Source organism: Cryptomeria japonica, chromosome 5 (assembly GCF_030272615.1).
Source record: "Cryptomeria japonica chromosome 5, Sugi_1.0, whole genome shotgun sequence".
NCBI classification, from domain to species: domain Eukaryota; kingdom Viridiplantae; phylum Streptophyta; class Pinopsida; order Cupressales; family Cupressaceae; genus Cryptomeria; species Cryptomeria japonica.
Genome location: NC_081409.1, coordinates 712560043 through 712632131, shown reverse-complemented (window position 1 = coordinate 712632131; position 72089 = coordinate 712560043). Strand labels below are relative to the sequence as shown.

Sequence of the window (72089 nt, the reverse complement as noted above, 5' to 3'; positions counted from 1 at the left end):
ATGTGAGCTAGTGAAAAATGATATATGTGTAGCTGAATTTATGAAAATTTTTCAAAAGAAACTAGCTTATGAGTACATAATGCATACACATAGAGCTCGATGGTTAGATGAGCAATTCAAGTTATGTAAGGACACATTTCCTCTTGGCACCATTGTCTCTATCATTGATTTTGATGAAAATTATACACTACAACCTCAAAATGAAGTGCAATCTATGTATTATCATTCTACACAAGTTTCTATTTTTGTACACATAGCATTCATGCATGCAGATGATAACACAGAGGAGGATAGAAAGGTTGTAAGAGAGTATTACTTCTACATAAGTGATGATCGTACTCATTCATTGGAGTTTGTACAAGGATGCTTTAAATTTTTCTATGATAGTTTAAGGGAAAGGAACATACGATACAACCAACACTTAATATGGCCAGATAATTGCATCGCACAATTCAAGAATGCAAGGATGTTTTATTGGTTGACAAGGATGCAAATGACAAGAGGTGTACAAATTTTTTGGAATTTCCCTGAAGCTGGACATGGTAAGGGAGAGAACGATGGTACAGGAGCATGTGTAAAAAGAGCCATAGCTAGAGAAGAATTGAAGTATGAAGGTGGTGTTGAGTTGATAGATGCAAAAACAATTGTGCGATGGTGTAAGTCTACAATGGATCTAGGTAATCCAGGTACGTCAATGGTTCATAGATATTTTTGGTTGATCATTGAATCTAACATTGAAAACTATCTAGATTGTTGTATAGTTGTAGGATTGAGTGAGATGCACTCATTTATGAGTTCAAATGCAAGTTCACTAGTAATTTATATGAGACAGATGGTATATTTTTTCTCTTCATGCATGTATTATTTGTGGGAAGAATGTGAATCACAAGTATGGGTTGACAAATGGTCTTGTAGACCATTGGTTCCCATTGATACATATTAAATTCCCAAAGCACTACAATTGAGCCAGATGGAGACATTAGTGGATTTTGACCATGTATCCAACCTAGTGGATTCAGGTGATTTTTTGAGTTAATTTTTTTGCAAGTATTCTTTTTGGTTCATTTTGTTGTACATCATACTTTATTTTTGGTATTACTTATCACTTTATAAAATGCAGGTCATGTGTATGCAGTTGTTGCAGAAGAGAACAATGAAGAAGGAATGAATTACTATTTATATCATTGTGTTGAGCCTAAAAGAAAATTGACAACCACAATCATTGACAGAGAGGGTATTGAGTACCCAATAGGGTCTGTTGTCGTGACAGGAACATGGCTTAGGAGATACCCTATCAAGAATTCTGATGTTTGGTTGTTCGAGGACTTTGAAACACACAAACATATTCTTCATTTCTTTAACCTTGTTGTTGCAATAAATATTCATTTGATGAAGTATTGTGGTAGACCTCATAACAAGATTTTATGGAAAGTTCATGAATCTGACCACGAGGCAATACTTGACACAATACGGATTAGAGCTGATCCTGAAGGCTCACTTGATTGATTCTACATTTCAAAGTAGAATGATTTTGAGAATTTTGTATATATCATCGACAAATTGTTCTATATTCATTTTTTGTATATATAAATGCCCATGAGCTGATTTTTACATGTTTAGGGGCATAATTTTGTATATTTAAATGGCAATGAGCTGATTTGTACATATGTAGATGCCAAATTTTGTATATTAAAATGGCGATGAGCCAAATCGCACATATTGTAACGCTAAATTTTGTATAAAATCCCATGAGATGATTTGTAAGACATTTTTTTGTATATTCAAATAGCTAAGAGTTGATTTGACCATATTTAGAGGAAATTTTTTTAATAATATGTGACAATGTTTTGGGACTATTTTTTGTGTCTATGTTTTGTGACTATGTTTTGAGTTTACCTGTGACTATGTTTTGAGTTTACCTGATGTGATAAGGTCAATCCTGAGCATTCTTGATTCTTGTATAATAATGGAGAATTATTTGAGTCATTATCAGATCATAGGGGTCATAGATTGAGTCTAGATACAATTTGAGCAAAAATTATCATTATTGTCAAAAAAATTGTCAAAGAAGTTGTCAAGCAACTTGTACATTGCGCTGGTAGGGTATGACTCTCGATGTTCTGACACTTTGGGATGCATGAGAGGAGCATGCCTAGCATAAACCTGCCCACCCGGATGCGCTCGTGACATCGGTTTGTGCAAACGACGAACCAAATCAATTCTAGCCTATCTTGCAACTTTGCATATCGTGTAATTGACGATTTTTGCAACAGGCGAAAAAACACTACCAATTGAAAATGGCTCCGATTCATCAAAAACCGAGATAGGCCATTGTAGAAGAGCCTCACATGACCCTACAGGTTCAAATGGATTGATCATATATGTCTTTGATTGGAAGAAACCATCTGTCAAATTTTGACAATTTTTTGGACTCAGAGCACTTGAGAGATCGCGTCGGTAGGGTATGACTCTTGACGTTCTGATGCTTTAGGATGTACGAGAGGAGAATTCCTAGCGTAAATCTGCACATCTGAACATTCTCATGACGTCGGTTTGTGCACACGATGAACCAAATCAATTCTAGCCTATCCTGCAACTTTGCATTGCATGCAACTGATAGTTTTTGCAACAGGCGAAAAAATGCTACCAATTGAAAATGGCTATGAGTCATCAAAAACCGAGATAGCCCATTGTAGAGGAGCCTCACGCGACCCCACAGGTTCAAATGGATTGATCATATGTGTCGTGGATTGGAAGAAACTGTCCATCAAAGTTTACCAATTTTTTGGACTTAGGGCACTTAAGAGATAACACCGATAGGCTATGACTCTCGACATTCTAGCACTTTGGGATGCATGAGAGGAGAATGCCTAGTGTAAACCTTCCCACTTGGACATGCTCATGACGTTGTTTTATGAACATGATAAGAAAAATTTGACCATTGCAAGCGTGAGGGTGCTCTCGCACCACACATATATTGGTGTTTATATTCATATTGTCAATTTTTGTTGTTTATATTCATATTGTTGATTACATAGGCAAATATTCATTTAAATTTATAAAAGGCTAGCTCCATCAAATACAATGAATACACAATAATGAATTGAATACAAGGAGTTTTGTAGGGTTAATTCAACATTTTAGAAATTTTATCAAATCATATTCCACAATTGCAATGTTTTATATCATACATTTTTGTTGTTTATATTCATATTGTTGATTACACAGGCAAATGATCAATTAACTTTATAAAAGGACAACCATGAAATACAACAAATACACAATAATGAACTCAATACACATTTATTGGATCGAATATCAAATTTATATTTATATAAAAAAGGCATGTCTGCCAAGTCAATACAAGTATTACAAAAATGTGGCATATGCCATGTCCAAATCGATATACAATAAAAATGCAAAATATATCTACATGTATTGGTCATTCTATGACCAAAAATAACACTATATGATCCTAAACTTGTGGTGGATCATCAAAATCAAGCCTCTTTGATGCAGTATACGGCTCTGTAGATGGCTGCAAAACCACAATTCAAAAGCCAAGTTAGAATTCTTTTGTGGAAAATAGTTCACAATTAACAACATAACTATGCATTTAACTATAATTCCTTTGAAATTGAAATGTAGATTACCTCATCGGCTGATCTCGGAGCTAATGTCTTCGCTCTCCTCTCCCTGTCACTCTTAAAAGTTTTCTTGAAGACATAGTTAAAAGGATCCACGTTATGGTCGTACCGCGAAGGGGTCTATTGTAGATTAAATGTACAATTAATACAATGTACTAACATAAATACATCAAAAACACTTAAAAGCTATAATATAGAGAACAATGACGTACCAGTGCCTGAGATGCTTCTCCAATGGACTGAGGATGGCTCACCATCGATGGAGAAACTATCACTATTACCTATACAAAAAATGATCAAAGATTAAATACAATTACTATAATGATAAGTATTGTAGGTTAAAAACAATTAATGTAATATATCAAACAAAAGTGTACCGGATTCTGAGATGCTTCTCCAGTGCACGGAGGAGGGCTCACCATTGATGAAGCAGCTGTGGATATTTCTTGTATGAAAAAATTATAAGATTATAATAGATCACAAGTACATATGTATGCGTGCATATAATCATGAAATCAAGAAAATAAAGTAGAGATACATACCTCCACCCTCTCTTGATCCACAGGCAAATCAGGTGCATTCAACAAATCCACATAGCTCAATGGTCGTTATACATGTAAAATAGACAAAAAACACTAATCAATCTACAAACCCCAACTAATACTTGATTTCAACATTTTCAAACAATTGTACAACTAAAACTATGTTCAATTACCTTCTTCCCACATTTTGGCATCTTCGAGGAATTCTTTTTCTTAGGATGAGGCCTATATGCGGAGGGGGTACCCTACAAAAACAAAATTAACATGAGATATTAGTACAGATAATATATTAAACATAATTTAAAAATTCTAAAATGAAATGACTTGCATATTCCATCAAAATAATACATAAAAGGGTTGTACAAAATATGATATCGTATAGCCTTGTAGGCCAAAATTGATCACTGAGAGCGTGATGTCATCAATCTGGGATATTTGGTCCCTTGTCAACACCTACAAACCAAAAAATGGACCAAACATTAAAGATAGTTAGTATCTTGTAATATTTGTGAATTCAAAGTGTACTATTCTATTTTAACATGGTACAAAATTTATACCTCAAGCATCGAAGTTGCAGCTGTAGTAACTGCGGGAAGAGTATGGGATACCATTGCTGCATCCTGAAATGCATATTATTTGTCTCAATTTAAATCAATGTATAAATTAAAATTCATTTATGTAATTGCAAATTTAAAGTGACTGATAAATAAAATGCTATGAATTCAAATCAACACACCTGTGTCTGTTGCTGATGGGCAAACACCATGTCCATCAACTCATCTATCAATGCCAAATCCTCAGTCGTGCGGGCCTGACATCTACTCCCGCAAATCGTGAACGAATGAGATGTGGATCCATCTGCACCAACCGCATCATCTATCCTTGAGCATATCCTCGAGCAACTGACACATATATGTTGAATGGGCTCTTTGTCACCACCAGGAGCAACTAATGGCTCATCATCCAGTACAATAGGGTGTGCTAACGATGTCCCATGCTGGATGATGGCACCAATCAATGTTGTGGCCACCTGAAGAGTCTGTAGCTCCATCGACTCTTTCAACTCTACTGGGACAGCCTGATGAACCTTGGGTTTGGGTGCTAGGGGGTGACGACTCTCCAAGGCTACTCACCTATGGGCTCCAGGTCTATCTTGGGCAGAGCAGCCACCTCTACCATGGACCTCTGCCAAAAAAGATTCTTCATCTGCACATTGGTACACCAATGTATGGGAAACCTCTTTGCATTAAGAGGTAACGATTGATCAGATTTAGGATCAACAAAAAGGGCACATATTTGTTGTTTACTATTTTTTTTTTCACTCCCTCATATGATAACCCATCAACATAGTATTGGCGACACCTATCCCTAAAGTTTTCCCATTTTGTAATTTGTGCAGAAATAGCTATGGCACCAGTAGCTAATGTTTCTAGGCTAGTGGCGAGGGATTTATGATGCTCAAGTTCAGATGTTTTCAATTTATCAATCAGTCTAGTTATTTTAGACGTATTTTTCCCTAACTGATTAATTAATTGCTCCTATGTTTCAGGTGTGCGGTCAAAAGGAGGAATTGGGGGTGTATCTTGTGGGTTTTCAGGACGTGCATTTTCTTGTTCTTATTGTGGATTATCATAATTTGGTTTTTGAAACAAAAAATGAAAAAACCTAATCAAAATTAACAAAATTAAATTCAAAATGTAAAACAAATTGAACAAACGAGAAAGAAAGACAAAAATTAAGAAAAACTAACCTTGATCCATAGTGTTTGGAGGAGAAATGAGGCACCTCGTTCACGGTTTCACGAAGGAAATGGGGAAAAAATGTGGCTGTCATTAGAAAATAAGACCTACTTTTCTTTTTTAACTTTTTTTGACAGGTATCGCGTATGCGGTCCTTTAGGGCTTACTAGCGAGTATGTGCTCACTTTCCCAAAATCAATGCATACGCGCTACCTTTTTTAGGCTCGAGAACAATGGACCTAAGCGCGTATGTGGTGATTTCAAATTTTATAACTACGTACATGCTGCTTGTTTTCTCATTTTTTTTTGGGTGGTGTCCACTTTTCTGACCACTATCTTTATGCACATACCCACAAGGAAAGAACATTTGAACATCTTGGGCAATATCTTTGATAGGCTTGAACAATATCAGTTAATATTGAATCCAAAGAAATGTGCATTTGGAGTAACCTCTGAAAAAATTCTTGGGTACATTATATCAGCTCATGGAATTGAAATAGATCCAGAAAAGGTCAAAGCTATCATGGAAACAGAGTCACCTAGAAACATAAGTCAATTGCGTTCTTTACAAGGAAGATTGCAATCAATCAGAAGGTTATCTCTCAATTAGCAGATAGGTGTCATCCATTAACTCATAGTCTACATAAGAATGTTCCATTCAAATGGGATCAAAAGTGTGAAGAAGCTATTATGAAAATCAAAGAATATCTCATGAATCCTCCAATACTTGTATCACCAATCAAAGGGAAACCATTGTTGCTTTATATCTTAGCAACAAATGTATCATTAGGAGCTCTTTTAGCACAACATGATGAAGAAGGTAAAGAAAAAGTAGTCTATTACATTAGTAGAACACTTGTAGGCTATGGATTGAACTATACATTAGTAGAGAAGACATGCCTAGCAGTTGTATTGCAACTCAAAAACTATGACATTATATGCTGACTCATTTTGTGAAACTAATAGCAAAGATAGATCCACTAAAGTATTTGTTGAACAAGTCAACTTTGATAGGAAGACTGACAAAATGGTTTATGGTACTAAGTAAATTTGATATAGAATATGTTGATTGAAAAGCTATCAAAGGACAGGTCATTGTTGATCAATTAGCTGAAGCACCCTTACAAGATGACATATTGTTGCACATTAAATATCCTGATGTAGACATTTTGACAATAAGTACAAAATTTTGGGAGTTATACTTTGATGGTTTCCATACACAATATGGATCAGGCGTGGGGATTTTTTTCAGCACACTTGACACACAATTCCAAAATCATATAGACTGCGGTTTCCATGCACAAAGAATACTGTAGAATATGAAGCATTGACTATTGGGCTCAAAATGGCTATTGAATGGAATATCAAGGAATTACATGTTTATGGTGATTCACAACTTATAATCAACCAAATAAATGATGATTATCAAACTAAGTATGACAAGTTCATGCCCTACAAATAGTTGGTAGAAGAATTTAAAGAACACTTTGAACAAGTATCATTCACTCAGATCCTAAGAAATGAGAATAAAGCAACAGTTGCAATGGCTACAATAGCATCTCTATTGTAGAATCAGGAGAATCAACAACGTTATGAATTCCTGGTGGAACATATCTTAACCCCTACCATTGAATCTCAGCATAACCACATGATTTACCATATATTTGGAACTAATCAGTCCTTATACGACCAAACTTATCAATACTTAAAAAGAATATCCTTACTCCTGACCTATCCTGCAATCAGAGAAGAAATTTTATCTGTCAGTCATCCTGCTATAGTATTATTGTTGATACCTTATATAGGTGAGGTCTAGATAGCACTTTATTGAGATGCCTCAAACAAGAAGAATTTGAGAAAGTTTTTAACGAAGTTCACGTAGGTATTTGTGGCACACACTCAAGTGGATTAACACTGGCTAAGAAAATTCTTCGTATGGGTTACTATTGGCCTACTATGGAGAGAGATTCATTCACATATGTCAAGAAAAGCAAACAATGCTAGATCCATGGGAATCTCATCCATGCACTAGTACAAGAATTGCATCCTATGGCAAGATCATGGTCATTTTCTCATTGGGGCCTTGATTTGGTAGGTAAGATAAATCATTCATCCTCTAATGGACATAAGTTCATTTTGACTACTACTGAATATTTCACTAAATGGATTGAATCAATACCTTTGATGAAAGTGATAGAATAAAAAATATCATCATTCATCTTGAATTATATAATCTATCGCTATGGAGTCCCTATGACCATTATCACTGATAATGGACGACCATTTAAGAATCAAGATGTGAAGGAACTATGTGAGTGATTCCATATCCAACATAGGTTTTCTACACCATATTATCCACAGGGAAATGGTCAAGCTGAGGCATCAAACAAGACTATCTTGAAAATCCTGAAGAAAACAATCAATGAAGCTGGAAAAGACTTGCATATTCAGTTAAATGTTGCTCTTTAGGCATATCGAACCAACATCCACAAACCAACATGGGCAACTCCATATTGCTTAGTCTATGGATCAGAAGCCATATTACTAGTAGAAGTAGAGATACCTTTCTCTACGAGTTTCCTTGAAAGGTCTTATACCTAAACAAGAAGAATGAGTCTCTACACTTCAAGAACTTGAGCTGATTTAGGAACATCGTCAAAATGCAACAGATCGTTCAAAAGCATATCAACAGAGAATGACAAGACGTTATAATCACAGAGTCAAGCCACTCATTTTTTAGATTGGAGATATAGTTCTAAGGGAGAATCCGAGAAATCAACAAGACCGAGAAAAGAAGGGTAAATTTGAACCAAATTGGTTAGGTCCTTTTGTCATAGTAGCAACATATGGGTCAGGAGCATATAAGTTATCTACCCCTTAAGGTGATTGGTTTGATGAACCTATCAATTCCATCCATCTCAAGAAATTAATCTGCTTGAGATATAAAGTCCTAGAAAAAATCAGTAAAAAGCATATAAAGTCTTGAAGAGATTAGTAAAAATTAGAAAATCAGAAAATCCCTTAAAAGCGTAAAAAACATTGAAAACATAAAAAAGCTGAAAAAAAAAATTAAAAAAAATGCAATAAATTTAGAGAGTGAAAACCTGGTAAACAGGCGCTATCTAAAAGTGAGTTCTTCCATCTATGAGATCACTTTGCGGACCTATCCACTCCATCCTATTTGCATCTATCACTTCCATCTATCCTAGCTCATCCATTTTATCTTTCGCATCCATTGCTTTGAACCATTTAGCAAGAAATTTGCACCTTACCAATAGTTATCAATATTTAACATACTTATTGTAGTCATTGTCTTAGATTTTATCAAAATCAATCAATCTGCATTATATCCTGCCATGGTTTGGATCTTGATCAATTCATATATCCATAATAAAGTTTTGTTTCTGCTGGGGGCAAAATCCTAATTCCGTTTGCTAAGGTGATCTTTTGAATCTTTGAAAATCCAAAACATTCAGAAAACTTAGAAAAGAAAAACCAAAAACACCTAGGGTTTTGAAACAGATAACGAGTAACAAAGCAACAAAGATCAAGGCATTTTCTAACAATTGAATCGTGAAACTCAAGATACAAACAATCAACCAACAAGTAATAAAGGATTATCAATGATCATTCATCAAGATGATTATATCAGTTAATCACCATGAGAACATGTGAATGACATACAAGATTCAGTGTTTATATCTTTATTTTATTGCTAATCATATACTCTATGCGACTCCAGGATGTCCATGACTAGAGAAGCTATGATGGGGCATGATTATTTTCTTTGTTTGTTGTCTATGGTTTATCTCTTATTAAGGTGTATACTTGTCTAAGGATATGATTGGCAAAAGATCAAGGAGGACGTTTCAAGTCATGCTTAAAAGGAGATAATCCTTGTCGGTTCTGCAAGAAATACTCAGGTCAGCTTGATTCATTATATCAAGTTGCTTGTATAAACTTGCTATATCAAAATTCATGTAAGAAATACTTAGGTCAGCTTGAATTATTATGTCAAGTTTCTTGTATTTTCTTACAAGATTTTAAAGCTCAATGATGAAATCAAGCACTGTTATAAGACATCATATGAATAATGGAAGTATCATTTTAGTTAGGTCATTTTAGATTAGCTCATTATTCATCTGCATTATAAGCATTCATTGTCGGTTGCATAATAAGCATTTCATTTCATTCAGAGATCAACAGTCATAAATAAAGATTGATTATACTTGGACAAACACAAAAATTGCATTTGATCATTGTAGGTTCATTCATCTTTAGAATCATTTAAATTATCATCATTCATTTCATTTAGTTGAATTTCAATCATTGCATTAGTTTTCATTCGATTAAGTGCATTTCATAATCATGTAATATATCATCATTATTATTTGCATTAGGATCATTATCATTGTAGTTCTTAAGGTCGTTTAGTTGCATCTTTGCATTTAGATTCATTTATCATTATAACCATTACATATAAGATTAAAAAACATTCACAATCATACACATTAAAATCGTATAAAAATAAAAAAACTCAAAATTCATTTGCATTTTTCATAGATCATTGCATTTTGCATCATTTAAGTAAAGCACATCATTTAAGTTAGTAGTCATTTTCATTTGCATCCATGATCATCAAAATCAAAAAAATCAATTGCATTTTTCATTTCATCATTATTGCATCATATAGAACATCATCATCATAAAATGAAGGAAAGAAAAGATCATCATAACATCATCCATGTAATCACTGCATATAGACCATCATCATATAGAGTCCATCTAATCACTGCATATATATATATATATATATATATATATATATCATCATGAAGTAATAAAAAGTCCAAGTATACAATGATATCAAAGAAATCAATAATAAATATAATGTCCCATGATACATATCAATGTCTCATATCAATATGTCAACTAGGATCAAGAACGCCACTCTTTTCAGATGTTGTAGGCCTCGTTGACCCTCCTGATCCCCCCTGGATGAATCAATACATCTAGATCCTCTTGCAACATGATATCAACAAGATGATAGTTCTTGATCCAATCAATCACTTTGATCAATCAATCAGCTATCCTATCCGCTCACTTGATATTTCTATCAATATCTTTGACCACATATTAGTGACACTCATTCATCATGAGGTTACGCATCTAGTCTATCCAATATTGAGTTTACATCATTGATGTTCATCAATCATGAAGTCAATCAAACTCTATCATATCAGAACATCAAAGCTTTGAGTTTATATCATTGACCCTCATTGATCATGAGGTCAATCAAACTCTATCAATCATCAAATTAAGCAGAATATCTAAGTAATCAAAGAGCGGACATTTTCATCAACCAAACTTGCAGAAATTTCAATCAATTATCATGAGATCAATCATTCAATCCAATTTTTTCAACAATTTCATAATCAATCTCCCGAAGGGGCACACAATCAAGATTTTTATCTCCATTAGGCACACTATCAAGAGTTGATTTAATCTTTGAAACAATGTTATCTTGACATCATTTCAAAGAGGGAAAACAATGTATACACATAAAAATGGCTATGAGCAATTAAAAAAATATTTTATATTTATTTAATAATTATTCTTCTATTACAAAAAAAAAAAAAAAAATTTGGAATAAGGAAAAAAAGATGGCTCTGCATCTCGGTGAACATCATACTCATTAGGGCAAGGGTTGCAACATTGCTAGAAGGCCTCTGGCAGGGAGCCGCCTCCACAAAACCATCTATGGAAACTAGTGAAGGGCAGAAAGAAGGGAGGTTAGGGCTCCTCTGGAATAGTCAAATGTGTGGGCAATCCCCATCACCTCGCGAATCCCTGGTTGCGCCACCAATGCAAATCACATACCACTGGGTTTTCGATCGACCACATTGAATCCTGGCCAACCCCTTCAAAAGCCACAATGAATCTCTCTCCCACATACCTATCATGTGGAGGATTTCAAAGGACCTGCCAAGGATGGAAGAAGGGAAATGCCATACCATTGCCCTAATTTAATCAACTCAAAGTCAGCTTCAAGGATGGGGAACTCGCTCCACCATGAAAGCAAGAATGCTATCAAAACGGCAAGGAGCGAGGGTGCCCTAACATCGATAAATCCTGACCCAGATTGTATCAAGATTTCATCTCCTAGGGAAGCTATGGAATTAAGTAACTACTGCAAAGGGCACATGCTATTTGTAAAATGGGGAGGGAATAATCAACCTCTCGCTGGAATAGTTGAATGGTTGTAAAGTACATTCCATGGGCAGGTAAGTATCACTACCCTAGCTAATAATTTTATGTACATAGAATGTTACAAAAAATATCTGAAATCCAAGCTATTGCATGAAGAATATATTTTTTACAAAGGTGCAAATTTCAATGTTATTGAATGGCAACCTAAATTTGATGCTAATAGATATTAATTCAAAACGATATCAAAATGGGTAGAAATTCTTAATTATGTTCTTGTTGAATTAATGCATGCCAAAATTCTTATAGAAATTAGGGATAAATTGGGCAAATTCATAGCCGTAGAAAAAAAATTGGTCGGACAAATCTGATATAAAGCTATTAATAGAAGTAAATAAGGGCATGGAAAATATAAAAAACATAACCCTAGATACAGTAGATGTAATTACACCCTAAAACTGGTATTGGTATAATGTCCCGTTCTCTGAAAATTTAGCATTTTGCAAAAGGTTGAACCTTAATTTACAGAAGTCTCAAGTTAAGGTAAGAGATAACCACAGAGTATCGAAGGCATAGTAGATATTCAATTTAACAATGACAGGGGCGGCTTTATTATAAACACTGGTCAGCAAAAGACTGTTAATATCCCAACCCCCCCTCCTTCCTTGGTCTTACATAACAATGGAACCCCTGGTTATGCTAATGAGGAACGAATTCAAATAGAATTGAACAATGTCATAGAAAACCTAATGGGGAAATTAGCTGAAGAATTTGTCGAGGAGGTATTCATTGATACTTTGACAAATAGGGAAACCAATGCCATCATCCCCCTCAAAACTCGTTCATTAAACAACAACCTGACTGAAGTTGCTCATGAGGAAAACATCACAGTTTCTCCCACTTGGGAGGAATCCCCTGTTGTGGAAGGTTTGAATGCAAATGAGGAGAGATAATTCACTATTAATGAATTGATCAGTATGCAGGAAGGGGAAAATAACATAATATTAGACAATAACTCAATCAACCCACAAAATAGAGGTATCCTCTAGATGAGAGGTGAGAAACTAACTCTAGACTGTGGCAAATCCATTATTAACAAAAGAGGTCGGAAGTCTTTTGTAGACAAAATAAAAATGGATGGGGATGCGGAGGGGTAGGACAAAATCACAACCTTGTTAGGACAGGGAAAGTCTCCCCTTCCCCCTATAAAGGAATAAATATACTAACATGGAATGTTAGGGGTATGGGGGCCCCTAACAAACAATGCTTAATTAAGCGAAGCATACTGAAATCTACTGTGGACCTAGTTATGCTACAAGAAACAAAACTAGGTAAGACTGATATGGACAATTTTAGCAGAAAATTCACCCAATGGCAGATGGAAATTGTGGAGTCTATAGGGGCATTGGGTGGAATAAGTATAATATGGAAAAAGAACTTAGTTGTATTTACATGCCATACCAAGATGCACAACTAGATGGATGGTAAAGTAAGAGCCCTTAGCCTAAATCTTGAGTTTATCATCATTAATGTATATGGCCCAATCCCAATAGATAAAAAGAGATTAGTTTGGCAGGAGATTGAACACTTCTTAAACTATTAGGATGAGAAAGACATCATCATAGGTGATGACTTCAACACCATCTTGTACTCAACTGACAACAACGGTGGGATAAAAACCATAAGACAACCACAAAGAGGCTTCCCAAACTGGATAAATAACAATAACCTTCTGGAAATCAGCTTTAAGATGGGTTTTCACACATGGAATAATAGAAGAAAAGACTTTTCCAACATTACATAAACACTTGATAGATTTTTCCTCAAAGGAGACTTGACTGACCTCAAAACAGAATTAAAAACTACCGCATTGCCATGGTCATGCTCTGATCTTTACCCGATGCTATTAGAACTTATGGGGTAAGCAAAGAAAACTGGGTGTCCTTTCAAGTTCAAAATGATGTGGTTTACACATGAAGACTTCCTCCCCAACATACAAAAATGGTGGAAGGACAGTGTCTTTGAAGGATCTAAAATGTACTGTCTTGTCTCTAAGCTGAAAGAGATTAAACACAAACTGTTAGAATGGAACAAAAAGAAATTCAAAAACATCTTCGAGGAGAAGTCGAGAATTGAAAAAGAGTTGGAAACAATAAATAATGATGTGATGCAACACGATATGACCTATGAAACATACGAGGCTGAAAAAAAGCTTATATGTGAATATGAAGGCATTCTGGCCAAAGAAGAGATATACTAGAAACATAATTCTCGAGAGACATGACTAGAAGATGGAGACAAAAACACTAAATTTTTCCACAACAGTGTCAAAATGAAAAGGGCAGTAAATAAGATTACTCAGATCATCAATGGTAGTGATCAGATCATTACGAATCAAAATCTGATCGCAGAAGATGCTACCAAGTACATTGAAAATATTCTCAATAATTGGGAGCACTCGGACCTTCCTAACAATAGAACCTTATTGAATAACATACCCAAACTAATAACAAAGGGTGATAATCAAATGTTAAAGTTGAAGATCACCCATGAAGAAGTCAAAATTGCTCTGGCACAATTTCAAGGGGATAAAGCCCCAAGACCAGATGGCTTCCTTGCTAGTTTTTTTCAGAAATGCTGGCATATCTTATGGAACGAGGTTATTGATGCCTTGGAATCTGCCCAAAATGCAGGGAAGTTCCTGAAAGAAATCAATAATACCTATCTGGCCTTACTCCCAAAGAAGGAGAACCCCTCAAAGTGGGAAGAATTCAGGCCCATTTCCTTATGCAACATGACTTACAAATTACTAGCAAAAGTCATGGCTAATAGACTAAATAAACTACTGTCTGCCATAATATCAGAAGAACAAACTAGCTTTGTACCCAATAGATCAATTTTGAATGGGATTATCATAGTCCAGGAAGCTAGCCACTCCTACCAACTCCAAGAGAAACCTAATATGCTAATAAAATTAGATATTAAAAAGGCTTATGACAAAGTGGATTGGTATTTCCTTTGTAGCTGCATGAAAGCCTTTGGCTTTAACAAAAAATGGGTGAATTGGGTCTACTTCTGCATATCAAACCCTAGGTTCTCTATCTTACTAAATGGGAAACCAGAAGGCTTCTTTGGAGTATCTAGGGGACTCACACAGGGAGATCCCCTATCCCCATTCTTATTTATCATTATGTCTGAAGCCTTAGGAAGAAGCCTAGATGCATCACAGAGAGCTGGCAGACTAGTAGGGATTCAGATCACATGAGGGGTAGATCCATGCACTCATCAATAATTTGTTGATGACACAATGATTCTGGGGAAAGGGAAGTTAAATGAAGCCAAGGAAATCGAGAAGATATTACAATCTTATGGGCTGGCATCCAGAGAGATGGTAAATAAGGAAAAATCAGAAATATTCTTTTTCAATATGAAAGCACAGGAGGAACTCAAAATAGCTTCATTTCTAGGGTATAAAATAGGTCATCTACCATTCTCATATTTAGGAATGCCTCTGGACAAAGGTATCAGAACCAACAAACTCTGAGATCCCCTGATTGAAAGGGTTAGGAAGAAGCTATCATCTTGGAAAGCCTTATGGCTAACAGGGGCAGGAAGATTAACCCTCATAAAAACAATCTTAGCAACAATGCCTATCTATCTACTATCATGCACACCACTTCCGAAAGGGGCCTATAAGAAATTAACTCAAATAATCAAAGATTTCTATTGGAATGATACAGAGGATAAGAAAAAAATTAGACTAATATCATGGGACAAGATATGTCGAGAAAGGTGTGATGGAGGCACGGGAATTAGGAAACTACTATGGCAAAATAAGGCCTTAGGGGCAAAACTAGCATGGAGAATGTACACATCCTCAAAAGCAAAATGGCCCAGAATCCTTAGGAACAAATATATATCGAATAATCAGAGAGAGGTAGTATTTAGGGATATAGACCCACCCAAGGGGTCTAGAATATGTAATTTTATAAAAGAAAGTCAAACACTCATATTTAATCATCTATCCTAGGATATTCGCGACGGTAGATCTGCCTTATTCTGGGAAGATTCTTGGGGGGATATCCCCCGATAGAAAAACTAATGGATACAATCCGTATAAAGGTCCCAATGAAATCTTTATGGGGTAATCATGTAAGGGATTACACAACAATGGTACCAGAATCGACAATGGGATGGAAATGGAAAAACATGCTTCCATTCATGACAGATATCAAAGCCCAAGAACTGTTCCAAATTCTTGGATACAAAATAATAATATTCAGACCTGGGCTAGATGAGCTTATATGGTCTAGATCAAAGGATGGATAATACAAATGTAAAGATGGTTTTAGAATCATATATGATGAGGCAAACACTGTCAAGGACTACATCCCAAATACACTATGCTGGGACAAATTTTGTCTCCCAAAAGCTGGTTTCTTTGTTTGGGCGACAATTCAGGGGAAGGTCCTAACTGCTGAACAATTTAAACTTAGGGGCTATGAAGGGCCCTCAATTTGTTTCTTATGCAAAGGAGATGAGGAGACAAATGACCACATCTCCGTAACCTGCAACTACACACATAAATGTTGGTATTAGCTGATGGCCCAACTAGGTTGGTCAGGTGCCCTTATCCCTTCCTTGAAGGAATGGCTCAATGGTTGACCGATCATCAAAAGGAATAGCATCTTCCACAACTTATGAATATGCAGTCCAACAATAGTAATCTGGGAAGTTTGGAAGGAGAGGAACAAGAGAATTTTTTAGGAAGCAAAGATGAAGGTAGAGAATCTTATAGAAAAAATAGAAGCCTCTATCACATAAATCTCCAACAGGAAGAATGCTACCATCCCTCAACATGATAAGACATTTATAGACTGGGATAACTTCATCAGAAGGAAGTGGAAGGGGATTAAAATCTTTCCATTCACTAGGAAGGGTGGCATAGACAAAACCGAAGCAAGGAAAGCTTGCAAATGGGTGCCCCCGGAGATTGGATGGTGTAAACTCAACTTCGATGGAGCATCTAGAGGTAATCCAAGGGAGGTAGGGGTAGGTTGTATTATCCATTCAAATGAGGGAAGTTATATTGGATCTAGATCCAGATATCTAGGTCAATGCACTAACAATAAGGAAAACCTGTTGAGCCTAATATAGGGTTTAAACTTGTGCAAACAATTGAAAATATCCAAATTGGAAATAGAAGGGGACTCTGCCATTATAGTTAATGCAATAAAGACCAAAACAATGCCAAACTAGGAACTTAGAAGCCTATTGGACAGAGCCATATCTGTAATGGAAAGCTTCTCAGATTACACGATTAATCATATATATAGGGAGGTTAATACATTAGCAAATAATCTAGCTAATATAGGGGCAAATGGAATGAACAAAACCTCATCATTAATATCTAGGCAATCAGATCAGGTAACTCATGGGTGGGCAGGGGTTTAGCTTAATGTATAATAACCCTGACCAGCACATTCTCACATGTATTGGTAGACATATATATGTATATGCAGAGATGGCGGTATATATGTACATTTATATTCATACTTATATACTTGTATGTGCATATGTGCATATATATGATATCAGATATATATATATATATATATATATATATATATATATATATATATATACGCATACACATACAACTATATATATAGATATATATTTACACATATACAGATATATGTGTATATATACATATATATACTCACTAATAATAATCTCAGAGTTGAGTTCATCATAACCCCTCCTTCGGTTCCCAATGGATTTCTCAATATATACATATTCATATTTGTATACATAAATACATGCATATATGCCTATACTTATATATACATACATATATATGCATATATATAGACATATAAATATGTATATCTACATATGCATATAATTATATATGTATATACATATATAGACATATATACATTTAAACATATATATATTTACATAAAGATATATACATATATATATATATATCTGTACACACACACACACACACACACACACACACACACACACACACATGCTTATACATCATATGTCAGATCTTATCATATAGGTATCATTCGACTACTTAAAGTAATCATACATTGGAGATGCTAGGGTGTAAGTCTAACAGATAATCATGAAAAAGAAATCAACATTTCTATATTCGAAACAACAGGGTAGTATGGGGATGGAAATCTGTTAGATTTATCAGAGAATAATCATAACGCTTATCGAGAGGTGAATGGGCAACCATCACGAGAACAACTTGTCACAACCGAGGTTATAACTCAATTTACCAATAGTATCGGTTAACATAACCAATATATCTAAGTGGTGATACTCACCATTTAACTTTGTAAAAAAGGACTCTGATATTTGCTTGTGCCCAGAGAAGCATGAGATGTCTTTTGTGGGAGAGATATCTAAGAAATGTTGGTCGATTATTCTGAGGTCGGAAGATGATTTGATCATTCATGCGACCAAGAGGATTCTAGGAAATGAGATTATAAACACAGAGCATAGGAAACGAGTCAACAGTGACATCCCTACGGGGTTTGCAACCATATTACTCACAATGGGAGAAGATAAGGCAGTTACAGTCTCATTGTGCAGGCTAATATTCAATAAAGAATATCTGGTTAACCTAGAGATGGATATCAAATGTGTTGATGATAAAATTTATGTCCCTTATCCAGAAGATTATGTCAGAGCTACGAAAGCCATAGACAAGGAAGAAGCACTTGAAATACAGTTTAGGAGGCCTATTCTTAGCATCAAGGACCATAAGCTATGCCGACAACGACAACTAGATATAACAAGGAATATTGCATTCCTTAAATAATGGCTTGGTGTGGTAAAAGAGCCAAAAGGAGATTGGTGGGTAAGCTATATGGATGATGAGGGTTGGATCCCATTCCAAGTTGATAACCCCAGTGACATGGAGGCTGAGGAAACACAAGCTTCTTGCATGGAAGTCGTAGATGATAAGGATAAATAATATATTTTCATAACATAGTTTTGTTTGCCGCATGCAAATAAAATTACTCTAATTCACAAGGAAGTAGGATCTATAGTTAGTATAAGTCACATATAGAACTGTTTATGAATGCATTTTGATATAAGGATGGATTAGAAATGTATGACTCTATTATAACATAGATAATGAAGAGAAAGGATACTTACTTTACAAGACATATATATAAATAGTGAAGTTTAGAATCTGGATTGATCTTTGAGTTAGGCATATAATCTAATGTTGGCTCTCTTATATTAGCTTCTCAGACATGATTGAACAAGTATGACCCGAGGATGCCCGCATTCATTCATCTTCAAAATGCAGTGACAAGAAGTATTTTTGTAACACCTGCATATTGGCTTAATCTAGCATTTGCATTTAGACATCTCTGTGGTTAGAATGTTAAGGTAATATCATTAATATCATGACAGATGGGTTGTATTATTATCAGTCTCTTTATGAATAGTGTTTATTCCACAAATGTTATTGTAGTCTGGGTAATCTTTCATATTATAGCCAACAATATGATCCTAGTGCTGACTTAATATAAAAGAAGCCTAGGTTATAATAACAACAGTGGAAAATATAACAGAAGCTTGTGGAGATAACCATAGTTCTTTCTTCTTTTGCACTAATACTTCATGAAGTGGTTTGCAACAGGATTGTCTTTTGAATTTGTCTTGTAGGTAAATCAGAAGGTAGGAAATATGGTAAAAGCAACAAATGTTCACAAGGAAGTCTGTGGAAAGCAAGTTACCACAAGGAAAATTACAGATACTACCTGTGAAGGGCCTTTTTATGCCCAGAATGAAGGGATTGTAAAGGAATATATATAATACAATAAATGATGTAGAATTTTAACACTAGCTACTGACTAGACCTATGGTCCTAGGCAAGGCTGGAGGTTTTCTCCTCTCCACTCTTTCCTACCACCGCCCGCACTGAGTAGAGATTGTAATTTTATTTATTAAATAAAATATGGCTTCGGCCTTTTACCAAGCAAAAAAATAAAATAATAATAATTATCCTTCTATTAAATAGTTAATTTGAAAATATTAATTTATTTAATTCATTTCATGTCTTTCTATTAATTAATTCATTTATCCTTTTCCTCTAATCAATTACTTAAATATCTAATATTTAATTATTCCTCTAATCAATTAATTAAATATCTAATATTTAATTATTCGTCTAATCAATTAATTAAATATCTAATATTTAATTATTCCTCTAATCAATCAATTAAATATCTAATATTTAATGGTTATTCTTCTATCCTATAGTCTCAAATATTAAATAATTTCTTAATTATTTAATCCCTTTTCCAACTCATCTTTCCATCTCCACTTCATCTTTCCTTTGCCAACTCATCAATCATGTGGCTAAATTAATTCAACAAAATTAAAATAAATAAAATATTTATTAGCCACTTATCTTCAACTTCCAAAATAAATGAAATATTGTGTATGTACACATATTTCTTAACCTTCTTCTATATTCTCTCTAACATCCCTATATCTTAGGAAGGACTTGAGTCCACTTGTCCTCTCATGCCTAAATCTTCTCCAACCATCCCTAGATTTCCTCAGTCAGCAACCCAGTCAAGGTGAGATGAGTGACACTTGTCTCCTCCTTCCCCTTTTCTCTCAACCTTCACCTCTGCTCACAACCATCCAAATTTGCAGATCTGATCATGACCGTTGATCTCAGACACATCATCTTATCCTCTCAAAAGTCTATAAAAGTAGGAGTTTGAGTTGAGAAAGAGTTAGTCTTCAAGTTAACAATTTGAGTAAAACTTATGCACCTGTGAGTTTTTATCTTGAAGCAATTAGCAATTTAGCATAATCATTTAGATTTAAATCATTTGCATTGCATATCATAGTATTAGTTAACTATCACTTATCAATCCATTCTTCATATGCCATCTTGGAAGCTACCAGTGCTTGTCTGAGAGCAAATCATCTGCAACCAGGAACAGTGGAGTTAGGACACAATGAGACTTAAATCATGAAGGTAGTAATAGTGTTTTTATTTTATATCAATTTCATGTAGTTTCATTGGTTGAGTTTAAATTTCTTGTAGCATTTCCTTTGTATTTTGTGAAACTAATATGTTGCAGGTAGTATTCAGATGATGAAATTCAAGTTGACACAACGAGGTTTAATGTTTTTAGTTGTTAAATCTATTAGTTTTTACATAATGATATCTTATGGTTTTATATATTTTTATAATAGTATTAAAAATAATTTATCGATTTTCAAATTTATCATATAAATAATACTCTCTTATTTTTTAAATTAATTTTGGAATTCTAAAATTGACATTAAAAGAAAAATTCAAATGATTTTAAATTTACAAAAATCTCCAACACAATTGAATCCTAAAACAACATCTCTTGGTATTATTGGTTGTGGAAATCTCTTATCATTATAAAAAGAGGTTATAAATTTTGCATAGTTTGTGAAATTAATAATTATGGGAAGGCAAAGTTAGCAAAAAAATTTAAAGTATAAAAACTTTACCAAAAGTCTTGAATTGTTGAAATTCATTATTGTGGGCAAGTTTAAACCATTAACCTTGTGAATCTATGAAGTGATGAAAAGGTCATTTCATTAAACATTTTTAGGGTTTGTTAGTCTTAGAGGATAATGAAGATTCATTTTCATTCCTTATCTTGTTAATGGATTATTAAATATTTTTGACAATCACATAAAAACCTTCTTTGTGTGGAATTAATGCAACCTCCCAATTGTTACCTTTTATTACTTCCAATGTCTTAGATTTAAAATAATCACCACTTAAGACAAACATTGAACAATGACTCTAGTCATATAGAGACATATTTTTCTTTTTCACTTTATTTTCATTGATTGTGTTAACCCAAAGCAAAAAATATTTCATCATCTTTCCCATTAAAAGTACACATGTCCACCCAAAACCAATCATATTTCATCAACCTTCCCTTTAGAATCTTCACTTGTGTACATGTTGAAGAGCTTGTGTATTGGACTTTCACCTACATGAACTTTGTTACTTTCTTTTCTTTTTTATCCATAATGAATACCCCTTTTTTATATTTTTTCTTTAACCTAATTTATTTGTTTTTTTAAAATTAAATTGTCTATTTCAAATAAAATTGAGCAAGGCACCCATGGTAAAGGCATAAGAACAACGAGAAGTTTACTTTAAATTTTTTGAATATATAGTAAAGCTTCCCCTAATCTCATAACATGGTATATGTTATACATATGAATAAATTAATATCTATCCTTTCATCCTGGTCTCTAAGAAGAGCCCGTTTGAAAAAATATTGCAAGAGATCCAACTTGTCAAGTTATGCTCTGTATAATTCTTATTTTGAGGTATGCATCTATAAGCCTCTAGTTCTAAGACTCTTAGAGGAAGTATTTTGACTTAGCATAACCAAGATATATGTGCAGTGCCTATTGAGCATCAAACCTTCTAGACAAATAAAATATACATCACAATATTTGATAGAAGAAGTGGTTTCAAAACTAAAATTGATTTTAATTTGCCTACCTCTTGTCTAATAGGGGTGTCATGCCACTCAAATTTATCCCACTATACAACAAAAAAGTCTAGCAATCTTGCAATTAATAAATCACTTGGGGATGGGAGGTGTTTGCATGGTTACTGAAGAAGGCTTCCAAAACAACATCACTATTTTTTAACTCCTTTTCTAGCACATATCCACAATTATAAAGGACTTTGTGAAATTAGATGCATCAATTCAACTATGGACAAGGAAAAAGTGATAATTAATACATTTAGAAGCATATACAGATCCTCGATGTAATGCATAATATATTGAGACTCAAAGGAATTTATTTGTCCTCACATTGTGTGCTATACACATTTGATCTCCATTCAGTTGACTATTATACAAAGATGATATATAAGGGAATGATTATTCATGAGAGGCACATTCAATTGAAATATTGTAGAGAAATTGTTATGCCATTAATCCTAGAGCATACATAGGGTCATGGGTAGTCGATTTGTGGCTAACTTAACTCCTAGTTAATTCAAACTATCATTATTATGTTTTTATTCAATTATTTAGGCTGGCTTAGAGCTTATCTAGTCATATATAAGTCAACTTGGATGATATCCTAGGCATAAGTAGGGTATATATAGAATGTAGTGAGTCTTATTTCAATTAGAGTGTGAATTTTGTTCTCATTGGAGATATTTGTAGGTTTTTCCCCTCAAAGTGGCTTTTTATTCTCAGCTATTATAAAGTATTTTTTATAACTTTTATATCATCTTCCTCATTTGTGCAAGTTATTTCATAACAAGTGATATTAGAGCATGATCTTAGTGCCATGAAGGGTAGTCATTTTTATTTTTTTTCAATTTTAGAGGTCATTTTGGAAATCATGTATTTTTCAAAATTGGGTGATTATTTTAATTTTATTTCAGAGGGTATTTTAAGGACATATTTTAAAGTAGAATTGAGTAATTTATTATAGAATTAGGTCTTCTATCCAATTTTTCTACGAAGCCCATACCTCCTAAATCTACATAAATTTCTTCGTGATTTTTTAAGGGTTATGAAGAAACTCATTGAAGATTCTACAGTAAAAATATTAGAAAATTTGGAGTATAAATAGGTGATTTATTGCAAAAATTAGGCTCTATAAAAAATTCACTCTCAAGGCTACTAATCTGCTCATCCCTTGAAGATTTTTCTAGGTAAGTTTTATTTTGACCCTAGTATTATTCTACTCATTTGTTTGATTTATTGTAAAATTGTTTCATCATGACAAGGCCTTAAACGAGAGGCAAAAAAATGCCACTACACCTGGGAAATCTCCAAATAAGAATGATGTAGAGATTGAGGATATTAACCCAATGAGTCCAGATAAATAATATCAGGACTGAATTTTTATAAATAAAGAAGAAGATGGTTGAAGGAATTTCATTAGTGGAGAAGGAGAATGAAGGAATTTCATTTGTGAGAATGGAGCTAAAAAATGATGTGAGTGAATTTTCAAGGAAGCTAGAAATGATTTTTGAAGAGACAAAGCATAAGGGAGAAGATTCACCTAATAAGGTGGAAGATAATGTTTTTAATGGATATACATTTTAGGAGACGGGTTCAAATTGGTGTAAATAGTGACTTTATAAAACTAGCTAGCTATTAGCATACCTAGATAAGTCCTATTCGCATTGCTTAAGTCTCCACTTAAGCACTTTTAGTATTATGTCTCACCTCATATGGTTGATGCATGTGTATTCACTTAGTGAGACACCTATTTCATGTGCATTGGCCACTTTCTCACACACTTCTCGAGTGTTCTCACAAGTGTTCCATCTTTGGAGGGCTGCTTAGTTGTTGTATTCAACTTGTCTACCTCATCTAGCTTGTCTATATATGAAAGCCTGCATTTTACATTTCACTTACCACTGTGTGTGTCTAAAAATGGTCAACACTTGTGGCTTCATACTTTAACATATTCGTGTGACCTTATTTTTATGGTTTTCACATTTTACTAACACTTCCTATATGTTGCACATTTGGTCTTTATCATTTGTCAACATTGTGTCATTCTTCAACTTTCTCTTCCTAGTTGGTCCTATTTAGTTGTTTCAATTTGGGTCTTATTGATGTCAATCTTTGTCATTTCATGATCATGGTTAGCTATCAATGTCATGTCATCAATCATTATCAATCAATTATCATTTATCAATCATCAATCAATTTTTCATCAATCATTTATCTTCACCAAGTGTCCTTGTCATTTCAATCATTATGATCTATCTTGAGCATTGATTTCAATCAAATTTAGTTAATTTGTCAATCAATCAATTTAATTACTAAATCCTTATCCTAATCATGTTAATTGTTTAATGACATCATCTTGACTTATGTCTCTCTCCTAGGGTTAAATAATTCTTTAATTATTAATCCTTTACTAATATTTTTCTTAGGGTAAATGAATTTATTCATTTACCCCATGCCTTGTGTCACAATTAAATTATTTATTTGATTGGATAATTATCTTTTTGTGAGATAAATTATTAATTTCTCCCACCTTTCTCTCCCTTAATTTTTCTCCTAATTTTATCATAATTTGTCATCCCTAATTTCATGCTTCTCATTTCCTATATTTTCTCCCTTTTTTCTCCACTAATTTGTCTCCACTTTTTGTGCTCATTTTATCATAAATCATGAGCTATTTTTGTGATTAATTTGTCATATTATTCACATAGCAACTTGTCATAACACTTTTCATGGAAATTTTTCATAATTCTGACATATAATTGTGTCATAAATTTTCATAATCATTGCCTCTTTCGAATCAATTTGCCAATTTCAAATGAAATTTCTTCTTCCATTTTCTCCATGCTAATTTGGTCCTTTCATCAATTTGCCTATAAATTGAGCTAATTTCTTCATTATTGTTATCCACGCTTCGAGTAATCTTATGCTACGATTTTTATCTCACATTATCAACTTGCTTTCCCACTTGCATTTGCACTTATAGTTGAAATCCACAAAATCCTATTTGAAGGTGAAAGGAGAACAATGGAGGTCAACAAAGGGAGACATTAGTGATGGTTTGCCTTTTATTTGAATGTCTTGTCTTTTGTTCTTTCATTGAATGTATTAGGATTCATATTCATTACTTGTTAGGTTTCATGGTTACCTAATATTTAGGCTTGATGTTTATTTTTTATTTCCTAGCTACAACCGCTATTCAATCAATTGAGATATTTCTTTTCTTTTTATTTGTATATTCTTTTGTTTCTGACTATTGTAGAGCATACAATTGCTTGACTCTTGCCACTCAACCAAATATCATCTCTTGACCAGTTGAGCTTGTCTCTAACATGGTATCAAATCTATGTTGTTTTAAGCTTGACTTCGTATTTCATAGTTAATTTATTAGTGTATCATACAAGAAAAAAATTATTTAGGAGACAAAAAAAATAAATTAAATTACAAAAAAATAATTTTTTTTCAAGCTCTCGACAAACTCATTTAAAAACTGGAGGTTATCATCTAGCAGAGGTGAACTACCCACATATCCAAGCATGTTAATGCTTGATCTAAGCTGCCAAACTAAGCCTATTTGATAGGCTTTGTAGGCTATTATTTTGTTGGTTTTTGCAAAAATTTATGTGTCGACCAAGTTGTGCATTCTTACAACCTCCCACACCACTACCAAAGGTTTATTTTGAAAGGGAATTTTTTTTGGTAGAGGAAAACTATGTGAAATGCATTTACATCTATAGGCATCCATGTCCTTTCCATGCTAGGTGGCCTTAAGAAAGGCATGACTCATGCATGTGTTATCTCCTTGCTATTTGCAACCTCTTGTTATTCGAAGTGTGATCTTTGTATAAAGGTCATGATATTTTTTGTGGAAAGATTACAAATAATTGTTTCGCTATTTGTGGCTATTAATTAGAGCCATGATCTTAGTAAGAAGAGGCACAAACCGGTATTTTTCTAAGCCTCCTTTTGTTGATATATGGATTGTATTCTTGTATAGATTTTCCATCATCGGAAACCTTGAATAATTTTTTGCAGTTTGAACAATAAAATACATTACAAGTTGTCCCAATTCATATTTACAATGATCCAACATTGATTGCCATTCATTATAGCATACATGAAAAGGAAAGGTTGAGCCTTTTTGGTAGGCCCACAATCAAAGTTAAGGCAAATCTATATTGGAAAAAAGGAGTTTATAAAGACAATTTGATGTAGAAAAAGGTAAAGCAAATCTACACATACATGACCAAACCAGACTTTTTTTTTTCATCAAAGAAGATCACTTGGAAGGCATATAAGAAAAGGAGGCAAGAATATCATTTTATGCACTTGCCATTTAATTTTTGTTTCAAAAAAATTGCAAATCTATTTGTACTTAGAGCACAAGTAGCATAGGTTTTAGCCATTTGGCACTTAAGATAGGTCAACTTTTAGTTTGGAACCAAAATCCTCCACTTTCTACACATTTCTCACTCCTCCAAGCCTGCATGCCTTATCATCGCCATTCAGCCTTTAAGGTTTGACTTTGTCAAAGCCTCCATCACTTCTTCCAACAATTTTTGCTCTTTTCCTTGGTTATAGCTTTCATCCTTATCTATTAATGAATGGAATTTGTAGACACCACAAAGTGTTATAGTATCATATTTTATGCTAAATATTACTGGTTTATGATAATTCACATTTTACTTAAACACTAAGATACATTTTTTATAGTTCAACGTTGACCACTTGGTTACCATCAAAACTAGTAAAAGGGGGTAGATTTTTTTTGGCAAGTAATAGTTGCTTTATTGCAATTAAGGGAAACATGCAACATCATTCATAGTATTTTTTATTAAATTGATATTTATAATGGTTTTTAATAAATCTTGTATTTGCTTAATGAAGATGAAGGGTGGGGCTCAAGGTAGCAGGAGGAAAAATTCCCCCTCACAATCAAAATCATTGTATTCTATATTTTATGTTGATTCTAACAAGTAGTTGGAAGGTTCTAAGGTTACATGTCACCTTAGAGATTTTTTCTTAATTATCCTAAAAATATATTAAAAATATGTCATTTTATAAGAAGCTACTTGTTTAATGACTTTTGATCAGTGTCTCAAAATTTTGAACCATATTTTTTGCAAAAGTTAATGTTTCGACATTTCCTACACAACAAACCTTGTTATGTTGTAAAAGAACTAAGTTATAAAGTGCCAAAAATGGAGGGTATCACCTAACTTTTATTGAAGGAGGGTGTCTTCAGTCATTCCTTTGAGCACATTCATGATTCATGTCATCAAAAATTTCACATTTGTCTTTACTATATCATTTCTTTTGAAAAGTTGTCTCAAATCGTTCATTTGAAGCAATTTGGTGAACTCATGTCTTTGGTCACTTCCACACCTTATGGAGCACTTTATTGAGATGAAAATTGTAGTCCTATGGCATGCATTATGATCTCATCACTTGTTGTTACGTATGAATCAAAAAATACTTCACAAAAATCATCAATGCTTCCTTACAAGTTATTCATACATGTTTTTGAGTATTGTAGATTTAGAAGACATCATTGAGGATATTATTCTTCTATTTTATATTTCTTGCATTCAAATTAGAGACAATTCACAAAAGAGAATCCAAAATTTCAGCAAGACATCACATCCTTTGTTCATGCTCCATATTCTTATTGCATGAGAATTTAGAGGCGCTCCACAGAAGTTCTTTCCAATGGGACATCATGAGAGCATTTGAGTATCACATTATGGGGGTGTTTCATAGTCTCTTATTATCTCTCCTATGGGGGGAAGATTCATGGTACATTGTACATAGAAGTAGTCCTTGGAGGGTCATCACAAGTCCTTTCTCATATGACCTTTCTTCATCACTTGTACATTCATTTTGCATCATTTCTCTTTTAGAGAGGAATTTTATTCCCACTAGGTTTTCTCCTTTACTTTTCTTTATGAGAAATTTTTACATGGGTACATAACATGGCTAGTAACCAAAACCCATCATTCTTATCCATCACCATTGTATATATTAATCCCTATGTTGTACTTAAGGAGTGGTGTTCGTATAAATAGTGTCTTTATCAAACTAGTTAACTATTAACATACCTAGAGTTAGTCCTATTCACATTTCTTAAGTCTCCATTTAGGCACTTTTAATATTTTGTCTCATCCCATGTGGTTGATACATGTGTACTCGCTTAGTGGATCGCCTGTTGCACATGTACATTAGAAACATGCTCACACTTGTCAAGTGTGCTCGCAAGTGTCCCATCTTTGGAGGGTTAATTAGTTGTTGTGTCCAACTTGTCTACCTCACCTAGCTTACCTATATGTGCACGCCTACTTTGTACATTTCACTTATACACTACTGTACAATAAATTTATCTATTGCTTTTCATCTATTTTCATACTCTCTTTTATAAAACACTTCTAGACCATATAAATTTTGTTTAACTCTTGTAGCTCAACCATGTGCCATCACTTGACCAGTTGATCTTGACTCTAATACAAATTTCAGGAAGGTTCAACTCTTTAATCATAATATGCTTAGTAAATTCATTCTCAAGTTGGATATGTGAAAGTTTGATGGCACAAATCCAACCAAATGGCTTTGACAAATGGAGTAGTTCTTTGATATTCATTATTTTCCAAGTCAACAAAAGGTGGCTATGGCATCCTTATACTTGGACCATACTAATTTATTTGGTATCATTGGTCATTTATGAGAAGAGATAAAAGGGTTGTTTGGTCACATGGTCAGTTTCCCAAAATGAACTTACTACCCATTACGGTTATGACAAAATAAATTGAGGATATTTTTTGACCAATAGGGAACAAGGGATTGTAACCATAAAAGATAAGAGCTCTCCTACACAATCACTAAATCAATCCACTAGGTTGACTCCGCAACAAATTGAGGAGAAGAGAGAAAAAGGGTTATGTTTCAGTTGCAATGGAAGATATAGTTGAGGACACAATTATAGCGAAAATAAATTATTTTATACCGAAGGTTCAAGTGACAAAAAATAGGAGGAACCACTATTAGATGGTGATATGGAGTTGGATGAGGAATCACATAGTTCACAATCCGTCATTTATGGTCATTTACTCTTAGTTTTAGTGCCCCACATACTCTCAAGATAGAGCCCATTTCTTAAAGAAGAAAAGAGTAATACTATCGATTAACTCAAGTAGTACTCATAATTTCATCAACAAAAGTTGGCCATTCACCTAAATTGTTTGAAAGTTTAAAATCTTGATTGTAGATGGTGGTACTATTAGTTATTTGGTAAAATGTCATAACATTAAATTATCCATGGGATATCATCTTGATTTCCTAATGTATGTTATCTCCATGGGTGTAATAGATATTATTTCGGGAATGTAATGGCTTACTAGTTTGGGAACAATTAAGATGAACTTTTGGGAAATATTCATGAGATTTCAATCAAAAGAAGGATGGTGGAGCTAAGAGAGTTGCATGCAAAGTCTCTATGAATGGTTATCTCTTGAATCAAACACAAAAGTTATTTAAGATAGGAGTTGATGAATTTTTGGTCCAATTATTTTCATGAGAAACCTATCAATCAAATGCTCCTACTCATCTAGATTTACACGCAATTTTAGATCATCACATAGTTGTTTTTGGAGACATTCCTAGAGGACTTCCTCCTAAGGGAGAAAAAGCATAAGATCTAGTATGATATGAATATGAGTTCTATCACATAAATCTTGGACAAATGCTTTTAAATCTTTACAATCTCCAATAGAATGAGAATAGCTACAATGAAAGAGGCAATACACGCTACCATCTTTGTTCTTATAATTAATGATATATCTCACAAAAGGAAAGGTAACATTTTGAGCATATTTGAGTCTCCAAAAGGTTATTTTTGCTAGCTTTTCTTGATTGTCAACATGGATAGGTATTGTCTCTTGAAGGATAGGACGAAGGTTTTGGTAAAAGAATTGATAAAGGAGGGGGATGATTTTGTCATGACATCTACATTTTGAAGAGCCAAGGGAATGAATAGATGAGGAAGGATTATCCTTTGTAGGGAGATTCTTATTTCTATCACCATTATTTATATCCACTTTGTTAGGTTGGAAAGAAGTATGCTCATCATCTTTGCTCAATGTTATGTTAGGAGATAGGTCATGAATAAAATGCATAACATCATCTTATCTTAAGATATGTTGTAATTAAGGTAAGATCTAGGAGAATAAGGAGGATCTAGAGGGATATATGTACTAAGATTAACATGCTTACATTGTCCCTCTTGTACAAAAATATCCTTATGAGAAAAGGAAGGTTCAATGTTGCATCTCCATCAGAGACATCATTGATAATGTATTGATTCTTTCCTCATGAATGAAAGATAATCTAGGAGAGGTACAAGTATGATTCATTTCAATAACATCTTTATGACTAGCTAGGGTTTCATTTGAAACTTCTACCAAAACTTTATGAAATTCATATATTTGATTAATTTCTTAAAAATAACATCATATAGCAACATGAAATGCATATGAAAGCTTTGAGAAATGACTTGAATGAAGAAAAAATATTTGAAACCCTCATAATGCAATACATTAAAGTTGTATGAATGAATACAAGGAACACAAAATTAAAGAAGTTGTCATCCAACACATGATTTTGGAAAAATAGCTTATAAGTAATGTAATCACATGTGAAATAGCAAACCAATTAAATTTTGTAAATCTCATTATGAAAAAACATCTCTAAACACCAAATCAAAAATATGCTAAATATTAAAAGCGTCAAGTTCACCAAAATGTAATGAGATGGAAATAGGATTCATTGGCTTAGCTATGTAAACAACAAATTGATCTATTTTCAAGCAACGTTAACATTAAAGAGGGTCGAGATCGATGGATTCAACCTCAATTGTATAAGAAGGGTTAAATGTTGATTGGATTCCACTCCTCTTTGTTTGAGTTGAAATGAATACTGCAAAGATGTAAAGTGAATGGTAGATCTAGGGCTAAAGATGATAAATTGACATAAATTAACATGAACCAATTGTTTCAAATTTGATATATAGTTATAAATACAAATATGGAATGAGGAAGATGAATAGAACCTGTAACAAGAATATGGGACTGAAAATGCGAGATAATGCTGCTCTGCTCGACCCAATCCTCATAACGTCGTATGCAAATTAAAGCTACTTTTTCAGAACCAAAATAATGCTCAAAATCTACCATAGAAGTTTCATCAAAAAAATGTCGAACATAGGTGTGTGGGGCGACCCTGCCCTCCACTTTTTGCACTTGTAAAAGTTGGATCTGATTGTCTGTCTACTCTATCCGATTCTGCAATCACAGGTCTTGAAGCTATAACCTACACCTGCAAAAAAGAGAAAGATGTTGGGAATAGGGGATTGTATGGGTCAAACCCTAGGTTTGGAACTAACCTTTGAAATTGAATTGAAGTGTTGTTGTAAATGTTGAATGTTACACTTCAATCTGCTGTAAATTACTAAAAGTTGATGATGCAATACTCTTTGAATGTGATCACAAGTGTTGGTGCAATAACATTAGATGATATGACAAGACATGAAGACCTAATCATAAACATATGTTGTTATGAAAATTGATATAATTTGATGGTCTATGATGTCTAGATCTTGAAAATGTTTTAAGGATGTGATGAGATAAAACGTTGCCTTGATGCTCAGTGAACACTTGATGTAGGTGATTGATGAATTGATGTGGATATCAATATGAATTAAAAGAATGCTCTTATATAGGGTTCTCAAGGTATTTTCTTGCTTAGGTCGGCCTCCAATAGTCAAATTGAAGCATCATAATCGAGAGCCAACTAGTGAGAAGCATGCACCAAGATATTCAAATTTGGGTCTGATTTTGGAGGAAAAGGGTGCCCCGATTGCCATTGTCTAAGACAAAGGCACCCAAGCGCCATTGTCCACCCAAAACAAGGTGAACAAGTTGCAGATAAGATCTACACAATCCTAGACAAAGGCTTAGACTGCCATGCCAACATATGACATCAAATTCAAGATAAAAGGGCTAGAAACAAGCTTGGATGAGAGCAAAAATGGGTCAAACTAAGGCAGGGGCACCAAAAGTGATGTAAATTGTACAAGGTTGCCTTCTTTACAACGCTATAGTATAATTCAAAGATATCCAAATCATAAATTATGTAATGATGTGTAATATATATTAGACCTTTAAAAATGGATTGCAACCAAATGTAAAGGAGAATGATTATAATAGTTTGTGTCTTGATGTTGGTGTCAAGCACGAAGATATGCATGTTTCTTTCTATTTTTATTCTTGCATAATGGATAAAATGAATGTAGGTATCATATTTTGGGCTTTTAAATATATCTAGATATGCTAGGGCCATCTTGGAGGGTGTTATTGATCCTTTGTGTTAACCTAGTTTGTAGTGTCGTGTAATGTTGTGACATTTTTAGGTTTGTTTGAGGATTTTTGAAACATCTTATAAAGGCTTGTAAATGTAAAAGGAGTCTTAAATGTGTATCTTTGCATGTTTTATATTAGGGAAGGAATTTGGTAAAGTCTCTCTACGTTTCTTTTCATCCTCTCTATGTGTGCATTGGTGGCATCTAGTGTTTGGGGAAGCCATTTTGCTTTCCTATTCCCTATGTCTTTCTAGCATTTTCATGTTCCCAAAGCTTTGCGGGCACCTATTGCCTAATCTTCTCCATTTGTGGTGTCCTAGAGGTCAACACTAACTTTGGATTGCTAATTAGCCAACATGTTTGTGTGTCACAGAGGAGAACTTGAGAAGCCCAAGGACACCAACACCCAAAAAGGACACTAAACATGGCCAAAGGACTAGGGCACACTGAAAGAACTCCATCACATCATACTAGTGTCCTTCTAGGTTGCTAGTGTTCTAGTTGAGCGCCTAAGTCCATTTGGGAGGCTGGTGTCCCTGTTAGAATTCCCACAAATACTGAGGGGGGGGGGTGAATCAGTATCTAACCGGTTATAAGATTTTCTTAACTTAAAACATGTAAAGCATATCAATACTGTATACTGGTAAACAAGAAATAATGCAATAAACAGAGATAACAGTAACCACATGAAAAACACACCATAACACAGTAGTTTAACGAGGAAACCTGGTGTGGGAAAAACCTCGGTGGGATTTGTGACCCACAATATTCACTTACTGGCCAATAAGAGAATATTACTGCTATAAGAGGAGCCTGCACATGCAGGAAGGCTAAATGCCTAGAGCTCACTGCTCAATTACAAAATGGGAAGTTTCACTGACTTACAAAGAGGATAATATAAATCCAATGTCATGTACTGCTTCAATATAACATCTACTATGCCAAATTCAGTACCAATTTATAGCTCTGCTTCATACATAAACCTTTAACCTATAATTCTCATAATAGGTCTGCCTTAATTCGCCTATATATTTTCTTCCATCTCTCTTACAAAATGTTCTATAATGATCTCTTATATATATGAGTCATTTTACAACTTGCCAAGTCGACTTACAATGATTTTACAATAATTAACAAAATATATTACAAACAAAATTTATGTCGGCTTCTATGCTGGTATGCTTCCTTTCACTGCCAGTGTCGGTGGTCTCTGTGCCGGTGTAGAGTCTATCTTTGCTGGTACTGGTAAATTGCCTTGCCGGTGTCATAGGATTGTAAAGTTGCCATCAATGACAAAACTTTCAATCACCTACAATATCTCATTGAAGTGTGCATTTGCCAATAGTCCCCATATCTTTGTCAGCAAGCTTTTTGGTGCCCTAGATAGGCAAACCTTGGTCTCAAAAATTGTTTGTGTCATAGTAAGTCTAGGGAACCTCTAAAGGTAGTCTCTCTATATTGCCAAGGAAAAGTTAAAATGTCAATTGCATCAATATTGTTCCTTTGTAGGAGGGTGATGATCTCATCTAAGACTAAGGAGATGCTCAAGTTTGTCATGTGAAAACTTGTAACATCTTCTGAAATCATTTGAAGGTCAAAACCCATTGTTTATCATCCCTAAAGTGTTCCAAGTCTTCCATATTTGTCGGTTGGGTTTTGGAATTGTAATATTTTGCTTGTACCTTGCTAAGTTTCAATAGGATGTCTAAGGGCATGCTTATTTTGGCTAGCAACTCGCTGCTTATTTTTATGCAATCTTCTTAAATTATTTTGTAAATGAAATTATTGATAATATTTTTTACAAATAAAATTCAAAAGCAAAATTTTAGTCAGGTAAATAAGAGAGCAAAAAAATATGGTGAAGCCATGTGTCTTTTTTTTCAATAAGCAACCACTGCTTATTTCTAGCCCCCCCTTATTTTCAAAGCTTATTTTCATTTTTTAAGCAGCCGCTGCTCCACTAAAATAGCAAAAGATTCCAATTTATCATTTTCCCTTAATTATAATTTTACATGGGAACATTCTAGCTACTTAAATTTAAGCAAAAAATGCTCATAAGCAGCCGCATGGGGACATAGGGTAAGTGTGGAGCTAGAGTTAATGCATTCTGAAAGTTGTTCATATTTTTCTAAAATAGTTCAAATAAATCATCCAATATTGTCCTAGCTTGTTTCCTCGAGGGTTCCTTGATAGGGCATTACAGATATTAATATAAATAGCAGTTCAAATGCAACTTACCAACTTTAAAAAAAAAAATAACAACAAATAAATCATTTACATTATATTTTTGAAAAAAAATTCTACATATAAATATTTGATGACAAATATTTGAACTTGGAAATTTTTAAAAAGTTAATATTTATTTATAAAATACTACAATAAATTTTTTTGATTTATTACTAATTCAAAATGCATGCATAACATATAAGCAGCAAATTACAGAACCTAATAAAGTTTTAAAATAGAATCTAAAATTAACCAAAACAAACAGTCCACAGACTTGAAATTCCAGGATTGGACACAAAAACGAAAAGAAAGAGGAAAACAGCTAACAATATGGCAAAATCTGCTGTTCGTAGTCTTCCATTCTAAAATCTAACTAACAATATCCAAAAATAAATATCTTAAAAAATTATAATAAAATCCAATACACTTGAGTTTTCAGGTAATGGCTATTCTTCATACAAAATAGTATAATTGTAAAAACACAATTGTTTTTCAGCAAACAATTTATTATATAACAATGTTTAAAAAACAGATTAAGAAGATCAAACTAGTAGAAATTGTATAAAAATCTGTTCTGATTTTGTATTTTTAATCGAGTACTGCTTTCTATTGAAAATAGATGGCTCCAAATTTCCATCCAATTCAACTGCATCAAATCTCCACAACATTTTACTGATCTATCACAACTAAAATTTGTCGACAATCACAAGTTTGTTTTATTTTAACTCATGGTTTTGCCCAGCAAATCGAATAAATAAAATTTTAAACAAATCCCCACAAAGAGCATTCTCTTCGCAGAGTCCATTTAAATATCTAGTATCTTACCATAACATCTTCAGTTGAACAAACCAGAAAACATTGCTTTTTCAATGATTATGTTCCAGATAAAACTTTCCAGGTCAATAACCTTTGAAATGCATCTGCAATAATCAACTAGCAGCTCTACACATTTCTTACCATAACATCTTCAGTTGAACAAACCAGAAAACATTGCTTTTTCAATGATTATGTTCCAGATAAAACTTTCCAGGTCAATAACCTTTGAAATGCATCTGCAATAATCAACTAGCAGCTCTCCACATTATGTTGATGTGTAAAGAAAAATGAACTTGAGAAACCAGTTGCAGCGAAATAAAAGAAACAATAATAAAATTAAAAAATATGCAGTCAAGGAAAAGATGCCAGATGTAACACTTATATAATTATCTGTATGTTTTCATACAAAACAGTATAATCGTAAAAACACAATTTCACATAATACAATAATTGTTTTTCAGTAGATTTTTTTACTCTAAAACAACATTTAGAGGACAGATTAAGAAGATCAAACCAATAAAAATTATGTAAAAATCTGTTCTGTTTTGTAAATTTTATATTTTTAATCAAATGCTGTTTTCTATAGAGAATAGACGACTCCAAATTTCCATCCAGTTAAACTGCATCAAATCTCTTTACTGATCTATCAGAAGTTCATTCAGGGCCTCTGTGTGGAATCTACTATCACAAAGATAAAATGCATTTATGGGCTTGAAAGGTTCAAAATCAAATGTTACTTTCTTTTCCTTTCCGTCGTCTGTGAGAATAATTCCTGTATAAAGCACCAATCCATTTGGTGGAACTTTTCTGTAAAGCTTCAGTCTTTGCTGAGCAGAAGTTATTGCTCCTAAAACTGATTGTCGGTTAACCCTGCTCTCAATGTTTGATGCTGTTCCAAACTCGTCACCAAGCATTTTCATGACACGAGAAATCTGATCCCTTGAGGCATTACCAAAGAAATCAAACTTGTACCGCTACCCCTGACAGCCTCCAAGGCCTTAATAAATTTTTTGATCTTCCATATCTCAAAGTTCTTATCAGTTTCCTGAGCTTCTGCCATGTCTAGAAGATGCCTAGTTTACTCAGGAGAGCTTTCAGCACCTAAAAAATACGTGATAAAAATATTAAACAATTAAAATCAGGTTAAGATCTAGACAACTTCTCTAGACAGCTAAGAATAGTACTTTGAAGACAATTTTGCACGACTTAACTACGAACTGGTACATTTTCCAAAACAGAAATGCGATCAGAATGTAGGTCCCCAAAGCTTATAGAAATGGGGGAAAAGCTAAGTTGAAAAGAAAGAAAGAAACAATATGGCTATCTTAAGAGTCTAAGGCATATGCTTATATTTACAGTAAATAGATAAAAATCCAGATATTGCTATCAGATTTTAAACTCAATTGACCTAATAACATTACCATAGATTCATCGCTATATGAGAGTACTGATTTCTGTAATTAAACTCCGCATTTATTTCTAAAATAATTGTTAAAACTTAAGATCACAACTTATTACAAACACACTACAGGTTATCAGAAAGGTGTGTGCCAAAAACACTGATATTTCTTTTGTGCACGGGCATGCTCTTATCAGAAAGGAGGTATCCGTATAACATGGTGCAAAATTTGTTTGCAAGAATCAACTAGATAGAAGTGAGCTATTTAATAAACTGAAAGTGTCAGACTGAACTGCAAGGGAGCGTGACAAATAAGCAATACTATGTGGACTGGCTAATTATAAGGTACCAGTAGGAGTAAAATATTTCATTTAAAGTTAGTAGCCTAGTGATCTCATATGCCATGAAGAACCTTTACACAATGACAGGTTTCATTAAACGTATTCTATCCAACACAAAACGATGAAAAATCAGTATGAGAAAGTCACTACTCACAAAATCATACTTGAACCAATGCAGACTAAAATAGAAAGATGCATGCCAATGTCTACTCCACAAAAAACCGGCACAACTAACAAAGAAAGATTAAGTTCAGCTGAAAGAAGGTCAAGGATTGAAAACAAAATACATCAGTATAGATATCTTCAATATTGCATCAAACGGTATTAAAGTTACCAAGTTCCACAAACAAATAAGTCAAAAAAGAGTTGCTCTAACAAGGTTAAGATCCTCAATCAAAGAAGTGATAGATAGAGTTGCATTAACCAATACAGCTAGATTGTTGAGAGGATGAATGTATTGGGAGATGAAAGGAGTCAAAGAAGATAAAATATGCTGATATGGTCAGAGAAGTTGAGGACAATGAAGAAATCATCATAGAAAACCACATACAAAAAATTAAAGCAGAGAAGAGAAAGCTGGCAACTGGCATTGTTAAAATGTCTAACAAGAATGAATAAGACAATATGCAGCAAGCTTGAAAGCTTGGGAATGGGCAGGACGAGAGTACATGATAAATCTATTATGACAATAGAAAAGAACTGTAAGAACTGTAAGATTAACTAATAGTAAAATGGATTTGGAAACCAAAAAATGGTGCAATATTGGAAGAGATGATATCTGAAGCAAGTTGTGATATGAAAATGGATATGGTGAAAGTGACTCAATACCCAGCAAAGGCCAGTGAACTTAAATTGCAAATTGATAATCCAGGGTAGTGTAATACTGCAACTGGACCATGCATAACGAGCTTGAAAATAAAGAGATGAAATTGGAAATGGGAGAAGAGCACACTCCATTCATTATTGGACAAAATAAGAAAGTATGTGAATGGTCAAATCCCAAAACTAAATTAAAAATATAGCTAATCTGCAATTTGCAGCAGAGATTTGCTTCCATGGAGAATTAAAACGAATGTGCAGATGAGGAGATGCAGAACAAGAAAATTCTTTCGAAGAAACAGAGGATTACCACTGTTGATGCATAGTAGCTTCGGTCAGATATAAGGGTGACCATTAATATTGATTATACATATATAAGCATGTATGTATGTCAGTACACTATGTGTGGACTGACATACATACACACATACTCCTTCCTTGTGTATATAAGAATAATCACTTTGAATACTTTGCAAGCCATCATCCTTATGTCTGATCGAAACTCTACATTAATCTGTGTGTGATCAGATTCTATTCTTCTCTTGCCTTGTATCATGTAATGATCATTAAGGCATCATTGTATATAACAAGATCAAAGTTTACATGATCGTATTCATTAGATCGAACTTATATGTTCGTATTTGATAAATCGAACTTGATAATGTGTTTTGCACAGATCGACAACTTTAATTAGTTATGAGTTAAGTTAACTAACATAAATAAAGTTCGCATCCCTTGGTATGTAAGGGACACATTATGGGTGGACATTGTGGAGGATATAGAAATCAATAAATGCTCTCTCCCTTGATCGACGAATTTCAGACTTGAAGAAAACCCCTGCACTGCCCTTGGTAAATTATCATTGTTGACATTCATATTTTGGAAGGATTAGATTCTGAATACTCCGAATTTAAAGGGAAATCTGCACATTGAACGAATTGCATCAGTCTGATATAAATTTAATTTCTTAACATGGTATCAGAGCCCTGGTAAAAAGAGATCCAAATTAAATTTGAGATATTAGACTATCATCTATTAAGGATTGCAGTCACATTTCATTCTTCACAATGTCAAACATGATCAGATTTGAAGATCGACTCAAAGGAGCCAGCAACTTCATATCTTGGAAGCTCGGAATTATGATGCTTCTAAAAGAGAATAAATTAGACTACTTCGTAAAAGAAAAGACAACCGAACCTGAAAATGAACCTAAGAAAACTCAATGGATTGAAAGCAATGAGAAAGCCATGAAACTTATAGTGGATGCAGTCAGGGATCATATTGTACCTATATTAGCAAAACATGAAACTGCATACCTTATGTTCAAATCTCTTGAGAGTGCATTTGAAATAAATAATACAGGCAGAACCCTTGCCCTAAAGAGGCAAATTAATAATATAAGCATGAATAAGGGAGAATATGTCAATGCATATTTCATGAGAATCACTGAACTAAGGGACCAACCATCAACAATTGGATATGAAATTGATAGCAAGGAATTGACACTCATTACCTTAGGCAGTCTTCCAAATTCATGGGAATCATTTGTCCAAGGAATAAGCGCAAGATCCAAGCTTCCTAAATTTGATCGATTAAGATCTGATTGTCTACAAGAAGAGTCCAGACAAATAACAAAAGGGAAGCAGAAACCTATAGATGAGGATATTCATGTCCTTAACACAAATTCTCATAAGAAAGGTAAGAAGAAGAACTTCAAAAGGAAGAGAAATTCTCATGGAAAAAGTTCATCCAAGCAGAGAAAGGACCTGTAGCAAGTTCAATGTTTTAGGTGTGATCAATATGGACACTATGCGGTCAAGTGTCCTGAAAGAACAAAACAACAAGCCTCATTTGCTAAAATCGGAAAGACAAATATAGAACATGATTCTGAGAAATTTGCTTTCTACTCGACATTATCCAGCCAAGTCTCAAACAAACTTAACACATGGGTAATTGACAGTGCATCATCAAGACACATTACAAGATATCGAGATCACTTAGAAACTATGGTAGAAGAATCTGATGAAGAGGTCACAATTGGGGATGATTCTGCACATCCGGGAAAAGGAGTTGGAACCTGCACCATCAAATTGAAATCTGGGATCTCTATTCAACTCACTGGAGTACTATATGTGCCAGGTATTAAGAGAAATTTAATATCTATATCAGCTCTTGAAGATAACGGATACAGAGTTACATTTATGGAGGGTAAAGTCCTAGCATGGCTAAAGAACTCAACCATAAAGAAGGCCCAAACTACAGGCATAAGACAAGGACACCTTTACAAACTTTGCACTGAGTCAAATCAAACCCTCATTCATGAGACTTCTAACTCAAATGAGATCTGGCATCGAAGGTTAGGCCATATTCACTTTCGTGCCCTAACTTCTATGGATAAATTTGCAACTGGACTACCTAAACTAAATCAAACTCACAATGGGGCATGTAAAGGGTGTGCCTTGGGGAAAAATACTAAGGGTACTCTTCCTAATAGTTTGAGTAGAACTAAAGCTGTGTTAGAATTAGTCTACTCTGACCTATGTGGACCCATGTTTGTACCCTCCATAGGAGAATTTCTGTATTATGTAATTTTCATTGATGACTTCTCTAGGAAGACCTGGATATACTTTCTCAAGTGCAAAGAATCAGAAGAGATCCTTAAAAGGTTTAAGGAATTCAAAGCTCTCATAGAAAATTCTTCCGAGAAGAAAATTAAAATACTTAGAATAGACAATGGGAAAGAATATACTTCTGAAATCTTTAAAGAGTTTTGTGTAAATGCAAGGATTAGGAGGGAGTTCATTGTACCCTATAATCCTCAACAAAATGGAGTTGCTGAGAGGAAGAACAAAACTATAGTAGAGGCAGCTAGAGCAATGCTTTTTGATCAAAACCTAGAAACCTCATTCTGGGCTGAAGCTTCTAATACAGCCGTATCCATTCAAAATAGATGTCCTCACTATTGGTTTTAATTAGGGAAAGGAGCGGATCCCAATTGCCTAAGGCAACATTGGAATCCGCCCCTTAGGGCTAGACCCCTCTCCTCTCACATCACTCTCTAAGGCTGGGCCCTTTTCCCTCACGCCATCTTCAAATAGGGTTGGGCCCCTTTCCAACACGCCACCCCCAAATAGGCCCAACCTCCAAAAAGGGGACACGCTACACCTTGGCGCCAAAATTACCCTATTCAAGGCCGACTTAATTAAAGAATAATATGGGTATCAATAAAGATGTAAAGTGAATCATTGCATACTTGAACACACATATCATTTATGAAACTCAGTCTGCCATTATAGCTAATGTGAAATGCATCTGAAAGGTGCGAATTATCTCCAGCCCACTGCGAACCTTGTAGCTCCTCTTTCTTCATCATCTCTGCTGCTGAAAGTGCGAATTCCATTCAAGAAGGGGTGCTGGCTCTTGCATATAATCTCAGATCTGTAGCAAACTGTGTATATTGAAAGATCAGATCTGATTGTTGAAGTGCAGACCTGGACAACAAACTAAAGACCTATTGGAGCAGCTTGTGTGCTGACCTATTTGCTAAGTGAACTGCGTCATCAAAATCCCTAAGAGATAAGTTGTAATCAGAAAAATTTGCTTAATTCATAATCAGATCCGAGGATCTTTCTGGTTAGGTTTTTCTTCCTAGGAGGTTTTCCCAGGGTACTTGTGTGTTGTGAGTTCATTTTTGGTTGTTTCTCTACTTATGCTTAATTCTGGAAATCCTAACAGCATTCAACATTAATCTAAAATTTGTATAGATTTCTATTTTCTGAACATTGCATTAACCCAAAAGTCTAAAATTAACACACTCTCCCTTGGAAAATAAAACTCCTGAAGAAGCCTTTACTGGTGTAAAACTAGATATCAGTCACTTAAGAATAATCGGGTGCCCAGTTTACATTCATGTGCCTAATGAGAAGAGATTGAAACTAGAAACTTCTGGGAGAAAAGGAATATTTGTAGGCTATAGTGACAAATTGAACTAAGTAAAGATGTCATTTTTGAAGAAGACATTGCCTTTAAGAAGGCCAGGAGATCAGATAAGATAGAAATACCAAATTCACACAAAGGTATGGAAGAAGATTTTGCTCCTGAGTTTCAGAAGGAGTATCCAAATGAAACTACAAATGAAAGTCAGATTCCTCTAGAGACTCAAGAAGAGGAACCAAAAAATAATCACAAGAGACCACTTTGGGATGGAGAGATGATACAAGAAGCAGAAATCCATGCAGCACCCAAAGGAACATTCAGAGAGAGCAAAAGACCTCGCAAATTAACATATGATGCATTAATGAGCGAAATCATTAATTTTGAACCTACTGGTGTTGCAGAATCCCTCAAGCATCAAGTCTAGAAGGATGCTATGATAGAAGAGTACCAATCAATTCTAAAGAATGATGTTTGGGACATAGTTCCTAGACCAAAAAAGAAATTTGTTGTCTCGTCCAAGTGGCTTTTCAAAATTAAACATGTTGCAGATGGCAGTATAGAGAAACATAAAGCACGCTTTGTCGCCAGAGGATTCTCACAAAAGGAAGGCATTGATTATGAAGAGACATTTGCACCTATTGCCCAATATACCTCCAGAGCAGTCATAGCTATTGCAGCTACTAAAGGATGGAAGATCCATCAAATGGATGTGAAAACTGCATTCTTAAATGGGACTATTGAGGAAGAAGTCTATCTAGAACAACCTGAAGGTTTTGTGATTCATAATGCAGCTTCACATGTGTGCAAACTAATGAAAGCTTTATATGGACTTAAACAGGCTACCCGAGCTTGGTATGAGAGGATCGATAGCTATTTGTTGGGTCTAGGATTCTCCAAGAATGATGCAGATCCAAATCTTTACTTTAAAGTAATTAATGGTGATTTGTTGATACTTATTCTATATGTTGATGATCTGCTAATTACAGGAGAAGATCACCTCATTGTTCAATGTAAGAAGGACCTAGCATCAGAATTTGATATGAAAGACTTGGGCAGTCTACACTACTTCCTTGGATTGGAAGTTTGGCAGAAACCAGATGGTATTTTTCTAAATCAAGGGAAATACACCATTGATATTTTGAAAAGATTTGGAATGTGGAACTGCATACCAATGTCGACACCCATTGAAACCAACCTACATAAACTAAAAGAAGCAACAACATAATCCAAACTTGCAGACCCTACTCTTTACAGACTAATAATTGGATCACTGATGTACCTGGTTAACACTCGACCGGATATTTGCTATGCAGTGAATGCCTTGAGCCAGTTTATGTGTGAACCACGAGAGATACATCTTGTTGCTGCTAAGCATATATTGAGGTACCTTCAAGGTACTATTGGACATGGACTCAAATATAAAAATGTTGATCTAAATCTACATGGTTACTCTGATTCTAATTGGGCTGGAAGTGTGACTGATCGAAAAAGCACATTAGGGTGTTGCTTCAATTTGGGATCAGCTATGATTTCTTGGACATGCAAAAAACAGTCTTCAGTAGGTCAAAGCTCCACAAAGGCCGAATACATTGCAGCATCTTTGGGAGAAAGAGAAGCAATATGGCTCAGAAAACTACTTGTGGGATTATTTGGAGAGCCTTTGAAGCCTACTATCATCCACTGTGACAATCAAAGTTGCATCAAACTGTCTGTAAATCCAGTATTTTATGATAGATCAAAGCATATAGAGATTCCTTACCACTATGTGAGAGACATGGAAGAAAGGAATGTGATCCAGTTGGAGTATATTACTACAAGTGATCAAGCAACCGACATTCTTACCAAGCTGCTCCCCCCAGAGTGAAAGTTGAACACTTCAGGAAGAAACTTGGTATGGTTGAAATGTAAGTTATTGAGATTATCTCTAAATTTCTATTTGTATTAATATAAATAAAGATGTTTAATGTGTAAACTCTTATGTCATATGTGTGACTCTGACTTATGGGTCTACCCTGTGTACATTATTGAAAGGTGACGATCTTTCAAATAATGAACACTTGCATCCGACATTGTAAGGTGACGACTTTACAATGATCGGTTCACTATCATGACGAATATCATGTGACTTGATATTCATGGACATGTCATGATAGTTAATATCTCTTGGGCTTATTGATAGATATCATGAGACTTGATATAAGTTGAATATCATTATGCTTCTTATGAGATGATCATGGTAGGTATTATGTGATGTAATATCCATGGAAATGCCATGACTTGTTATGGTAGACATCATGAGACATGATGTCAATGCACATACCATAATCTGGATGTTTATGTGAAGAATTTCATGTAGCTTGATGTTCTTAAACCATCCTCCAATATCATGAGTTAGGTGATATCTTCATACTTGATTATCTTCCCTAGCTAAGAGGGAGTGTTGATGCATAGTAGCTTCAGTCAAATATAAGGGTGACCATTAATATTGATTATACATATATAAGCATGTATGTATGTATGTTAGTCCTGTTGAGACATGGACCAGCTAGGACTCGAACCTAGGACCTTCCATACGCTACTAGAGTGCTCTACCATTGAGCTATTGGCCCCTCTTGGACCAGTCCATCGTCGGTCTAGGTGTGGCTTATTTCCAACACTAACACCCCCCCTTAAGCCACACCTCTCGTGTGCTTGGGGCTCTTAGCCTGGACCTGGCCCTGATACCATGTTGATTTTATGCTAGTGCTCGTGTAACCACAGGCAAACATAAGATTTGTTGCCTTCCCAACCATAGACGATAAGCTCTTATCGTCACCCCCGAGCACACTACATGACCTTCATGTTATGGAATTCATACCTATTGATGCAATCATGACCTTGCATATATATGAATCAATACCTCCTAATAGACCTCAAGTCGGCCATATACTTTTCATGCCAAGGATAGGGTCAGACCTATATATTACAAGTTACATATGAGTCTCCCTTAGTTGGAAGTTACATTTAACTTAATCACAAGTTACACATAAGTGGTTCATGCAAATAGGGCCTGCCCCAAATTGGACTCATACAACTGAGATATCCAAATGCCAATGCCGACAAGCCACTTGGCATTTTGTGCACTAGTTCAGCCCTAGAAGGGATCTGACCTAGCCCTAGGATTACCACTGTTGATGCAAAGTAGCTTCGGTTAGATATAAGGGTGACCATTAATATTGATTATACATATATAAGCATGTATGTATGTCAGTCCACTATGTGTGGACTGACATACATACACACATACTCCTTCCTTGTGTTTATAAGAATAATCACTTTGAATACTTTGCAAGCCATCATCCTTATGTCTGATATAAATGGATTATTGAATATTTTTTACAATAACATAAAACTCTTCTCTCTTGGTGTGGAATTAATGGAGCCTTCCAATTGATACCTTAAATTACTTCCAATGTCTTGGATTTAAAATAATCATCACTTAAAGTATTGCATACCAAAAAAAAATCACTACTTAAGGCAAACATTGAACAATGACTGAAGTCCTCTAGAGACATGTTTTTCTTTTTCACTTTATTTCCATTGATTGTGTTGACCCAAAGCCAAAAATATTTCATCATCTTTCCTATTAAAATTACATTTACATTGTGTCCACCCAAAACCAAACATATTTCATCAACCTTTCTTTTAGAATCTTCACTTATGCACATATTGAAGAGCTTGTGTATTGGACTTTCACCTACTTGAACTTTGTTACTTTCTTGTCTTTTCTTTTTTATCCATAATGAATACCCCTTTTTTATCTCTTTTTTTTACCTAATTTTTTTTTAAAAAATAAAAATTAAATTGTCAATTTTCAAATAAAATTGAGCAAGGCACCCATGGTAAAAACATAAGAACAATGAGAAGTTTACTTTAAAATTTTTGAATAGTAAAGCTTCTCTTGATCTCATAACATGGTATATGTTATACATACTCATCCTAGTAGTACAATGGTTTGTCTCTTAGAAGAGCCCATTTGAGAGAATATTGCAAGAGATCCAACTTGGCAAGATATGTTCTATATAATTCCTATTTTGAGGTATGCATTTATAAGCCTCTAGTTCTAAGACTCTCAAAGGAACTATTTTGACTCAGCATGACCAAGATATATGTGCAATACTTACTGAGTAGCAAGTCTTTTAGACAAATAAAATATACACAAATATTTGATGGAAGAAGTGGTTTCAAAACTAAATTTTATTTTAATTTCCCTACCTCTTGTCTAATAGGGGTGTCATGCCACTCAAATTTATCCCACTATATAACAAAAAAGTCTAGTCATCTTACAATTACTAAATCACTTAGGGATGGGAGATGTTTGCATGGTTACTGAAGAAGGCTTCTAAGACAATGCCGCTATTTTTGAACTCCTTTTCTAGAACATATGCATAATTCTAAAGGACTTTGTAAAATTAGATGCATCAATTCAACTATGGACAAGGAAAAAGTGAAAATTAATACATTTAGAAGCATATACAGGTCCTCAACGTAATGCATAATATATTGAGACTAAAAGGAAATTATTTGTCCTCACATTGTGTTCTTTAATAAACATTTGATCTCCATTCAGTTGACTATGATACAAAGATGATATATAAGGGAATGATTATTCATGAGAGGCACATTCAATTGAAATATTATAGAGAAATTTCTACACCATTAATCCTAGAGTATACATAGGGTTATGAGTAGTCAGCTTGTGGCTAACTTAACTCCTAATTAATTCAAATTATCATTATTAAGTTCTTATTTAGTTATTTAGGTCATTAGAGCTTATCTAGTCATATCTAAGTCGACTTGGGTGATATCCTAGGCATAAGTAGGCTATATATAATTAGAGTATGAATTGTGTTCTCATTGGAGATATTTGGAGGTTTGTCCCCTCAAAGTGGCTTGTTATTCTCAGCTATTATAAAGTATATTTTACATCTTTTATATCATCTTCCTCATTTGTGCAATTTATTTCATAACAAGTGATATTAGAGCATGATCTTGGCGTCGGGGAAGGCAAACATTTTTTTTTTCAATTTTAGTGGTCTTGGAAATCATGTATCTTTCAAAATTGGGCAATTATTTTAATTTTAGTTTGGAGGGTATTTTAAGAACATATTCTAAAGCAGATTTGAGTGATTTATTATAGAATTAGGTCTTATGTCCATTTTTTCTATGAAGCCTATACCTACTAGATCTACATAAATTTCTTCTTGATTTTTAAAGGGTTATTCAAAAACTCATTGAAGATTCTACAGTAATTTATTAGAAAATTTGGAGTATAAATAGTGTTAGAGTAATTGGGTCTTTACTTGATTAATTAAACGACATTTGTTTGATTAATTAAGTTCCCCTTTATCTCTTTTACACTTAAACTAACATTAGGTGCACAATAATTAATTCTTTTATTAATTATTATGTGCAAGCCTAGGGTTTTCCCTTTTAGGGTTTCTTGACCTATTAGAGGTTAAATCTTTTCTTTTGTATCATTATCACATTACACATTTTTGTGAATATTGAGCTCTCATCCTTTTGAGCATTCTTCTATGTATTTGGTTTTTCTTTGTTGCTTCCTTGCTTCTCCTTGTAACAGGTTTATTTCAGCTTGGAGAGATCATTTGGGCTCCTGTGGTGCTATATTTCTCAACTCTCACATGTATTAGAGTTTCAGATCTGCAGCTACTTGTTCTTGTTTTGAGTATTTTGCATTGGAAGCAGATCTAAGTTTTTTTAGAATTTTTTTTTGTGCACCTAGGGATATGCCTTTTTCTAAGCACTTTGGGCCTAAATTGACCTCACCATCGTGCTCAGAAGGCCCAAAAACCCCTATGGTCATATAAAACTTGACCAATTTCGGCACTTGAGCCTTTGGGGGTATATTTTTTCTTTTGTACCAAGTCGTATGACCCTAGCACGCAATTCAAGAAAAAAATTCAAATTTTGTTTTGCCTTTTTACAGCATGCAGGCCAAAATCTAATTTTTTGAAAAAAATTAACAAAAGATCAAAAAAACACATTTCAAAGTTTTTTTTGGAAATTGTTTGCCTTTGTTTTCCATCTAATTCGAGTAGTGTCATTTAAGGGCACTCATGCATATTACAGTCTTCTTTACCTGGTCATGTTGTATTTCAGTGGAGGTTATTTAGATCAGCAGTTACTCTTCGACAGTGTTTGCAGCTATTTCCTGCTTCGGTGGTTTTCTTCTTGCTTTTCCATCTCTGTTTGGAGTAGAGTTTTTTCCCATGTGGTTTTCTCTATTTCTCCGGTTCATAGAGATTTGGTTGTATTTGGGTACCTGATCTGGCCTTGTTGTCAGGACCCATCTTTCTTGCTTTCAATAGTTGTTCTAGGTTTTAGCTTCTCCCTAAGTCTAGCTTAAGGGGGGTGTTAGAGTAATCGGGTCTTGATTAATTAAACGATATTTGTTTAATTAATTAGGTTCCCCTTTATCTCTTTTACACTGAAGCTAACATTAGGTGCATAATAATTAATTCTTTTATTAATTATTATGTGCAAACCTAGGGTTTTCCCTTTTAAGGTTTCTTGACCTATTAGAGGTTAAATATTTTCTTTTGTATCATTATCACATTACACATTTTTGTGAATATTGAGCTCTCATCCTTTTGAGCATTCTTCTATGTATTTGGCTTTTCTTTGTTGCTTCCTTGCTTCTCCTTGTAACAGGTTTATTTCAGCTTGCAGAGATCATTTGGGCTCCTGTGGTGTTGTATTTCTCAACTCTCACAAATAGGTGATTTATTGCAAAATTAGGGTCTATAAAAAATCCACTCTCAAGGCTACTAATCTACTCATCCCTTGAAGATTTTTTTAGGTAAATTTTATTTTGACCCTAGTATTATTCTACTCATTTGTGTGATTTATTGCAAAATTATTTTGTCATGATAGGAGCTTCAATGAGAGGCAAAAAATGCCACTACACCTAGGAAATCTCCAAAGAAGAATGATGTAGAGATTAAGGATATTAACCCAATGAGGATATAAATAAGATCAAGAGTGAATTTTTATCAATAAAGAAGAAGATGGTTGAAGGAATTTCGTTAGTGGAGGAGTTGAATGAAGGAATTTCATTTGTGAGAATGGAGCTGAAAAATGACATGAGTGAATTTTCAAGGAAGCTAGAAATGATTTTTGAAGAGACAAAGCATAAGGGAGAATATTCACCTAATAAGGTGGAAGATAATGCTTTTAATGGGTATACATTTTAGGAGACAAGTTCAAATCGGTATAAATAGTGACTTTAGCAAACTAGTTAACTATTAGTATACCTAGATATAGTCCTATTCACATTGCTTAAGTCTCCACTTAAGAACTTTTAGTATTACGTCTCACCTCATGTGGTTGATACATGTGTATGAGCACTTAGTGAGACATCTATTGCATGTGCGTTGGTCGCTCGCTTACACACTTCTCAAGTGTGCTCACAAGTGTCCCATCTTTGGAGGGCTACTTAGTTGTTGTATTCAACTTGTCTACCTCATCTAGCTTGCCTATATATGCAAGCCTACATTTTACATTTCACTTACCACTATTCAATCAATTGAGCTATTTCTTTTCATTTATTTTTATACTCTTTTGTTTTTGGCTATTATAGAGCATACAATTGCTTGACTCTTGCCACTCAACCAAATATCATCTCTTGACCAAATGATCTTGTCTTTAACATGGTATCAAAGCTATGTCAGTTTAATTTTGGCTTGGTGTTGCATATTTAATTTAGTAGTGTGTCATACAAGAAAAAAAATTATTTGTGAGGTAAAAAAATATTTTGCAAAATCACAATTTTGCAAGCTCTAGGAAAATTCATTTACAAATTGGAGGTTATCATCTAGTAGGGGTCAACTACCCAAATCTCCAAGCATGTTAAGGCTTCATCTAAGCTACCAAACTTAGCCTATTTGAAGGCTTTGTAGTATATTATTTTTTTTATTTGTGCAAGAATTTGTGTGTCGACTAGATTGTGTATTCTTACAATCTCCCACACCACTACCAAATGTTTCTTTTGAAAGGGAATTATTTTTTGTTAGATGAAAACTATGTGAAAGGTGTTTACATCTATAGACATCCATGTCCTTTCCATGCTAGGTAGTCTTTAAAAAGGCATGACTTATGCATGTACTATATCCTTTCTATTTGCAGCGTCTTGTTATTCGAAGTGTGATCTTTGTATAAAGGTCTTGATATTTTTTGTGGAAAGATTACAAATTATTGTTTCAATATTTGTGGTTGTTATTTAGAGTCATGATCTTAGTAAGAAGAGGTAAAAACCTATATTTTTCTAAGTGTCCTTTCATAGATATATAGGTTGTATTCTTGTAGTGATTTTCCATCATCAGAGACATTGAATTATTTTTTGCATAGTTGGAACAATAAAATACATTACAAGTTGTCCCAATTCATATTTGTAGTGATCCAACATTGATTTCCATTCATTACAACATACATGCAAAGGAAAGGTTGAGCCTTTTTGGCAGGTCCACAATCAAAGTTAAGGCAAATCTATATTGACAAAAGGAGTTTATAAAGATAATTTGATGTAGAAAAAGGTAAACCAAATCTACACATACATGACCAAGCTAGACTTTTTTTTTACCAAAGAAGATCACTTGGAAGACAAATAAGAAAAGGAGGCAATAATATCACCCGATTCTACGCACTATCCATTTAATTTGTGTTTCCAAAAAAATGCAAATATATTTGCACTTAGAGCACCTAGCATAGGTTTTAGCCATTTGACACTAAAGATAGGGTCAACTTTTAGTCTAGAACCAAAATCCTCCACTTGCTACACATTTCTCACTCCTCTAGATCTAGACCTACGTGCCTTATCCTCACCACTTAGCCTTTAAGGTTTGACTTTGTCAAAACCTCCATCACTTCTTCCAACAATTTTTTCTCTTTTCCTTGGGATTAGCATTTGTAAACACCACAAAGTGTTATAGTATCATATTTATGCTAAATATTGTTGGTTTATGATAATTATCATTTTACTTAGCCAATAAGTTACATTTTTTATAGTTCAATGTTGACCACTTGGTTACCATCAAAGCTTGTAAAAGAAGGTAGACTTTTTTTTGGCGAGTACTAGTTGCTTTATTGCAATTAAGGGAAATATGCAACATCATTCATAGAAATTATTATTATTTATATTTATAATTGTTTTTAATAAACCTTATATTTTCTTAATGAAAATGAAGGGTGAGGCTCGAGGTAGCAGGAGGAAAAATCCTTCCTAACAATCAAAACCATTGTATTCTACATTTTATCCTGATTCTAACAAGTGATTGGAAGGTTAGGTTGCATCTCATCTTAGAGCATTTTTTTCTTAATTCTAGTGAAAATATATTAAAAATAGGCCATTTTACAAGAAATTATTTGTTTAATAACTTTTGATTGGTATCTCAACATTTAGCACCATTTTTTTGCAAAAGTTAATGTTTCGACATTTCATACACAACAAACCTTGTTATGTTGGTAAAGAACTAAGTTATAAAGTGCCAAAAAATGAAGGGCATCACCTAATGTTGATTGAAGGGAGGTGTCTTGAGTCGTTCCTCTAAGCACATTCATGATTCGTGTCATGAAAAATTCCACATTTTTCCTTACTATAATTTCTTTTGAAAAGTTGCCTTGAATCCTTCCTTTGAAGCAATTTCGTGAAGTTGTGTCTTTGATAACTTCCACACCTTCTGAAGCACTTTATTGAGATGAAAAATGTAGTCCTATGGCATTCATTATGATCTCTTCACTTTTTGTTACATATGAATCCAAAGATACTTCACAAAAATCATCACTGTTTCCTTACAAGTTATTCATACATGTTTTTGAGTATTGTAGATTTAGAAGACATCATTGAGGATATTAGTCTTCTATTTTATATTTCTTGCATTCAATTTAGTGACACTTCACCAAGAGAATCCAAACATTCAACAAGACATCACATTCTTTTTTCCATGCTCTATATTTCTTATTGCATGAGAATTTAGAGGCACTCCATAGAGGTTCTTTCCAATTGGACATCAAAGAGCATTTGAGTATCACATTATGGGGGTGTTTCATAGTCTCTTATTATCTCTCCTATGGGGGAAACATTCATTGTACATTATGCATAGAATTAGTCCTTGTGGGTTCATCACAAGTCCTTTCTTATATGACATTTCTTCATCACTTGTACATTCATTTTGTATCATTTCTCTTTATAGAGGAATTGTATTCCCACTAGGTTTTCTCCTTTACTTTGCTTTATGAGATATTTGTACATAGGTACCTAACATGTCTAGAAGCCAAGACCCATCACTCTTGTCCATCCCCATTGTATATATTACTCCCTATGTTGTACTTAAGGAGTGGTGTTGGTATAAATAGTGTCTTTATCAAACTAGTTAGCTATTAAGATACCTAGAGATAGTCCTATTCACATTCCTTAAGTCTCCATTTAGGCAATTTTAATATTTTGTCTCATCCTATGTGGTTAAGACATGTGCACTCACTAAGTGAGACACCAATTGCATGCACATTAATAACATGCTCACACTTGTCAAGTGTGCTCACAAGTGTCAAATCTTTGGAGGGTTAGTCAGTTGTTGTATCCAACTTGTCTACCTCAGCTAGCTTACCTATATGTGCAAGCCTACATTGTACATTTCACTTACACACTACTATTCAATCAATTTATCTATTGCTAATAATCTATTTACATGCTCTCTTTTTTCTTAAACTCTTGTAGAGCATATAATTGTTTAACAAATTGAGGAGAAGAGAGAAAAAGGGTTTTGTTTCAATTGCAATGGAAGATATAGTTGAGGACATAATTATAGTGAAAATGTATTAGTTTATACTGAAGGTTCAAGTGAGAAAAAATAGGAGGAACCACTATTATATGGTGATATGGAGTTGGATGAGGAATCACATGGTTCACAATCCATCATTTATGGTCATTTACTCTCAAGTTTTAGTGCCTCACAAACTCTCAAGGTAGAGCCCATTTCTTAAAGAAGTAAAAAGTAATAGTATTGATTAACTCAAGTAGTACTTATAATTTCATTAACAAAAGCTGGCTATTCACCTAAATCATTTTATTTATCTAGATCCAAAGTTTAAAATCTTGATTGTAGATGGCTCAAGGGATGGCACTACTAGGGTATGGTGCTGAGCGTTTGACTGAGTTAGTAGGCAAAACAATAGCATTTTTAGGTTAAAATCTCCTAATCAGACATGTTCATACTGACGGTTCATGCCTACAATGACGTTTAAAATTTTGTAATTACTTGTCCTCCATCATTACTAAGCATAATGAACCATACTTATTATGTGAAAATACATCATTGTTAATTGCAAATTGTTTTCTTCATGCAAGTGTAAATATTAGTCACACTTAACATTAATAAATATTAATGTAACTCAAAGTTTGAAAATGGGACATATGTTTGAAATATCTAGGTGTGTGAAAAACATCAGTGCTTATCATTTTGAGGAAACAAAGATTGTTTCAAGTAAGAGATGCCCTTCTAACAAAATATGCAGTTTAAATCAATTTGTTTACTGGTCATTTGTCATTACTAAGCATCGATGTGATGATTAATAACAATACCAATATGGTCATTAAATTTGGTGAAGTTTCCCAAGGTAACCAAATTTAACACTTAAGATTTAGATGGAACAAATTATATATCGAATCTCAAGATTATACAAATAACATGCTATTGCTCATTATTCACTAACAATCAGTTTACTAACAATAACAACAATTAATTCAATTAAAAACCTTATACCCATAAACACATAATTACAAAAATTACATCACATGATACCACCGAACCAATATTATGATTTACATTACATGGCATGGACCTAAATCAAGTAACCAAACAATTATATCTGTTGGGGATTCCACTAAGACCAAAATGCAGCACACTTCACTTGCTAGTAGAAACCCTTAGTGAAAGTTTAACCCGATCCAAATAGGACCACCATAATAGCACACCATCCAAAGAAAAGTTGCCAAATGCTTGGGATAAGATAAAGAAGCATGAACAACATGAAAGAAACTGATTTCATAAGCCAGACCCAAAATCCATTGACCAAGTCACCAAAATAGCATACCGATAAAGCTAGCTGGTAACACCAAAAAATGGTAAATCCAAAAGCTAGCCGGTAAAGGCATAAACCAACTAGTAATCAGAAATACCAAAAGTGATAATCAAATCGTGAAACCACCAAAATATAGCAAGCATGTAACCATCAGAATAACCATCCAAAACCAATTCTAGAGGTCTAATCATACTAGATCAGAATCACAGCCAGAACCAAAATGATCACCAAGACTAACCGAGATAGATCCAACCGGGATACAGTGTTGACATCAATGACAACACTTAACCTGTTAGGCCCAATATGGAAAGCTAATGTATTGAGAGGGGAGGGGTGAATCAGTACTTCAAATCCTTTTATCAACAATATCTTTACTGTTATGCATAAACCAAAAACTGATGTAACATAACATAAAGCTAAAACAAATAAGTAACAATCATACATGATTCACTCCATAACACATATTTTTTGGTTACGCAGAAACTCTTGGTTAGAGAGAAAAACTGCGGTGGGGATGGCACCCACAACTTCACTACTACAATAATAAAGAGTGCTTGGTTAGAGCTACATATTTAGCTATTTCTGATAGCTTACCCTGTTAGGAGTAACAAGATTTGTTAGATCTACCTTGCTAAAGGATTTTACAACACTTTATATAAATGCTGCACCTAGTTAGAGGCTTTACAATTTATAGACTTGATTAGAGTCTTTTACCCTGTTAAAGGTTTCTCTTACAACTTCAAAATATTACAATAAGATTTTACAAATATTTGCAACTTTACATCTGAAATGCTGTAGCAGATTCTATGTGCTCAAACTAAGACTAAGTAACTCATAAAGTAACTCGGTAAACCCTTTTGTTTACTCTGTTCTTTGACTGTTCTCTAAAATCCTTCTCGGTGACCTCTGTGTCTTTGTAACAGTCATAATACTCTGTGATTTCTCATGTATCACATAAGTCTTGCTTCATACACATATGCACACACATTTCTCTCATTCACATATATCTCTAACCCTAAATTCATGTTGTATAAATAGATTTCTTATGTCGGTGATCTGATTCATTGCTTCGATCTTACAAACATGATTTCTCGAATGAATAACCATGCAAAATATTTCATTGGTTAGATGACCTCAAAATTGTACAAAATCTATATGTGCAATTTCCAATGCGATAACGGTTCTATGTGCCTCAATCTTGTAACACGTTTTCATATATGTGTCCAGGTTCAATGAATCTGGTAACACGTTTCACTCGGTGTATATCAACTTGGTGTATTATCTTTACTGCTCGGTAGACATGAAATAACACTCAGTAGACAGCTCGGTGTATACTGGGCTTTGTGACTATTTTCCTTTTGTAACCAACTAGACTGTTCATACCGACTAAATATTTCAGTAGTAGTAACCGACTAGAGTATATAGAATGACTTTGGATATAAAACTAATGGCAATTTGATAAGTAGTAACAATCTCCCCTTTTGACATTAGTTGAGATGTTTGACAAAACTACTTTCAAAGTCATTACTCAAAAATCTGTATACTTTACAAAATTTGACTAAACATACAGTATATACATTAGTCAATGAAATAGTATAATCAAATATACTCCCCTTATCAATATGCTATACAAAACTCTGATTATGTGTGCTCGATGATCAATACTCTGTAATCACTGTTCTTTCCTCTGTTCACTACTCGGTTTACTGCTCTTGGATACTCTGCTTATTCTGCTTGGTATACTCCCCCTGTATACTACACTCCGGTTGTTTGATACTTTGAATACTATACACTCCCCCTATGTACTTTGATGCTATATATACTCTGATGATATACTCCCCCTTTTTGACAAAAATCAAAATTTAGTTACCATTTGCAGGTGGCAACTAATCAAAAATGGATTTGTACTTTGTCTTGGCTTTAGTGAGAGTGACAGAGAGTGCATCCTTTACACTGTCCATTAAAGAATTATGTGCATTAATATCAGCCAATAATGAAATTAAGCCATCTAAAGTGCTTCCCTCTTGTGTAGTAGAGAGGTAAGTGGCTCGGTTGAGCTGATCTTGAACGGATGAAAGATGAGGAAGGAATAATGTTTGAAGTGTCATTATGTCCATCCCGATCTTGTGTTCTTCATTCCTCAGTTCGAATTGTTGAGCCATGAGCTGTTGTAGCTTAGTATAAAAATTCTGAACTAAATTGGGCTCGAGGGTCACTTATTTGAGAGATCGGTGATCTCTTTCTCAATTGCTTCTGTTTTATTCTTAATGTCCTTAATGAATAAAGAAAATGTGCAGAGTTTCTAAAATAATGAAAGAATGTGCTTGAGTTGAGGGGACAACTCAGCAATAAATTTGACAAGTTTTACCTTGCCAACAACAATGGATTTCTGTACTTCCTCTATCATTTTAGCAATTAGCTCCTTGTCTTTTAGTTTGCTCAAGTATTCGGATGCATCTACTCTAGATGTCTCAATCTGATTTAGGATTTCATCCAATTGAATATGGATGGCTGCATTGGTTGATACTGTAGCTGAAGGTAGCATATTTGATAGTAAGGTCTTTACCTTCTGAAGTACTTTATTCTTCTTTTGTATGGCTAGTTGCTTCTCCTGTTCAGCCTTTGCTTTACACAGTTCACTGAATTCAGTGAGTGCTTGCCCTTTCAATTTGGAGATGTCTACATTGGGCAACACTATTGGTTTCGATAAATCTATTTTGAAACTATGCCTTTTCAACTTCTTTTCTTTACCTTTCACCAGGTGAACCACTACAATAGCTTCAGAGGCTTGAGGACCCCCGATAGGTTGCTCGGTAGAGACAACACTTTGGTCAGTTTCTTTAGCCTCGGTAGTGTCCTTCGGTGTCTCGATGCTTGGTGTCTCAGCTATAACATTTTCCGTGCTAGAAGGTGCTTGAGAGGTTTGTTCTTGTGAAGTACCTTCTGTTGTAGACTTTTGACCTTCGGTGCCTTCATCTGTATCCTGAGGAGCTTCAGTTGTAGCAGGTTGATTGATTAGTGGGTAAGGCTGAACTTGTTCCAAAACAGATTCACTGGAGACAAGTTTTGCATAAGCATTGCCTTCTATCATTTCTTGTTCAGGTGCCTCTGCATCCATGATATCTTCATCTATTTGAATGGTGTCAACAGGGTCTTGCTCGGTGACATCAGGCTCTTGGTCGGTGACATCGACTATTTCCACTGTAGATTGTTCACCAGCATTCTTTCTTCGAAAGATGTCCTGCCATTGCTCTTTTGTTTCCTTCTCCACTTCTAGATACATGCCATTCATCAATTTCAAGGCCTTCTGTTTTACTGTAAATTGTGTTTGGCTATTTGTCAAATGTTCTTTTATTTCATCAACTGACATATCAAGAAAGAGATGCACCAGACTTCTTTCTCTGATTTGTTTCTCCGAGTCTAGAGCATATTGCCATCTGGTTTCAATATGTGCATATAATTCCTTAGGAATAGAATTACATACTTCTAATGGGACCACTCGAAATTTTAGAAGTGTGCAAATGACAGCTTCTTCAATTTGCCTCTTTTCATCAGTAGATCTGGATTCATATTTGACAAATGTGAATCCACCAAATCCACCATATTCCTTCAGATTATTACAAAAAATTTCTACACTATGTACATCTACCTTCTTGCTTTTCACAATATGAAATTTACTTGCATCTTCAGATTCGGTATCACTCGACTCTTTTGGCAAAATGAGTCTCCGAGTAGATTTCTTGTAAGTTCTAGTTACCTTAGGAACGACAACAGTCTTTTGTTTCTTACTCGATGATGCAGCAGATGCCCTTGTGTTAGGTCTCTTTGTTGGTAGGGTCATTGAAGTGTCCTATTTCTTTCTCTTCAACACTTTTCCCTTAGGCAATTTGGTGCTAAGTGTTATGGTTGCTTCTTGGGCTTCTGTCTCCTCTTCGGTGATGGCTAGAACGCCTTTGACAGGTGTGGAGGAAGACTCTTCTCTGAATTTCTTAGTTAATGCCTTAATCATCTTTGATGCCTTCCTTGTAGCTTTGGGTACTACAATGCTCATCTTTACTTTTTCTTTCACCTCTTCATAGGTTCCATACCTCAGCTCGGTAGTATGCCTTGGTAGTGTCATAAATGCATCGATTTGCTGCTGTGTGATATCAAAATCAACCTCATAACCCATAGGTGGAAAAGATTGAGTCTTCGGTTCCACAGCATTCACATAACAGTAATCGGTGTCGACTTCAAAACATATTTCATCTTTGTATTTTTCTACTAGTTGGGGTGGAATCCGGTACCTGTTATGCATTTTCTCTTGGAACTTGCTGAAGTAATCATCCATTATATCATTAAAGTTATCACCTAACTTCTTGATGAAGTCATTGATCTGATGGGTGATTGGTCGGTGTAGTTCCCAAACAACTTTACCGATTGTTGGAAAAAACTTCTCAAAGTAGAAAAACATACATACAAGTAGTGATCCAAATTTTAGAGTATTTGCCGAGTTGTTCTTCTTCGGCTTCCTGATTGTGTTCAGATTTTCAAACAAGTTCTTCAACAATACTTCACACAAGTCAATTTTCATGCCTTTCTTAACAATTTTGTATGCTAAGTCCACTACTGCATAGGGTACACTATTTTCCCTTGCCGATTGGAAGAAACAGTAACCAATTACTCTAATGGCAAATTTGAGTTTAGGATCAGTGACATTGTTCAACTTCAGACCTCTGCAATCAGATTCTACTCCAATCAAACTGATCAATTCCTTTTGTGATATCATTTTCTGTGCTCGGGCATGATCATAGATAGGATAACTGGTGATCAGATGAATGATTTCTTTAGTGATCTTAAACGGTTGCTCTTGTAGCCACATGAAATCATCATGCACTCAGCTTAGTACAAACTTGACCCACTAGGGTTTGAACACACAGGGATAGGTTAGTGCTTCAGTCAATCCCTTGATTTTGATGTGCTCATAATTGCTATCCATTTTACCATCTGTGCACAATTCATCATATGCATCTTTGATCTCAACATGACTGAGTTCTTCAACATGACATTTGGTGAAGAATCTCACATCCTCGACTAACAAGACTCGATCCGGGATGAGTGAAAAGGCAGTTTTGTCATCCGGTTCAGATGCAATTTTGGGAGTCAAAGAGTATTTTAGTGAGGGCTTCTCTACATTCTTGACAATAATGGGGTCTTGGATCTTAGGTGCCATTTTGATTTCAGATAAAAATTGACACAGGAACCTTAGGGTTTGAGAAATTAACAATGGCAGATGCTTCACACTCAGCAGATAATAACAACTTAATGAGTTCGGTAAACCAACTTAGCAATGCGATGAGATTTGATGTAAATACCTTAGATTTCACTTTGAAGATGGTTTGATCGCCTTGATTCGCTCTGCTCTGCTTCTCGAAAACTTGGTGAATGAAAATGACCTCGAAGAATGCTTTAAGTACATAATAAACCTTATCGAGCTCCATGTAAGTTAGGTCAAAGACATTAAATGCACTCGGTTCTACTTAACTTTCTTTCCCTTTTTGCGCTTTAACCGAGTAACCAAATTTCCTTCATATACTGACTTGACAGGCTTCCTAAATTCACCGACTTGATAGATTTCCTATAAAGTGCTCCAAAAGACTTTGATAGAATTTCAAACTTACTACTACATCTTACTATGCAGATTTTGGATTCAGTACATACTAAAATAAGAACTGTTTAAGATTTAACCTTTTGAGAATGCAGTCCCTTCATACCTTTACTGATTAATTTGGAGTGGGAGCACCTAACTCAATAGGTAAGGTGCTTTCTTTATTTGACACACTTTCCTTCTTTCTCCAAATCATCTTTAATTTCTCTTTTATTTCCTCAGTGTATTCTCTAGGTTGATCTCTGCAATCTCCAGCCAAGTGTCCAACTTTGTGACAATGAAAACATGCCATACCAGGATTTCTCCATGATCTTCGGTTGTTCATTCCAAACCTTATAAAGCAGTTGGCACTTATATGTCCATATCTTCCACAACATTCACACCATATCCTTGTATTGTAATCCCATGGTACTGCAGAATATTGTCGGTAAGGATCTGTGTGAGTTCGGTAACCTCTAGTATTTGCTCGGTGTGCAGACCACATGTGGTTCTTTTGCTTAAACCAACACTTCTCGGTACTATGTCCATATCTATTATAGTTTTTACAAAACCCTTTGAATTTTTCCTTCTGATAATTGTTAACAGACTTTGTCCTACATTGATTAGATGTGTGACCATATTTATTACAATTGTAACAATAACCATTGGTCTTAGTGACATTCGGTTGCTTACCTTTTCTGATTGGACACATGTTGGCAGTATGACCTTGATTTCCACAGTAGTTGCAAATAGGCTTCTTTCTTTTGATGTTCTTCTTGATTCCAGCTTGCTTTGATGATTCTCATCTCTCGGTAGTGCAGATTCCCTTCTCGATAGAGTCTTTTCCTTTGTAACCAAGTCCTCCTTCTTTGTAGGGTCGTCTTGTATTCAGTTGCTCATCCAACATCTTTGATGCTTCATAACTCTTCTTCAGTGTTTCCTTGGATTTCTTCTCTGTTTCAAGTTTATTGCTCAACCTTAATACTTCAAATTTCAATGCTTGATTCTCATCATCTTTCAAATTTGCTTCATGATGTGCATAACCTAGTTGATTTGACAGATTTTGTTGAATCCCAGTCAACCTTATGATTTCATTATCCTTATCAGATACTAAAGCTTCAAGTTGTTGTTTCTCTCTTTCTAGATCTCTTACTTTGTCCTCAGCTGTCCTCAATGCATCTAGATTTTCAGTCATCTGTGTACTGAAATGTTCATGTTCTCTTTTCATTGCTTTTAGTTGATCAGCTAGTGCTTTGTTCTTATCTTCCAATGCTCCAATCATTTCTTCAGTCTCTTCAGATATACTATTCTCAGATGATGTCTCAATTTGTTCCACTAATTCTTGAGAGTCCTGCAAATCATCAGATAATCTTCTGCTCACTTTCAGAGATTTTTGCATTTGCCTTTGCATGTCTACAATCACTTGATTAGCATGATCCAATTCTTCTTACAGATACACAATCCTCCGAGATTGTTTGTAGCCTTCCATTGATAAGATCTTTCTCTTTAGGCGGTTAAACCCTTTTCCAAGATTCAAGCTCTGATACCAATTGTTAGGCCCAATATGGAAAGCTAATGTACTGAGAGGGGAGGGGTGAATCAGTACTTCAAATCCTTTTATCAACAATATCTTTACTGTTATGCATAAACCAAAAATTGTTGTAACATAACATAAAGCTAAAACAAATAAGTAACAATCATACATGATTCACTCCATAACACATATATTTTGGTTACGCAGAAACTCTTGGTTAGAGAGAAAAACTGCGGTGGGGATGGCACCCACAACTTCACTACTGCAATAATAAAGAGTGCTCAGTTAATGCTACATATTTAGCTATTTCTGATAGCTTACCCTGTTAGGAGTAACAAGATCTGTTAGATCTACCTTGCTAAAGGATTTTACAACACTTTATATAAATGTTGCACCTAGTTAGAGGCTTTACAATTTATAGACTTGATTAGAGTCTTTTACCCTGTTAAAGGTTTCTCTTACAACTTCAAAATATTACAATAAGATTTTACAAATATCTGCAACTTTACATCTGAAATGCTGTAGCAGATTCTATGTGCTCAAAATAAGATTACCTTGCCTATAGCATACCTTGGTAACTCATAAAGTAACTCGGTAAACCCTTCTGTTTACTCTGTTCTTTGACTGTTCTCTAAAAACCTTCTCGGTGACCTCTGTGTCTTTGTAACAGTCATAATACTTTGTGATTTCTCATGTATCACATAAGTCTTGCTTCATACACATATGCACACACATTTCTCTCCTTCACATATATCTCTAACCCTAAATTCATGCTGTATAAATAGATTTCTTATGTCCGTGATCTAATTCATTGCTTCAATCTTACAAACATGATTTCTCGAATGAATAACCATGCAAAATATTTCATTGGTTAGATGACCTCAAAATTGTACAAAATCTGTATGTGCAATTTCCAATGTGATAACGGTTCTATGTGCCTCGATCTTGTAACACGTTTTCATATGTGTGTCCAGGTTCAATGAATCTGGTAACATGTTTCACTCGGTGTATATCAACTCAGTGTATTGTCTTTACTACTCGGTAGACATGAAATAACACTCGATAGACAGCTCAGTGTATACTGGGCTTTGTTACTGTTTTCCTTCTATAACCGACTAGACTGTTCATACCGACTAAATATTTCGGTAGTAGTAACCGACTAGAGTATATAGAATGACTTTGGATATAAAACTAATGGAAATTTGATAAGTAGTAACATAACCAAATCCAAAATATTGCCAACAATCTCCCCCTTTGGTATTGATGGCAACATTGAATGTGAAAAACATCCAAGTGCCAAGGAATGCAAACAAATTCCAAAACACCAAAAGATCTAGCAATTTTCACATGAATACCTTCTCCCCCTTTGACATCAATGACAAAGGAAAGATACTAAACCAAGAATACTATACCAAATAGTTGACTACTCCCCCTGAGTAGTAGCACCATCTTCATCAACCTGGATCAAAAAAGTATGTGTGATAAGCTCATCGGATTGATGCATCTCTGCATCACTAAGTTTCTTCTGGAGGGTTGGTAACCCCCGATTGATCTATGAGATATTCAAAAGTGTCTTTAGGCAATGGTTTTTTTAGAATATCTACAATTTGTTCCTTAGTAGGTACATAAACCAATCTGACTTCCTTTGCTTTAACCTTTTCTTTCAAGAAATTATACCTTATAGAAATATGTTTTGATTTGGAATGAAATACCAAATTCTTTGACATATCAATAGCAACAATATTATGATAGTGAATAAAAATAGGATCAACATAACTTACCCTTATATCCTTTAACATATGTTTCATCCATAAAATCTGAGTACAATTGGTAACAATTGCAATATATTCAGCTTCACCCATAGACAATGAAGTGCATGATTGTTTCTTACTAGCTAAGCCATGAAACCAACTTCTTCCCAGGAAAGAATGCACCGCTAGTAGTGCTCTTCTGGTCATCCACATCTCCTGCCCAATCAGAATCTATATATGCACATAATGTGAAGTCATCATTCTTTGGAGACCATAACCCAAAGTTTGTTGTACCTGCCAAATATCTTAATATCCTCTTGACAACAATATCATGAGTTTCTCTAGGATATGACTGAAATATAGAAGCAATAAAAATGTAACATTCATTATATCAGGCCTAGTTTGAATTAGGTAAAACAAACCACCAATCATTAATTTGAATTTTCTTGGGTTCACCTTAGGCGATTCACCATCCTTTGAAAATTTGCAACCAGTTATCATAGGAGTACTGACAGGTTTATAATTCTCAAGTCCAAATTTCTTAAGTAACTCCTTCACATACTTAGTTTGACAAATGAAAATACCTTTATTAGTCTGATTAATCTGCAAACCTAAGAAAATTTTCATCTCACCAATCATAGACATTTCAAATTCATTCTTCATATCATTAGAAAATTTCATGCATAGACCTTCTTCTCCTCTAAAAAATGATATCATCCACAAATACTTCAATAATCAATATGTCATCATGCTCAATTTTGTAGTATAAGTTACTATCAGCATTACCGATATTGAAACCAATCTTTGAAAGATACTTATCCAATCTAGCATACCATGCTCTAGGGGCATGCTTTAGTCCATATAAAGCTTTCTTCAATCTACAAACCATGTCCTTGTCTTCTGATAAAGAAAATACATCAGGTTGTTCAATGTAAACTTCCTCTTCAAGATCTTCATTCAGAAAAGCACATTTGACATCCATCTGATATACTTTGTAGTTCTTATGTGCATCATAAGCAATAAAAAGTCTTATTGCTTCAATTCTAGCAACTGGGGCATAAGTTTCACCATTATCAATTCCTCCTTCTTGCAAATAACCTTTGCAAACCAATCTTATTGCATGAAAATTTTTTAAAAGGGACTTTTCCTTCATACTTACTTTCAGTTGGTCCTTTAGGAATTCTTCTAGCAATCAGGGCTTCCAGCTCTTCAAGCTCTCTTTATTCTTTCTCAATTTCCTCCATATCCTTAGCACACATCTCTTTCCAATCTATCTTTTGTTTACCAGATGCAGATGCTCTAAATGCAGTCTGAGTTTTAGTAGCGCTCTGATCTCCAAGTTCTTCAAGTTCAAAAGCAGTCAATTTCCCAAGTAGTGTATCTCTGGTCACAAGGGTACTTGACATTGTCCAAAGTTCATTGATAGCAGTAGCCTTCATCTTGTAAGTTGGAGGTAGAACTCTTAGAACTATTGATACTATCTCATCTTCACTAACAAATCCGCCACAACATTTGATACCCATGACAATCTCATTGACTCTATCCATGAAAGAACTCATCTTCTCATCTTCTTCCATCTTTAAAGTTTCATACCTTACCTGGAAACCTTCAATTTTTGCAATCTTCACAGCCTGGTCACCTTCATAAAGAGTTTCAAGCTTTGTCCAGATCATCTTAGCATTCTCCAACTCTATGAAATTCAATAGATTTTCATCAGATAGGGCGCTTAACAATGCTTCTTTTGCTCTTACATCATTTTCAGCTCTCTTCTGTTCATTAGCAGGTGCTAGTGTTTAGAATTAGGATCATGAGGTATATACCCTTTCTCCACTATCTCCAAAACTTTAGCTCCAAGACATCTGAGATGAATCTTCATTTGCTCCTTCCATATCTTGTAATTTGTACCATCAAATTGGGGACTCTCCTTCCTTCCGGTAAGGATTGAATGTAGAACTAGATGCAGTTGCCATAAGATCTCCTCAAGCAGTTAAGCTTCTACAGAGAGGACCTTGCTCTGATACCAATTGTTGGAATGCATTGATACCAGCAGTAAACTGAGAGGGGGGGTGAATCGATTTACTAACAATAACAATAATTAATTCAATTACAAACCTCATACCCATAAACCCATAATTACAAAAATTACATCACATGATACCACTAGACTAATATTATGATTTACATTACATAGCATGAACCTAAATCAAGTAACCAAACAATTATATTCACCGGGGATTTCGCTAAGACCAAAATCTAACATGCTTCACTTGTCGGTAGAAACCCTTAGTGAAAGTTTAACCGGATCCAAATAGGACCACCATAATAGCACACTATCCAAAGCAAAGTCACCAAATACTCGGGATAAGATCCAGAAGCACCAACAACATGAAAGAAACTAATTCCATAAGAGGGACCCAAAATCCACTAACCAAGTCACCAAAATAGCATACCGGTAAAGCTAACTGGGAATGCTAGAAGCCGGTAAAACCAAAAGCTAGCTGGTAAAGGCATAAACCAATCGGTAACCAGAAATACCAAAAGTGATAACCAAACCACGAAACCACTAGAATATAGAAAGCATGTAACCATTAGAATAAGCATCCAAAACCAATTCTAAAGGTCTGATCATATCGGATCAGAATCACAGCCAGAACCAAAATGATCACCAAAACAAACCGGGATAGATCCAACCAGGATACAGTGTTGACATTAATGACAATACTTAACCAAATCCAACATATTGCCAATAGTGTCAGCGTCACTTGATCCACCACTAGCATCACCCTCGTGGCTGAGCTAGTTTTGCGGCCTGGGAAACCAAAAGGCTACTCAAAGAGTGCATAGCTGATATAGTCAGTGACGCTGCCTAAACCATAATATTTGAAGGTTGTACTCGAGGTGGGCGAGAAATGCAAGGAGGGGTAATATATGGCCCCTATATTACTTGAATTGTCCAGAGTCTATCCTAGGGAATATCTCCTCCCATTCCCTAGAAATTCTTGATGTCAAAGTAGTTAACATGCTTGCCCAAAACAAACTCGACATATAATTTCTTGATGAAGTAGAATGGAACATCGAGATTGTTGTTGGGTGGTCTATCAAAAACCATCCACAAATGATCCCAAAAGTTATCTTGCATAGCATCCTTTTGACAACATTTGATGGAAATAATTATTTTTTTGCATATATGGGTTGTTTGATGCGGAGATTAACAAACAGGGTGGCAATATCAACTTTAGATATCTCAAGGTTCTTCACCTCATCATAGGACAAGCCATTCACATATTTCTCCCTCATGGTCTCTCACCATGAAAAAATGACATTGTGCTCAGTAGTGTCGGTTTCTACATTGGAGATTAGGACATTTAGTGCGGTTAACCTAGAGGATAGATGATGGATTTTGCTATAGACATAAACAATTCCCCTCAATTGGTTCAAATTTTGACAAATTGACTCATGAATTGGGAGCGAGGGGGGTTTGGTAAGAGAGGGTTTGGTGGTTGTGGCAGTTGTCGTGGTTGTAGATTCTCATTATTATTTGCCATTTTACCTAATTGAAGTTGAGAATTTTGATTTAATTAACAAATTTCAAACAACACAGTGTATTTGAAATAAAAAAACCTAATTTATATCTAAAAGTTAAAAAAAAAAGTGAATAAATGATAAAAAGACAAGGAAATCGAAAAAAATCATACCTAATGCCGAGATTTGATGAAAAATTGCTTCAAGAATCAAATATTTGATTATTACCGGATATCAGATTGCTAGAAATGTCGAACCCATGCGTTAAAATGACCCACACACAACCACAATCGGGTATATAAAATACTCGTAGGTTTTGGATATCTGATACCTTTTTCTTTTGACATTTTTGAAAATTTGATGCATAATAAATAATATATAATATAATATTAATATATATTATATATTATATGTTATTCATATATAATATATATATATTATATTATATATTATATGTTATTCATATATATATATATATATATATATATATATATAAAGAGAGAGAGAGATACATACATACACACATACATGTATGTATGTATGTATGTATGTATGCATGCATGCATGTATGTATGTATGTATGTATGTATGTATGTGTAAGTGTATGTGCATGTGCATGTGCATCCGTATGTGTATGTGTATGTGTATGTGTATGTGTATGTGTATGTGTATGTGTATGTGTATGTGTATGTGTATGTGTATGTGTATGTGTATGTGTATGTGTATGTGTGTGTGTGTATGTATACATATATACATATATACATACACACACACATATACATATACATATACATATACATATACATGCATATATATAATATAATATAATATAATATAATATATATATAATATATAATATAATATTATGTGCTTCTAGGTTGGGTACCGATTTCGATCAATAGTTTCTTTCCTCTTCCCACACTCCAACTACCTCCCCTTTAGAATAGTAGGTCAATCCAATTACTTACTACAACTCGATTCCTATTTGCCTTTATTCATCCATAGACCCAGAAGTCGATCCCTTCCATTTGGGAGGCCCAACAATGCTCTTTGCAGTTGGTCCAGTACCAAGACTTGAGCTAACACTCAATATGGTAAAAGCATTTGTGGGTTCTTGAGGCCATTTGAAGCAAAGGAAGTGACTATCTCTATGCCTTCTGAACCAACTACCTGAACTCATTACTTGCCTGCCTCAATTGGTTGTTGTAATATATATTATATAATGTATAATATAATACAATATATATTATATATTATATAATATTAATATATAATATATAATATATTATATATTATATATTATATTATATAATATAATATATAATATATAATATATTATATATTATATATTATATTATATAATATAATATATAATATATAATATATAATATATTTTATATTTTATATTATATAATATATAAGTTTAATAATATTAGATATCAGATATTTTCAGATATCCATTGTGCTTTGGCTTTTTCCATGGCTACATGTACTAACATCCAAGCCAAGCAAAAAGTTAACATGGATTTCTTGTGTGTTTTAGGTGAGTGTAAAAGGCAATTTTTTTCATATCGCCACTTTTTGGCCCCTTGTGATCTTGCACATACCTAGGGCCCTTTTTATAGCTTTCGACACCTTAATTTGATTAATTTAGTTAATTAAATTTACTTTTTGCATACAATAGCTGCATAGGTATGTAGGAAACCCAAATTCTTTTGCAAATCTTTTTAAGAAAACAAGATCTCTACAAGTGTATTTCCTTTAAATAAATCATATTCACACAAGCAACTATTTAAGGTTATACTCAAAAGGAGCTCTTGTTTGACATAATCAATTGCCAATATTTGCATACAATTGTAACAAGTCCATGACATTCAAGAGGAAGTAGGAGGCCAATTGTGATGGGTATAGTAGCTATGAAGAAGAGGTTTGGAGGATCTCTTCCCCAACTATCACTCAAATGACTTTCTTAACATGGCCACAATCAATGTGGGAAATAGTTTTCAGCACCTACTAAGTTTTTGCATAATAGAATGGCCAATGAAACTGAAGAGGGGGCACCTAGGATTTAAAGAAGTTTGCATGCAAGGCATAAAGAGGAATAATTATTGAAATTGTCAACAAAACAATGATAGTACAAGAATTATGCTTGAACCTCCACAAAAGCATAAATTCATGTACATAAGAAATGTCTGAAAATATTGTTGAGTACATGCATGTGCAGAATGACATAAGCTGAAATGATGTTTTCAACTAGATTTTGATGATCATATAATACCATTCCTAATAGTCATTAGTCCCCCTATGTGATGTGACCTACAAATTTAAATGTCATGCACTCAAACAAATCAAACACAAGAAATTAAGAGCGGATTGGAGGATCCCTAAGGAGAAACTTTTGAATTACTTGGTAATTTCTAATTGACAACTTATCCATTGCAATCACATGCTAGGTTTGCCAAAGAGTTAGTCACATTATTATCTTCCCAAGAACAATGACTAATTTGAAAGGTGTGGAAATTTTCAAAGGAATCCCAAGCCTGATATAGTATGCTAGGAGTTGATAAATTTGATAATAACCTAATAATCTCCTTTAATCCAAACACTTTTAAAACTCAAATTGTTAGCAAGTTTTAATCTTGCAAGTGGCTTGAGCTTCTACCATATTATTCATGTTATTTGGTAATTTAAGGGCTAAAGCCATTTGAATGTCTCCTTTAGAATTCCCTACCATACATCTTTCTCCTGATTTCCTTGGATTCCCTCTGGAGGCTCCATTGAAGTTCAATTTTATCATGATTTCTGGTGGTAGAGACAACACAACCTCTCTTTTGTAAATTTGTATTTTTTGGGATATGTAACCTGATTTTGGAACCTTAGTTAACTATCAATATATTAACATTCTTGAATCCCATGAAGTAAAAGATTTATTTTGGAAATCACCTTTAAGGAAGTTGGTTGTGACTGTCTCTAAAATAGAAATCTCAATATTATTTTAAATCTATGATATAGAGAGGGATTCCTTACAAAAAATGTACAAGTTGCTTTCCCACCAAAGGTTCCAGATGACAAAGGAAGATGTAGTAATCCATATAGAAGAAAGCAATGAATTTTGATATAACCCGAACCATGAGGAAAACTGCTAAAAGAGAGTTATTTAAAGGAGCTTACCAATGCAATTTATTTTGTAGCCATGTCTAGCAACTATTTAAAAATATGCAATTGAGCAACAAATGATCAACATCATCTTCTATTTCTCCATAAAGCATATAGTTAAAGGAATTTTCAATTCTAAGCTTAGACAATTTGTAAGTGGTGAAATTTTTTTTGTTAAGAGTTATTGCCCTTATTTTCAATTACCCAAATTTTAAACTTTTCTTTTAAATCCAATAACTGGCTAGTCAACTATGTCCACTGGCTAGTCAACTATGTCCATCTTGTAAGAATATTTTCAAGATTTGTAACCATGCAGTTTCAATCAATAGCCTCATTTTGAGTCTTGTGATGAGTTTGTTGAAATTTCCCATCTCTTATCTTTGCAAGCTACTACAATTCTTAGTCATAAGATACTCACATGATCGGAACATCAAAAGGAAAAAGGAGAAAAAGGTTTTGATAAGTTTAGGTGCACGTGGATAAATGGAAGACTGCAATTAGAAGTCGAATGTCATCATTAATATCATATGCCAAGATAAATGAAAGAATCAACAACATGGGAGTCTCATAAAGTTTTCGACAATAAGGACTTTATCGGTAAGTTGTGGTGTTTCCATAAATGAAGTGAAGATGCACTTTGGTTCATTATCCATTCAAATTTTGGGAACTTGTGGAACTTTCAAAAGTTGTCGATGAGATAAAGATTAGAATGAGAAGCCCAGTCACTCCATCATCCACAATTATCGCACAATTCTGCTTGTTCTTTCTCATCGGTGAGTTGTGGCATTTGGCCAAGTCACCAAAAGAGAGTCAAAGATTCCTTCCGGCAAATTAGTTTCCAAAGAAGTCGATGAAGTAGTTAGTTATTATAACTACCTTTTGATAACTAGCAATCAACTCGATATGCATGCATAATGAATTGGTTGAGGGCATGCCTCTGCATGATATGCAAAGAATGAATTTAGTGAATGGATTAAGAAACTCAAAGTCAAATGCAATTGGCATTCATAAAGCCGATCAAGCCATTATTTGCCATCTTCCTTGTCTGTGTCAAAGTAGGAGATGTATGCAACTGAAATTGATTTACTGACCATATCAAATAATTTGTCATCTCAAGGGATGAATTGCAGTGATCGCAAAGAATGTATCTGTTGAAAAGGCCATGGAAACATTCTAATAAATGCAATTTGCAGAGTAAAGTCACATTCCCCAACCATTTCCTTGCGTTCTTCACGTCTTTAAAACAACGTATGGACATGTGCTAAAACATCTTCATAGGAAAGATTTTTGTCAAATATTATAGTTGGAAATGCTCTGGTAGAAATGAATGCAAAATCTGGAAGCATAAATGGAGATCGACTTCTTCTTCAAGTGACATAAATACTTGACAAAGTTTCATGTCAACCTCTCATGATGATGGATATTTGAAGTTGATCGGCCATTTTATAGGGTTACATAAGTATCTGAAGTTGTCAATCATTTAAAAAGGCTGATCGGTGTGGAGGATTGCCAAGGATTTCAACAATGAAGACATCATTGCTAAGTTAGTGCACTTTGGCAAATCACCAAAGACTCTAGGAGTTTCTATATGGCTATTTAACAATCAAGTTGATGATGGCAAGTTCAAGTTGTCGATGGCTAAAATAAGGTAGTTATTATAACTACCTGAGGCACAAATAAAATTCCATGGTCATAGGATATGCACAAAATAGCTTTGTTGAAAGAGCTTCGGAAA

At 34.3% G+C, this 72089-nt stretch overlaps 1 pseudogene; it reads right to left on the bottom strand.

The window, feature by feature from the left end:
- Nucleotides 1-36478: 36478 nt before the first annotated feature.
- Nucleotides 36479-39962, bottom strand: LOC131030966 (eukaryotic peptide chain release factor subunit 1-1-like; annotated as a pseudogene).
- Nucleotides 39963-72089: the final 32127 nt, after the last annotated feature.